Source organism: Oryza glaberrima, chromosome 2 (assembly GCF_000147395.1).
Source record: "Oryza glaberrima chromosome 2, OglaRS2, whole genome shotgun sequence".
Classification (NCBI taxonomy): Eukaryota; Viridiplantae; Streptophyta; class Magnoliopsida; order Poales; family Poaceae; genus Oryza; species Oryza glaberrima.
Window position 1 is genome coordinate 24,453,751 of NC_068327.1, and position 71,295 is coordinate 24,525,045.

At 40.5% G+C, this 71,295-nt stretch overlaps 5 protein-coding genes across 8 annotated transcripts in view; 2 read left to right on the plus strand and 3 right to left on the minus strand.

Annotated features, from left to right (window-relative positions):
* The first annotated feature begins 25,208 nt into the window (after positions 1-25,208).
* LOC127763295 (uncharacterized protein At2g24330-like) lies at positions 25,209-30,007 on the plus strand. The gene is made up of 5 exons (XM_052287951.1): positions 25,209-25,618; positions 27,005-27,149; positions 28,529-28,638; positions 28,745-29,159; positions 29,246-30,007. The coding sequence occupies exons 1-5, from the start codon at positions 25,367-25,369 to the stop codon at positions 29,491-29,493; spliced, it is 1,170 nt and encodes a 389-aa protein (XP_052143911.1). The 5' UTR covers positions 25,209-25,366; the 3' UTR covers positions 29,494-30,007.
* Positions 30,008-30,751: 744 nt separating this feature from the next.
* LOC127763617 (uncharacterized) lies at positions 30,752-35,042 on the plus strand. Of its 3 annotated transcripts, XM_052288382.1 has the most exons (4): positions 30,752-31,159; positions 33,442-33,716; positions 34,496-34,613; positions 34,680-35,042. In XM_052288382.1, exons 2-3 carry the CDS (start codon positions 33,465-33,467, stop codon positions 34,601-34,603), a joined length of 360 nt encoding a protein of 119 aa, XP_052144342.1. In that variant the 5' UTR covers positions 30,752-31,159; positions 33,442-33,464; the 3' UTR covers positions 34,604-34,613; positions 34,680-35,042. The 3 variants fall into 3 exon arrangements, with proteins under 3 accessions (XP_052144342.1, XP_052144340.1, XP_052144341.1); XM_052288380.1 differs by having other exon boundaries at positions 30,755-31,159; positions 34,496-35,040; XM_052288381.1 differs by lacking the exon at positions 30,752-31,159 and adding an exon at positions 31,401-31,508 and having other exon boundaries at positions 34,496-35,041.
* Positions 35,043-36,177: 1,135 nt separating this feature from the next.
* LOC127763278 (uncharacterized) lies at positions 36,178-43,500 on the minus strand. Of its 2 annotated transcripts, none has more exons than XM_052287927.1 (9): positions 42,918-43,500; positions 40,630-41,214; positions 40,135-40,237; positions 38,930-38,998; positions 38,417-38,531; positions 37,619-37,707; positions 37,430-37,491; positions 37,251-37,347; positions 36,178-36,815 (listed from the first exon to the last, which is right to left on the minus strand). In XM_052287927.1, the coding sequence occupies exons 2-9, from the start codon at positions 40,929-40,931 to the stop codon at positions 36,780-36,782; spliced, it is 873 nt and encodes a 290-aa protein (XP_052143887.1). In that variant the 5' UTR covers positions 40,932-41,214; positions 42,918-43,500; the 3' UTR covers positions 36,178-36,779. The 2 variants fall into 2 exon arrangements, with proteins under 2 accessions (XP_052143887.1, XP_052143888.1); XM_052287928.1 differs by lacking the exon at positions 42,918-43,500 and adding an exon at positions 42,338-42,556.
* A 14,508-nt stretch (positions 43,501-58,008) lies between these two features.
* On the minus strand, positions 58,009-69,048 carry LOC127762455 (regulator of nonsense transcripts UPF2). Its single transcript, XM_052286977.1, has 17 exons — positions 68,905-69,048; positions 68,187-68,315; positions 67,484-67,565; positions 66,881-67,083; positions 66,206-66,550; positions 65,579-65,683; positions 65,345-65,472; positions 64,320-64,493; positions 64,163-64,232; positions 63,285-63,569; positions 63,010-63,207; positions 62,325-62,426; positions 61,984-62,235; positions 61,658-61,876; positions 61,227-61,397; positions 60,542-60,727; positions 58,009-59,507 (listed from the first exon to the last, which is right to left on the minus strand). Exons 2-17 carry the CDS (start codon positions 68,262-68,264, stop codon positions 58,533-58,535), a joined length of 3,573 nt encoding a protein of 1,190 aa, XP_052142937.1. The 5' UTR covers positions 68,265-68,315; positions 68,905-69,048; the 3' UTR covers positions 58,009-58,532.
* Positions 69,049-70,392: 1,344 nt separating this feature from the next.
* Positions 70,393-71,295, minus strand: part of LOC127763599 (two-component response regulator ORR11) — a 1,344-nt gene continuing 441 nt past the window's right edge. The window contains exons 3-5 of the mRNA XM_052288353.1: positions 71,131-71,208; positions 70,956-71,026; positions 70,393-70,831 (exon numbers count right to left, since the gene is read on the minus strand). Coding sequence (XP_052144313.1) covers positions 70,744-70,831; positions 70,956-71,026; positions 71,131-71,208 — 237 coding nt within the window. The 3' untranslated portion in view covers positions 70,393-70,743. The remainder of the gene's footprint in view (positions 70,832-70,955; positions 71,027-71,130; positions 71,209-71,295) is intronic.

Below are 71,295 nucleotides of genomic sequence, written 5' to 3' on the forward strand. Positions count from 1 at the left end.
GTTTCACACGCATATATGATCACGCCTGTGCCTGTGCGACGCATATTCTACTCGTTCGATTAGCTTTCCTCTGCTTACTACTGCCACACTGTTCCATTTTTTTAAGTTCCTTAAACAAACACGCGCAGAAGATGGAGCTAGAAGGAGCTGGAGGAGTACGCCATCAGTCCATCTAGTTTGCCAGTTACAAACATGCCATGTTACGTTCCTGTGCACTGATCGTCTCAGAGAAATTAAAGTGTGTCTGGATTTTCAGTGCAATTGGACAACTTGATGCTACCACATACAGTTTTGTTTCGAAAACAGATTTGTATATATATACTAATACTACTATAATATAGTTTTCTCAATACAACCTTTTTCTAGCTCTTGACATCTAAGCAAGGGTGGATGCTTCCTCTTCTTTTCCTTTTTCTTCCTATGCAAATTTCTTTCAGAAATTATATCTTTTCTTTCTCTAGCAAAGGTGATCATATCCTATTATTATTTTTTTAAATGACCCACACACGATAGTGCGAAGTTTCGTATTTGATATAACAGGAAAAAAAACAAGATTACAATCCTGCGATATCGTAATTAAAAAACCCTGGGAGATCATAAGCTATTAAGACTCTTTCGGACATTATATCTCTCTGTATAGACTGTATATGGATGTATTTGCGTACTTGAAAAATATCCCACATTTAGTTTAGTTTGCTGACACAGCTCTCCCTCCCTCCCTCTCATAGAGAAGTTTATTTTTTATCCGGCCTCAATATCTGGTTGGATGTATGCAACCTTTTTAATTTAAAAACTTAGCCCCTCAAATAACCTAATTTAAAATTCGCTCCTAGAATGCTACTCAGGTCACTGCAACCACTAGACTACATGCCTTTTCACACTTACACAACTCTCTACTAATTAAAGAAAGAGAGCCTTCAAAAGTACTATCTCTCTCATCGTTTGCTTGTTAACTTATCAATTCCAATCAAAATTTAAACTTTGAAACTTATTTGGAGTGTTTTTTTTTATTTTCTAGGTATATACCTCGATCTCTAGCTAGAAATTAATGAACGAAAACCAATATATTGACTCTATCAATACATCCAACCCTATCAATACATTGTTTTGCACCATCTTATCAGCAAAAACAAGTAGGCACGGTGTAAATCTAGACAAAATTTATTCTAGGACATAAATGATGAAAGAAATATAATCATAAAAATAACAATATGAAACTACAAATAATATTGGACGGAAGATAATTCAATATCATGAAAATTATATAACTAAATTCCTATTTTTCATTTAGCTATAATACAGAAAAAAAATATAAGTTACAAGAATTTTTAATGGATCAAATAGTGCTAAATTAATACTATAAATGGAAAAAACAACTGAAATTAGCTAGAAATGGAAAAAAAAACTATTTTAGCTCATAGATGAAGATCCGATTCAGTAATTCTGAACGGGTGCCCGTTTTATAGACATAAATTAGAATTTTTATGTTCTATTTGTATTCCTATTGGTCTCAATATTATGTGAATGGTTTAGCAGCATGGATGGACTGGATCAAGAAGGAATAGTGCCCAGCAGGCATTGATCATCTTCTTTCCTAGCTAAAGGCAATAAACAAAAGAAGAGGAAAGATGGGCGCCAGTGCTCCGGTGACCAAACTACGATGAGGAATGTGGTAGGACATGTCCCAAGATGTGACTCATCTATAAATGGTGGAGGTTGGCAACGAAGAAAATCAAAACAGTAGAAACGTGGCCGGCAACACATGGTCACGACAGAGAGAGAAATGATAATGGTGAGCTTTGGTGGTGAACATGATCAAATGAGTGTGCCAAAACGCATTCCCGGACGAAGGGATTATGTTTTACTTGAACGCGCAGGAAGAACGAAAGATGGAGAAAAAAAAGACTAACATTGTTCGTCATCTTCCCTAGCCGAAATAAAACGACTAACACTGCTCATCGTCCTCCTTAGCCGAAACAAGAAACAGAAGAGAATGGAAGATGGGCGATGGTACTCCGGCGACCAAACGACGATGAGCAAGGTGGCTGGACGTGTCCCATGATGTGCCTCGTCTATAGATGACCGCAGTTAGAAATGAAGAAAACCAGAACAGCTTGAACGTGGCTGACAACGACGTGGTCCCAAACAGAGAGAGAAATGGCTACATTGGGCTCTTGTGGTGAACACGGTCGGGTGAGTACGTCAAAACGTGTTATCAGACAAGGAGTTCTGTTTTCGACGGGAGAAGGTAGCGCGTGCAGAGAGGGAGAGATGGGAGCACCGGGAGAGAGGACGACGGGAAGAAGGGAGGTGAAAGCGGAGGCGCGTAGGAGGGAGGGACGGATAGACGGATGAAAGAGATGGGGGACGCCGGGAGGGAGGGAGGAAGGAACGAATGAAAATTGGTGCGGAAGCTTTGTATTTTTTAGTTAGCTGTATAGATATTTTGTGACGGAGCCAAATTAAAAGTTGGCACTACTCAAGCTATTTAAATACAGTAGCTACAACATATTAATCAGCAATGACGCTGTTGTGATTGCACACGCTGCCGCCATGTTCACGCCGCCGCCATCTGCTATTTCCTCCTGTCACTCGGAGAGTCAGGGACCAAAAGGACACAATGATATCGATCGGCAGCTAACGGGGAAGGTGAGCGACCTGGATTCCTTCCCGATCGAGGTCGGCAAGCTCCTGTTGCTCGACATTGCACAATATATCACTAGCACCACCGATCCTCTTGCGGCAGAGCTAGATACATCCAGGGATCGACCGATGGATGGATGGATGCTTCTTTGCTCTCGTCCCCTTTCGCGATCCGGCGGAACAGTGCGCCGTAAGCCGGCCGCGGATGCATGTGGTATCGGCAAACAGCGGCGTGTAACATCTCTCTGCCTTTTTTATTTTGCGATCCACAGCTCGCAATCGACCGCGTCCCGACCTGTTGGGCTCCATTAATAGGGGTGGCAAAGGCTGCCGCGGCCCTGATACATGCAGTCTTGGGCGATAAGCGAAGACGACGTCGACGGGCGTCCATTAATCTCTTTGCATGGTTGCGCGCGGGAGGACCACCGAGATCGATCGATCTTCTCCGAATAAGGGGGCCTAGCTAGAGCTCGACATGTCATCGCGCGCGGTATTAGCGTCAACTACGCGTGCATGTGCTTTGTAATGTGGGGGAGATAAGATGTCCCAGGTGTGTGGCTTATCTAATTCAGCCGACGTCGTACGCACTGGTCATGACTATGAGTCCGTGCGATTTAAAGGGATCCGTTTTCAACACGGCTGCTGGCCGGGAGCCTTCTTTCTGCGCCTGTATACACCCTCCGTCTCAAAAAAAAAAAAATTCAATCATCTTTAGAATTGAACCTTTTTTAAGGATAGAGAAGTACTATTCACTAGTATAAACAGTGGCGGAGCCGGCTCCCGAGTAGATTAGGCGGTCGTGCGTAAAAAGTGATTTACTTACAAAATGATATTAGTTGTTTAGATTTAACGGTGTCATAGGCTTCGACACGGATTACAAACATCACTACTACAGAAAAGAAAAATGATGGCACTTTAGGTGTCGGTTTATCTAAAACCGGCACTTATGATCCCTTCCCACCCCTCAAGAAATCTAAAAGTAAAAAACCGACATATTTGATCATTTGTAAGTGCTGGTTTATTAAAAAACCGTCACCAATAATATTGGTACCTTATTGGTGCCCCTTTTTAATAAACTAGCACGTATAACAGTGGTTATAGATGCCCATTTTTTTAAAAAACCAATCTGACCTTTCACGGGCGCTGATTTTTCACGGGCACCGAGGGATGTCCCCCCTTATACTTCTCTTCATTTGTGTCGAACCCTCTCCACCTCGCCCTTATCCTTTTACCTCTCCATGTCTTGCTTATCCTCTTATATCTCCACATCGCTCCAGTTCCTCTTTCTCTCTGCAGTGATGAGCGGCCTCCCTTTCTTTCCTGTGCGGCAATGCAATAACTCGATGGTGCCGACAAGCGAAGCGGCGCAGCTCGAATGGATGGTGCCAGAGCAAGCGGGAAAAGACGCCTCCGTCACCTCCCCTCAGCGGCGCCTCCCCGACGGCTCGATGGGATATCGACGGAACGAGTCACGGCGGCCTTCCATCCTCTCCTGTGTGGTGGAGGTGACCTTCCTTTCCTCTCTTGTGCATTTTTTGATTTGGTTTTTGAATAAACTTTTTGATAAATGTTTGGCTCTATGATGTGAACTTAATGATGGATATTTAATTTTGTGATCTATAAACTTGTTGACTATCTGTTCTCTGATGTGAACTTGTCTATTTTTTGTTAGATTTTTTGATTTATTTTTGGTGGGTTTGAGGCATCGGCTCGAATTGAGCCAAGGCGCCTTCCTTTTTTTTTTTGGCAAATCATATACCTCAAAGTGTCGGTTTCTAAACTATCACCTTCGATTCCTCCTCGTTAGTGTCGTCTGAGAGGTTCCAGTTAAGAAATCCGACACCTAAGCTAGAATGTTCCCGAACGATACTAATAACACTTTATGGAGTAGTATTATGGAGTAGTGTGTGTATTCCCGGTTTATTTGGAATACATATGTGATAGATGCATAGGGTATATAACCTATACCAGATCGATATTGAAACATGCCCAATATATATGCATGATAACAATGTAAAAGCGGATCATCACAAAAAACTGCATAAATAGGTTATCTAACTGGGCACGTTGACATGTAATTTAGCCTAGTTAAATAGTATTAAAAAGGAGAGAGAGAGCCTAGTTAAACACTACAATTTACAAATATATACGGATATGTACGAATTCCGTATATTAATAGTCAAAGCTACAATTCCCCCTAAACTATTTTAATAGTCGAAGCTACCTCGCACCCTCTAACTTTTGATACCACAAGGATGTGACATCCTGACCCAATTAAAATAAGGTATGTGTGGCCCAGGTGAGTTGTGTGCGTATGTTTAGTATCATCTTGCTAGTCCAACAAGGATGGAATCAACTTATAAGACCTCATCCCTCCAACTATGTCACTTCTGGGTTAACCCTTTTACACGAACCGAGGGCGAAAGTATAAGTGGGGTGGTATGTCCAAGTAGGCCCGTCCATCGAATGGGCTAGGTACGCAGCACTGTTTTGGTGATTTTGGTCCAACAAGATGACAGATGTTGGCACCAAAGTAGCAATTTCGCCCCTCCCCTCGTCACCCAGCAGCTGCTCTTCCATGGTTGGTGCTGTGAAGAAGCATGGCAGAGAGACAACGGCCTAGAGAAATAGATGGGCCTTCTTTGTTTTGCCACACGGTTGTATTATTTTGTTTGCTTTCCTAACTTATCGGTCTCTCTTTTTTCATGTGCAGATTTTTCAAACGGTTAAATAATACTTTTTTAAAAAATATTCTATATAAAATTACTTTAAAATCATATTAATCTATTTTTTAAAAAACTAATATTTAATTAATCATACACTAATGAGCATTGCGTTTTACACGTCAGAAAAATTACTGCAAGAAACGAACATTAGCCAGTCTAGCAGAACAATTTTTTTAGGGCGACTGATTCCTCCGGTTTAAAGATTGCCGTAATGGTCAAGGGATAATTTGGATTTTTTTTTTATGGGTTTACGATCTGGTCACTTGCATGCGTTCATAAGAGGCGGTTGGGAACTCTTTCCCTCCGCACGAAAACAGAGCGGTCTATTATCACATGATTAATTAAGTATTAGCTATTTTTTTTAAAAAAATAAATTAATATGATTTTTTTTAAAATGTACCGTTTAACCATTTGAAAAGTGTGCGCGTGAAAAACGTAGAAGGGAGTTGAAAGCTGGGAGATCTGAACACACCCTATGTGGGATAGTAACTAAACACTTAAAACATTTAGAGCAGGTACAACAGTAGGCTATAAGCCAGCTATAAATATATTTTAAAGAGATAAAAGAAGAGAGAAGAGCAGCGGGCTACAGATCTGGCGCCAGCTGCATCACGGACTTCAAGACATAATGTATGTATGATATGTGTGACCATGTATTAATAGTACAGTAAGCAATTATTGTATGAATTGGCTATTACATTGGCTATAGATTATTTGGAGCTAGTAGTTGGCTATATTATTAAACTTGCTCTTAGTGGAAGAAAGAAAGAAAGTTTGTTTCGTTTTCCGCGCGTACATTTTCCCGAACTACTAAACGGTGTGTTTTTTTTACAAAAAATTTCTATGGAAAAGTTACTTTAAAAATCATATGAATCCATTTTTAAAATTTACGCTAATGATCCACAAATCTTCTCTTCTCTCAAACAGAGCCACTCCTGAGTGTCGGCATGAGTCACCATGGATTCCCACAACGAAACCCACGACAGCTGCAGCCCTGTCATTTAGTTGGGGCAAGATACCCAGATGATAATCACACCTCCGACCGTGACTTATGCTAGATCTGCTTAGCTTTTTTGATGCGTATATTTATCTGTATGCTCTAGCCTTTCACGATATCAAATCTGGGCTCAAAAATTGATGCGTCGATCATGACGTCTCATTGAAGCTGGCATATTTTGGAAGGTTTCGTGTGCTACACCGTTATATTACCCTGTTCCATAAATATTTGTCGATTTAAACATATATACACAATCCACAAAAGATATGAGCTTCTCGTAGGTGTCTTGTTTGGACTGGACGTATAATTAAATTACTATATTTGATATATATAGATTCATCTAATAAAGTAATATATCTTCATAATAATATTACTCAATTGATGTTTACATATTAACTAGAAAAATTGTACGGTACTTAAGAAAGTACTTGGGTACCAATATTTTACACTAAAAAATTAGTATCTCGAGATATCAAGTATTTTAAAGTAATTAATTTTACCCTAAAATTATGTTATCTCTCATTAACTTTTTAAGGATGGTAAAACTACCTTATTAATTAATATATGTATTTTTTAATGTACTAAGTGAAATACATATTTTTTTGAAACTAGAAAAATATCCGTGCGTTGCAATCGGTGAAGTCTATTTTAATCTTATTATTGTTATATGCTTTAGTTCAGATGAAATTCACTATGTGAGTTCGGTTGGATATATATATTTTTAGAAAATCATGTGCTATAGTTAGTAGTACGATCGTCTCATGTTAGCATGCGAATTTTTTTAAACAGATTTCTTACATGATTCCTTATGTATTACCAAAAGTGAATGATCTTAAAAATCAACTCAAATACGGTATGTATTTCCAAAAGCAAACGAACTTAAAAACCGACTCATACATAGATGACGTACCAAAATACCAGCAAAAACATCTTCATTTTTTATAATAGTAGAGAAGAGATATAGATTAGAACAAAAATATAAAATTAAAACTGAGTCAAACACGGATGACGAACCGCGGAAACATCTTCAATTTTTATAACCGACTCAAACACAGATGACGGACCGCGGAAACATCTCCAATTTTTATAATAGTAGAGATATATTTCTAAAAGCAAACGACCTTAAAAACCGACTCACACACAGATGACGTATCAAAGTACCAGCAAAAACATCTTTATTTTTTATAATAGTAGAGAAGAGATATAGATTAAAACTGAAACATAAAATTAAAACCGACTTAAACACGGATGATGAACCACAGAAACATCTTCAATTTTTGTAACCGACTTAAACACAAACAACGGACCGCGGAAACATCTTCAATTTTTATAACAGTAGAGATACAATATAAAGATAGGTGCTCATAACGTGCACACTCACCTCTATAAACGCACATATGCACTCACCTCTATGAGTATCTTTTGAAGATTGGACCGATAATCTTTACATTATTGTTGAAGTCACCACCGGTACATTGCTATCGACGGGCAGTACAACGCCTATAATTGAAGAAAAAACTATAAATATGAGTGCATCAAGTCTAATATTTGAATCCTGATGGGTTGGTTCTACTGTAAGAAACTTAACCAGATATTTGTGAGGAAGGGATCAGAGTGTATATACGTTACATGTGTCAGATCAAACGTGACGGAGGAATAAGCGATGCTGCTTATGCCGACTTGGTTGCAGCGCTCAATGTCGGCTGGGCTTTCTCATCGATGTCTTGCCTGAGAACCATATCCATAAGTTTACAAAGATATTACGATGCGCATCAACGTACTATTCAATCCATGACCGACGGTAATAGTGCTTTGTGGCAATATGGCTGAGTAGGAACAATATGGGTTTTAATAAATCACCATCATTTTTTTATATATAGGTCATTTTCAGAGCAATTCATTGGCTCCGGTTTTGATCATAACTATAAAGATGTGATGAAGATGAAGAGTTGCTGAAAGTTGCGTGCCGAAAATTGGAGACCACGGTTATGTAACTTTTTACCAATTATGGTTGGAGATTTACAAATAGACTTTAATAATTATGATCTCCTTACGTTAGGATGGTTTTTTTGTTTTTCTCTTCAGTGTGTTCTATTAATTTAGATTTACACTATGTTCATAAAAACTACTATGTAATAATTGGCTGTAACTCTTTTGAGTAAATGTCGGGATATTATATTTCATTATTAAAAAAAATAGTGCTTTGTAGCGGAAAAAAATCGAGAACATGCCTTGCCCTGGCTCCCGCCCGCTCAACTCATGCTCATGCGGCTTCGCGAGTTGGTGAAGGGTCATCCGCTCTTGGTTTTATTAATTCTGTCACCTGTGCCTGTGCTTGATGTTATGGGCCCTGAGGTTGGGCCAGCGATATCTATTGTTAAGGGCAACAATCTCCCTCTCTCCCCTCCCCTAATCACACATCGAATACTTATTGATGCGAAAAATACATACTGGCCTGAGAGATCTGTTTAGCTCCAATGCAGGTCCAAAGATTGATGAGATGCGAGCGTGCCAGTCAATTTGACTCTGCATCTGACAAAATATACAAATAATAGATCGATGAGCGGATCGGCTGTCAAGCCGATGGAGTAATTCCAGCCGATGCCGATACCAGCTGATAGCAATAGGGTTTTGAGCTATCGGCTATAATTCTGATGCTTGATGTAAATAACAATATAAAAGCAATCGGCTGATGATAATGCAAGAAAGCAATAATATAATCAAGTAGAAACGAATCGGATAACAATGATATGATAGATAAGCATCGTTGCGAAGGTTAATGTATACATCGGCTGGAGGTCCGATGTCATTAAATCCACAAGATTATATAAACAATAAAATCATTGTTGCGATCGGCTAAATCTAATATGTATGCAATTCTTATAAGCCGATGCAACGTCCGGATAACTCATCGGCTGAAACCCCGGTGAAACCCTTATTGGCAGGCAAAAAGCAGGCTAGGGATTATGGTTCTAAACATGACTTAGTAGATCAAACTTAACTGATGCAACACTAAGTACGAAAAGAAACACAATATCTAGACAATCAAGCCGTTTACTGATTTTCAGGGTGGTGGATGTCTAAGCTAATCTAATCTAGCAACACGATTTAGCTGATACTGGCAGAAACCCTAAAGCGAGAAGTGGCCGATAAAGCTAAATCGATATGCTGAGATTAGATTAACATAGACATATGATAAATAGGTAGGCAAATATATCAACCAAACCAGAGCAATCCAAGAGGTCGAATGTACTGATGTAGCTTTGAACAACGCTGATGAAGCCAATATAATTGCTAGGGCTGACGGAACGTAGGACTTACCCCTTCGCCGGAGATTGAACTGAACCGATGCATCCCCGCGTCAAGTGCCAAATTCCGTCGGTTGATAAGTAAAAGGCAAAATTTGCTACAAGACACCCAAAAAACGCGTAATTAGCTAAGGGGCACCGAGAAAATGTGGAACTGCTCCAGGACACTACAAAATTTGTGAAATTTGCCGTAGGACACCGAGCTCATTATTATCATTTCCCGGCTAAAAGTGGCGAGTATTTTTTTCAAAATGCCCAGATTTAGCCGGGAAATGATAATAATGAGCTCGATGTCCTACAGCAAATTTCCGAATTTTTGTAGTGTCCTATAGCAGTTCCACGTTTTCTCAGTGTCCCTCAGCTAATTACACTCTTTTGGTTGCAGACGGATCATAACTGGTCGCGTATGCAAAAATCGATCTCCATTTTCGCATACGGCTCCTTAAGAGGACTGCATGCAAAAAAATAGATTTACACAGGTGAGGCTCTCAAGAGTTTGCACGTAAAAAATAAGCCTATTTTTGAAAGCGGACCTCTTAAGGGACCACACGAGAAAATATATTTTTGCAGGCGGGCCTCCTAAGGATCCACCTAAATTCTAAGTTACCTCCTTATTTTTCTCTAACATTTCAAAATTTTTCATCTTTATCCACTCATCTCTCTCTCACCTTCTATCCTCATTATTTTCTCTCCACTCTCTCACCTCCTCTCCTTCTCACTTTCCTTTCTCTCTCACCTTCTACGGATGAACGGCCAGATCCGCCGTTGTCAGGCCCCCGATGATAGGATTCGTGGGCTGCAGGTGGCGAGAGGCAGGCAGCAGGAAGCGGGCAGCAGCAACCACGGAGCACAATGGCAGCGGGCGGACGAGTCTCACCCGAATCCGGCGGCTCATCCATACCATGTGATTTTCATAAGGAATCGCATAAAAAATAGATTTCTCACGGGAGTCCATTACCATGAGCTTGGTCTCAACCATCTTCAGTTCTTCACGAGCAGCTCAAAATTTGAGCTCCATGTGAAAATGAAAGCCCAACCAGTGAAAGTTATTTTCTTAAGTAGTGAGAGGCAACCTCTAAACAAACTATATGAGAGAGGATAGAAAAATGTATGAGCAATATATTGGGAGCAAACAGATCAAACAAAAGTTTTACAATGTATTGAAGCTAGTGTACTAGAGGTAATATACACTACAAGAAAATGCTTTGTAGAGACATTTTCTGATACTATAGAGACATTTTTCAAATGCCTTCACGATACTTAGAGGCATTTTAAAAGATTGTCTCTATAAACGGAGATGCATTTTATAAAGTGTTTATAAGATGGTAGAGGCATTTTCTACAGAACATTAAATTGTACCACAACCATATAAAACCAATGCAAAGGAAGAGAATAAAATATTTTCGCTTGCTATTGCTAATCCTTGAACTCAAGATCTCTTAGTCCAATCATTTTTATCTTTGACTAACTAACTCAACCCCTCATATCATTAATGGGATGTTTGTGCCTTGAGTTAGTTATGTTTACTTCTTTAGTATACATTATCATTATAAGAAGTGTCTCTACAGAGTTTAAAATGTCTTAAGGAAATACCTTTACACATCATGCACATTTTAAAATGCAGAAAAAGAATACCTCTACAACATAAAATTTAACAAAATGCGCTAAAAATGTCTCTAAAGTATCTCTAGAGTAAAAGTTTTTCAAGCAACAAAACTCTTGATCTTAGAGGCAATTTGCAAAACGCCTCTACAAAAGTGTCACTATATAGATAGGTTTTTGTTGTAGAAATATTGTGTATATTAACTTCTAATTAATGAGTGGATGGCATGTACAATATTAAAGCAGCAAGTAATACAGTGTTATATGATTTGAAGTGCTACCTCTAAAAATACCACTTATGAATAAATGATGAAGTCGAGGAGAGAAGTGATAAGAGAGAAGAGAAGCAACCCCTTATGAATCTTCTACATGAGCTCTAAGAGAAATAGAACAAAAGATGATACTCCCTCTATCCCAAAATATAAGGAATTTTGGTTGAATGAGACACATTCTGGTGCTATGAATCTGAACAAAAGATTCATACTACTAGGATATGTCCTATCCAACCAAAATCCCATATATTTTGGAATGGAGGGAGAACTTGATTGGGAGAAAATCAATACATTAAAATTGATATGTGTAACATGCATTTCTATAATGTAGAGATAATGATTTGACATTGCTTGCATATTGAGTTCTAAAAATATAAAAATAATTACAAATGTTATATTTTGTGATGTGACCATGCCTACCAGTGATACAACCATTGATCACATCATGGATCAACAAGAAGTCATGAAGGTCAAGTCCTCCAAGTGCTGGAATCCGATTCGGCCACCTGCTATACTGCTGACTTCGAAGGGCCGCCAAATTTGCTTTTTGTGCGTGTGAGGAAGAAGAAAGGAATATAGCAGATCTGTTTGGATTCGGTGGGGTGGAAGGAAAGGAAAAAAAGGAAAGAAAACAAAAGGAAAAAAGTTGTAGATTGGATTCGGTTTCCATAAGTGAGGAAGGAGGAAGGAGGAAGGGGAAAGTCTTTTTTTTATTGGATTCGGTTTCCACTTGTGGGGAGCCAGGCCGAACCCATCCACTCTCTCGACTCCATCCCAATCTGCCGACTCCCTCCCATTGTACCTCCAAGTCTTCAACTCCCCACCGGTTGTGCCGAGTTGCTAGACACCTTTGGTGAATTTTTGTTTGGTGTCGGTTTCGAGATCCGTTTGGAAAAACGGAACCCGTATAAATTCAGCATTCCGTTTTTGTATAATTTGTAATTTTGGTTTGGACTTTTATAGTTGAGTCCTGTAATTCTCATATTTACATTTGAGTCCCTATGACCTTACATTGAGATCCTTGAGTCAGTTTTTGTTAAAAAAAAGAAGAAAAAAAAGGCACAAATGTGCTAAAAAAAAGAGAGAAGAAAAGCCGCACCGAAAAAAAGAGAAATAAAAAAAAGAAAGAAAGAAAGAAGGAAAAGAGAAAAATCAATTGTATTTTTGAGTTTGCTTTCATATATCATAGTGTGCTTGAGTTGTTTCTAGTGCTATCTTGTGGTATCGTTTATATTTAGACTTGCGTCTCTAGTACGTTCTAGCCTAGGACCAGCACGGTCATTTAACTTTGAACGATTATTCAACTTTGTATTCTCTGATTTGAGCATTTGCTATTCCTTTGCTACATATTTAAGCCTACCCAGAGCTCCACAGATTTGATTGCAGCCATACAACAAGTATTTGCCAAGGCATCGATACATCAAACCTCCATTGGGGTGCTTGGTTGAGTCGGTGTATGTCACCATTCCGCTTGCATTGGTAAAATCTTGTAAGAGCCTGGTTAAAGGCTTGAGTGTGAGTGATATTTGAGCCTCCACTACCTAGTAGTTGATAGGAGCGTACATATATTTTGTGTATGTTTCTTGTTTTCTACTAACAATGGCAGGGATACGCAAGACCGTTGAAGATGACCTTGCTCGATATTGACATGTACTACTTTGTCGAGACATGAGGTGTGATCAACATGATGCTAATGAGGTACGTGATGATGTTCTAACTGAAATCAAATCTGCACTACCTTATTTTGAAGGAAATTATGATCCTCATGCGTACATTAATTGGGAGCTAGCGGTTGATAGAATTTAAAAAACATGGTTTATCTGAGAAACAAAAGATTATGTGTGCCTCTAGTGTTTTAATTAATCAAGCTTCTAATAATTGCAAACATCTTTGTAGACATAATAAAATACCACAATCTTGGAAAGACCTGAAACGATATTTGAGAGATGTTTATGTCCCAATGTATTATGCTGATATTCTATTCAACAAACTGCAATGTTTAAAACAAGATAACATAATTGTCACTTCATACTATCATGATATGCATGCTTGTTTATTACATTGTGGTTTAGATGAGTGCGAAGAAGCTATAGAATAAAGAAATTCAGAAATTCAGGACATGCTTGCTTGTCAAAGTTATAACTGTTTTGCTGATTTGTTACAACTTGCTTGCAATGCGAAAAAACAAATTGAGGATGTGAATAAGCAACAAGTTGTGCATGTGCCTCCTGTAACTAATATTTTGCAGAAAGTGAACAACTGCAGCAAGGAGGGGAGAAACATGACGGAGCCATCTTTCTCATCGCTTCAAATGAAGTTTAATGCACCTCCATCATCTGAAGAGAGCATCAAAGGTAAATTAAATGATGTTGAGATTAATAAAGGTGAGTGTGCCGTTAATGAATAAAATTGTCCATTTTTCATGCTATCATAGAGCAACCATTAGTGAAGATTCCTTTGTCACAAGTTGATTTAATTGTTGTTCCTTGTGATAAAGAAGAGTGATGTGATAATGCTTCACTTATATCCATGCCACAACTAGTGAATGAACATGCTATTCCTACTGTTAATTCTTACTGCACTGATTTAAGCATGTTGTTCACATTGCTAATGAAGTAGAGGAGTGTGAATTGCTATCTTCTTTAAATACTTTGGCTATTTTCAATTTGATGATTTTTGTGAGCTCGATAATTTGAAGGAGAAATTATTTTCTAAGTCTGATTTGCCATGTCCAACTAATGCTATTTTTCATATCTTTGGCGGCTATAATGATATAGGAATATATTTGGTGCATAGAGTTTATATCTGTTCGGATTTAGAACATCATATAGATGTGGATAAAGCTTTCAAGCTAGAGATACATGTTATTGCTAATCATATTACTTCGAGTTTCTCTAGTTTTGATTGGATGAAATAGGTTGTTCTAAATGGACTACGCAAAAAAGCACCATATGGAAAAACCGAGGACGGTTTTTCGTGAAGAAGGGGAGGATGATATGACTATGACTACCAGTGATACAACCATTGCTCACATCATGGATCAACAAGAAGTCATCAAGGTCAAGTCCTCCAAGTGCTGGAATCTGATTCGGCCACCTACTGCACTGCTGACTTTGATGGGCTGCCAAAGCTGCATACGACCTCTGTTTTTGGCCCGTGAGTACTTGACGGAAAGCTCTCAGAGTCATCTTTCCATTGGAACCAGCCACATCTCCGAATTCCAGTTCATTTGGCTGCAATCGTAGAAACAAGGTGTTGCGTCACCTATATTGGGCCAATGAACTTGTAACTTCGTTTGGGACCCCGGCCCATGTGGGGCCCATGTGGGGTGTGCCCCAACTAGGTGGAGCACGACCCTAGGGACCCCTAGGTCGTCCTCCCACCTCCATAAATAGTTAGGTACCCCTTTAGGGTTTCTTGGGGTTTTGTTAGATTAAAGTTTAGCCATTGATACTTGTTTGCAGCGCGCGTGTTGGCTAGACCGTCCGTCTGCTTGTTCTTCGGAACCCCAACTTATCATTTGTATTCATTCCTATTTGCAATATTAGATTGCTTTTATCTTATTCTTGCTTGTTTCTTCGATTTGCTTGCATGAATAGGGTTGATCTGCACCGGCAAGATTAACAACCCACGGAGAGGTGTATCGATCGCTAATGCGCAACACAACGTCTCGTACGGTTGTAGTCGGATTGTCAATGTTTCTCCCAAATCGTAGTTATCTGAACTCATCGAAAGAGGCCAACAACTGCCTTGAGTATTGAGAGGAACTCAGGGTTCATCATTTTGTTTGCATGATATATAAAATACTCTAGATAATAATATTGCTAGTGGGTGATAATGTGGCATACTTACATGTGATTTAAAATAATCTAGATAATAATTGTTAGTAGTTGCTTGCATGTTAAACTTTAAAAGTTAGTGAGTGTCAACTTTATAGTATGATAGGATTAAATTTGCTCCCATATGTAACAATCACCTCTACTAAACTTGCTCTTGCATGCCTTTTTAACTTAGAGATAACATCTTTTGCTTGTTGACTTATGGCTCGTTAAAGATTACTGGTGTTGTTATCCAGTTATGAGCGAGGCGGTGACAAGTTGAGCTTTACATTTTCACAGGTGGACCGGACTAGCCAATATCCGCCTGCGAAAATTATCTTCGCAGGCGGACGGCCGCCCCGCCTGCGAAGACTCTTTTTGACCGCTTGCGATAATGCTTTTTCTATAGTGGGATAACGAGTGTGACGTGCTCCCACATTCAGGAACCAGGGATTGCAAAAGTAAACTTTGGGGTGGTTCGATCCATTTCAAACCCAGTTGCTAGCTACCAAAGCTGCAACTTGAAATGCATCGCTAGTGATAATTGGGTTTGGTGGATAAAAAGCAAGTGATCGATGTGCTCTCAGCCTCCTATGATTCACCATATCCTCTCCATGACCATCTTATCGATTAGCATCTGAATTCGGAATAGTCGAGTAACTTAATTAACGCTCTGTAAATACATTACAGTACGGAGTAGTACATAGCTGTTCTCCGTGTACCGGCCGTGCGCAAAAAAGAAAAGTATCCAATGCAAGTACAGTTCTTCTTTACTACGGAAAAGTAATTTTATCCCTCGAGAGAATATCCTCTCGTTTCGTACATATCATCTAAATCGTTATAATTTTTTTTAAAAAAATAATTAACAAGATAGATTAATATGAAATATATCTCTTCACAGATATGTAAAGGCAAATTCAATTTCTACAAGTTGTAACGAAAATAACCGATATAATTGTAAATGTACGATAACTATTTTCAGTTTTATTTGTTCTTTTTGTTGCAACTTGTATAAATCGAATTTGGCCTTACATGTTTATATAGTAATATGTTTCATATTAATCTATCTTGTCAAAAAAAATCATCACTATTTAGATGATATGCAAGTAAGCAAGGGAACATACCTTCTAGGGATTAAAATCCACATCCCTTTACTGCACAGATGCGTTTCTGCACGATGGAGCAGTTCGCCTTGCAGAGTCGTTGCACGCAGACATGCACTGCAGCATATCCAGCACGCGGACATATCGATGCATCAACCCATTGTTCTTCATGTGGCCGGCCAGTGAGCTTTGTCTAGGATCGTGCAGAAATGTCTGCCTTTTTTTGTTGGACGTGCAGTTGCGCTGTGTGCCTCTTCACTCTGATCGGCAGGGCTGCACAATTGCACATGATATATTGACATATATGCATGCTGTGGACAACTTAATTGATCGATTAATCAATAGGCCTGAACGAACTAAGATTATTTTCTAGGTATGACATGACACGTAGGGCATCTGCTCTTTCAGTACTTCCAAAATCAGTTTAAAACATGTGGTTCCACGACCGTGCCTGTAAAAATCACCTTTTACAGGAGGAGGCTCTCTAAGAGATACGATAGTTGTTTGAAGGTCCCCTCTTTGATCTAACCTCCTATTAGTGGATCCAGTCTCCCCATGGTAGATCCGGCCTCCGCATTTTGGCATTTTGTTGATCGATCTCGAGGAATCCAACTTGGATTCAACAACCTCATGTTGATGGATCTAGTCTCCTTGTTAATAGATCCGATCATCCTGTTTATGTTGTTTTTCTGAGACGGTCCTTTGCAACATTAATCCGTTTGTAAAAATCAGTTTTCACATAAGGATTTAAGTTATCTATCCTCCTCATATTTATTAGAAGCGGGTTTTCTCAAAGCCCCTCGTTTTAATTGTGTCTCTAGGACAGATATGATATGTACTAAGTTGAGCTTAGACTTCGAATATATTTTGAATTACCACGTATAGGTTTCTCGCAACTTTTCCAACACTACGGAACTCATAAGGGGCCAACCAATTAACCACGCATCAGTTGCACGCAGCTGGGTCCATATACTGCTAACTCCTTTTCGTTTAGCCCACGTGCCCCGGAACATCTTTCGTGACAGGAAACATCTTTCGTCATTTGTCCGCTCTGCGAACAAAACATGGGCCTTAGCTTCGATCTTTTGCCTTTTGGCCACTGGTATAGTGTAGTGCAAGGTAGAGTGTACACGCTATAGTAGCGCTAGAGCATCGATCGATCTCATCTCTAGCTAGCTATAGCCATTATTAACACGATCGATGCATGATTTATATCTGGAATATAATCAACGCATATATGTAATATGTGTGCACGTGACACATATATCCTCTGTTGGCACTTGGCAGCAACCATGATCGCTGATAGGCCACCCGGGGATGCGAGATCGTTCTCGGTCATGCGTGTGTGTTCCCTTGGCATTTCTTTGGGAGTTCATATAATTGAAAGCTACCTCCTCAGTTTCATATTATAAGACTTTTTAACATTGCTCATATTCATATAGATGTTCATAAATTTAGACATAAATTCATTAACAACTATATAAATGTAGTTAATGCTAAAAAGTTTTATAATATAAAATGGAGGGAGTAGCTCCGCAGTGGCCGGAGCTGGCCCCAGTTCAAATCACCGGCCGGTTGGTCCGTTGGTCCATGATTCGGTTCCGATCTTTCTGTATGAACTGAAATTAATTCGTCCTGCGCCGGAAAGAATATGTAGTATATATCTTCCGATGAAACGATGATGAGATCGAACAAATATAACACATGCAATGGGGTCGGAGTACTGGTCGTGCTTCTTATCCGTGAAGCACTCTGCATATGCTAGCTAGCTAGCTAGCATGCCTAGCTTCATCATCGGTGCCAAGGCATAAAGTCGATGTCGATCACCTCCTACGAGGCGACGACGAAGAACAATTGCGTGAGACACCCCCCTCCCCTCTCATGCGGCGATCTCATTGTCGATAGTCTTATCCACAGATAAGGCGTCGGTCCCCTGCATGCAGCTTGGCACATTGGAGCCACTTGCATTGATCACACTACACTAAACGACGAGGTTACTTAACCACGTGGTGTTCCAGACGTAGTAGTAGTTCTAGGGACTGCTCGGTGAGTTTAAAATTTTAAGAAGCAACTGGTTGTTAGCCAGCTTTTGAGAATCTGGAAAAACTGGGTTTCCTATCTTCTGGCTTCAGTTTTTATTCTGCATTATATAACTACAACTTATCAGAATCTGGACCAAAAGCTGAACTATTTGGGAGAGCTTCTAATTCTAGGAGAAGTTACAGCATCTAGAAGCTTTTTCAAATAGGCTCCTAGCTAGTTTGTGTGGCGAAGCCAATAACGAGCCGTTGAACCTGAACGATCATTAGTGTTTTCAAGCAAGCTAGGACTGATGATGGAGTCTAATGACCGTCTGACTAACCCAGCAGCTACCTTTACATAGGAATAAGGTTGTGTTCATTGCTCTTGGTTCCCAGCCCCTCTCCCTCGTGTTCCGCATGCATGCTTTTCAAACTGTTAAACGGTGTGTAAAAAAATCATATTGATCTATTTTTTTGAAAAAAAAATAGCGAATACTTAATTAATCACGCGCTAATGGACTACTCCATTTTCCGTGTGGAGGGAATCAGTTCCCAAACGAGAGAAACAAATGCAGCCCAAGTCTATTTTGTCTCTCTCATCTCTTGCTTCTGATTAAATTATCTCTCTCAATTGTAAATTCAAGTATAATGTTTTCCTCATCTTTAAAAATCGGTGTAAATCAACTTCTTCGGTGGTTTGAGAAGTGGTTTATGCCGAAATGGTAGGTTGAGACTAGCTGAGTCGACAAATCTCTTAAGCAAAAAAAAAAACTAAATTTTTGTAGTGGGACCCATGTGTCATCCCCTCTATCTCCTCCCCTCTTCTCTCTCCCTCCTTTCGGCCATGGTGGCTGCGGCGGGAGCGTGCTCGGCATGAGGGCCCCTAGAATGTGGGAACTGGGAACGTAGAGGCATCCCACCTCCATTCCTATGTCGCATCCATCAGCCTTCAACCTCGCAATGTTCGTCGCGCTTCTGCTGTCATCGCCGACCGCTCCCCGTTCAACCTTATTATCATGCCCCACCACTCCGCGCTTCTCCTCCCTAACGACCACCTCCATCTTCGAGCTCTTCCATTGTCATCCCCGGCGAGCGTATCCAAACTCGTGCTGTCGGTGGCCTCTATGCCGTGGGGAGCTCCGCCTCCTCTAGCTCCTTCTCCCTAAGCGCTACCATCTCCTTGGACCACTGCCTTCACTGATCGTGCCACTGCTTCTCCACACCAAGAACAAACATCCTCCTTCGCTAGCACCAAGAACAAGAGAGAGTGAGCTTGCGTGAGAGAGATACGAGAGAGGGGGAGGTGCAACAAGGAAGGAGGGAGGGCGGCACTACCACTAATTCACTCATCACCTAGATTGGCTCGAGGCAACGCGGCACGATCGGGTAAGTTGGACGTAAAGCTCGGCATTGATGCGACCTTGTTGAGCACCCCGTCTCCAAGGACATGGATAGAGCTAGAGCACCACTGTCGCGGCCTCCCTAAGCTCCCACTGCAGCCGCCAAGGTCTATCGACGCTTCTATCCAACGAGCTCCACCTCTGCCTCTATCCTAGCGAGCTATGGTAGCCATGTTGCCATTGAGCATGGTGCGCCTGGAGAAGATAGGAAACGAGGCGGAGGAGATGGCACATTGTCGCAATAAGACTCACCAAGGACGATGGTGGATGGGCGTGCGAGCTTGGATGGGTTTGTCGGCCGGCCACCACACCCTGCCTGTCTTAGTTGGGGAAAATAAAAATAAATAAATAGCGGAGAGAAGAAGAGTAGGAGCTAACATGTGGATCCTACCGTTTTTCTATTTTTTCTATCACTTATATGTGGTTCCATGTTTTCACGTTAGTGAGTTTTGACCATAGTCAACCTGCCATGTGAGCAGAAACTGCTTTTCAAACCACTAAAGAAGTTGGTTTACATCGGTTTTTGAAGTTGAAGGATGTAATTTACCTGGATTTAAGGCTGAGGGATGTGATTCGATCGAGAGCAAAAGTAGATGGAGCTAAAATAAACTTTTTCCTTGTTGCGTATGTAATGTGCACATGATCAATGTGAAGGCCTCCATCTTCAGACTAACTGAGCGACAGCTTTGGCAAGGTTGGGGCTGGAAGCCTCGCAAAAAAAAAAAAGGTTGGGGCTGGAAGGGCTGGATATGATCCGTCGAATCGAGGGGATGCTTTAGTGTGATATCGAGTTCGTTAGCGTTCTGCTCCCTGCGGGCGTCACACGTTCCGTCTTTGGGCTCCCAACCTGTAACGTGAGAACAACATCCAGACTGCATTTAAAATTAGGAATAAGTTCACTTTAGGTCCCTTAATTTGACGTCGAATCTAAAATTCATCCATAAATCGTAATACCAGATATAACACATCCTTCAACTTTCAAAACCAGTACAAATAAGATTCCAAGATAGTTTCGATAGTGGTTTGGGATGACGTAGCGTCTACGTGGCATTGATGTGGCACTTAAAAGCGGAAAAATCATAGGGCCCACATGTAAGTGACAGTTTAGTTAAAAATAAAAAATTTACAAGTGGGACCCACATCTACTCCTCCTCCTCACCCAAACTCCTCGTCTCCTCCTCCTCCCCCTAATCTAGCGACCTGGCGGCGTCTCCTTGCTGTGGCGGCAATAGATCCCTAAACCTTTCCGCCGCCGCGCCGGCTCGCCGAAGAGTGAGGAGCCCATCCCTCCGACGATGGTGGGGGCGAAGGAATCCGGTGCATCCCGCGAGATCTAGACGGCTGATGGCTACCGGCGGCATTGACCTCAACGCTCACGGCTCTGCGGTCACCCGACATCTCGCGGTGGCTGGCAGAAGGGCGGCGCCCCGTGGAGAGAGGGGCGGCCTGCGGCCCTTGCCCCTTCGATCGGCCGGCCTTGGAGAACGGGAGGAAGACGATACATGCTGGGTAGGAGGTGGCGACGGTGGTATGTATTGCGAGAAGGAGTCGGAGGAGGGGGACAGGACGTACCTGAGCTCTTCGTGGAGGCCGACGAGCCCAACACCAAGCCCCCCGGAGATGATGGCTTCGACGAGCCCAATGACCCCCCCTCCCCCCGAGAAGATGGGCAGCGTCGTGCTCCGTGAGCTCCGCCTGAGCCCGAACGACGACAGCAACCGCCGGGAACCGCTCGCTCGTCACGCCGGTGCCGGCAATGGTGTCGATGATGTTGCTGCTGCTACGGGGCACATCGGGATGGCTCGACCCGACCTCCGACCATACAGGCTCCTTCCGTGTTGGTGGTTTCTAGCTGAGTTCGCCTATGAAGCAATCCATGGAGAAGGATCTCCGGATTTCTCCTGCTTGGCGTCGGTCTTCGAGAATCTACACGAGCTGCTTCCGTCGCACATCGTGCTAGAGGTGCTCAAGAGGAAGTATGGCCCCGAGGGCGGCATCTGGAGCATCCGCGTCATGCTCTACACCTTCCTCGCTGGCGTGCCGCCGTTCTGGGCCGAGTTGGAGAACACCATCTTCACCGCCATCCTTCACAGGCCGCCGCCGTCCGCTGGAGATGTAGAGAGGGTGGGGGGCTGAGAATGACATGTGGGGCCCACGTGGGCCCTACCATTTTTTATTAATTTGTATGAAATTGACGTGTGGGTCCCACGAGGTTTGTTATTTTTCCGGGTCAAATTGCCACGTAAATGCCACGTCATATGAAGACCAAGTCAAATTAGCCACGTAGGCACCACGTCAGCTAAAACTGCCGAGGGATCTCATCTGCATTGGTTTTGATAGTTAAGGACCCGTTGTGTCTGGTTTTTCGGTTGAAGGATGAAAATCAGATTCGTTGACAAGTTAAGGGGCCTCAGATGAATTTATTCCTTAAAATTATTGTCTGGGCTGGATCATTCATACTTACGAAGTTGGGCTGTCCTAATGGCCTAGTTTTAGGCCAGTCCGGGCATCCGGCCCATGTAATTTGGTTCGGGCCATGTTCGTTAACAGTGAAGACTTTCTTTTAGGGAGCAAACAATGTAATTGTGGGTTTGTCATGTTGAGCTGATTTTGATTCTCAAGGCGGAAAAGGAAAATCTACAGCTGATGCGTTTTGCAACAATATGCACTGTTGCTCCAATGGTACATACTCTGTGCCCTGAGAGCCACGCCATGATGCCATGACGCCCATGTGCTAAGCCAGAGTTAAAAGAGCCTGTTCACTTTGATACCATTTTTAACCTTACCAAATTTTGTAAAGCTGTAAAAAAAGTGGCTACATTTAGTTTGCTGCTAATTTTTGGTAACTATATAAGAAATCCTGCTAAAATTTTGGTAAGTTGTCAAAATTTCAGTAACTATGCTAAAATTTTTTTTGGCATTAAAATGAACAGGCCCAAAACCTGTAAAATAAGGATTTTTTTGGCATTAAAATGAACAGGCCCAAAACCTGTAAAATAAGGTTAATAGTAGGACATGACTACACAGCTAGTAGTAGCTAGTTTGTCTAAACCAGCTACCACTCCATCTATGAGACACTCTATCCACCTATACTTCAAATAAAATTTTCTCTTAAACTACTCATCCGATCTACGATCCGATTACACCGTTGTATTCGTAATAATTAAATCTTTATAACAAGATCTCACATGATTATATTTATCCGATTTACGATCCGATTACACCGTTGTGTTCGTAATAATTAAATCTTTATAACAAGATCTCACATGATTATATTTTGATGAAAAATCACAGATTACTTTTATGATATATCTAAATTACTTTTAGATTTCACTAAGTTACTTCTTAGACATATAAAAATAAATTCAGCAAAGCCTAAAGGTAATTTACATATATTATAGAAGTAACTGAGAGCAAAAGAAAGTAACTTTAATGCATACATTTTTCATTGGACATGACTATACAGCTAGTCGTAGCTGGTTTATACTCCATCTAGTGTCTCATTTCAACTTGAAAAATGCAATAGTATGTATCTTATGTGTGTTGAAGTTAACATTGAATTTACTTTTAAAATTTGTTAAACTTATGTGTGTTGATCTGTACTGATTAAATAAAGTTTTCTATATAAATTCATATTTTATCCCTACAATGAATTTATTTCTAATGTCGTGACAAAGTTACTTCCGTTTTGTTTTAAGTTACTTTTATAATATATATAAATTACTTTTAGACTTTATTAAATTTACTTTTATATGTCTAAGAAGTAATTTAGTCAAATCTAAAAGTAACTTATATATATGATAAAAGTAACTTACGTATATAATAAAAGTAATTTACAAATATAAATATTTTTTTATTGTAATATAATCATGTAAGATCTTATTGTGAAGATTTAATTGTAACGAACACAATGGTATAATTGGATTGTAGATCGGATAAGTAATTTGAGAGAAAACTTTATTTGAAGAGAAAAAAGCATACATGTCTATCTCAGTCCTTCCTGCTACGTGGGTGTGTCAGCCTGTCTGCCGACAGTAAAGGACTAGTGGAGAAAGCGATAACGTAAGCCGAAAATGAATAGATAACGAGATCGGACGATTGAAGGTGTGTCGCGCGATTAGACTAAAACGAGAGCGCGCACTGTTTAGATTTTACGTTAATAGTACTATTACTTCGGAAGTTCGGAGTGTGTGCTTCCCTCCCTCAAGGGAAAGAAAAGTATCGTTACGTTTTTTTGCGTGAAAGGAAAGCACCACAACACTTTCCACGTTGGAGCTCACCACCGCGCACACGCACACGCACACGCGAGGCGAGAGCGCGATCGAAAGCGAAACATGGCTACGTGCACACAGAATCGATCGATCGGCAACTCGGCACGGCATGTTCCGCTGCTGCTAAGCCCCTCTGCTCCACCAAAAGTCAAAGGCACGCACACCGTACACCGGTACACGTACGTGGGCCGGCGTAGCCGCGCTGGCCCTCCCCTCTTTTGTTTAATCCGCCACGGCGCGTCATCGACGGACGGAAACATGGGCACGCATGCAGGATGAGCGCGACGCGCGAGTCTCAAGTCTTCCAGCCCAGCAACGGCACCGGCTTCAGCCTTCAGGCGATCCCTCGCGTACGTGTTGACCGACTCGCATTTCCCACCGAGACATTCGCCGCCTCCCGTGATTTTTTTTAAATAATACGATTTTAATGAAAAATCGTAAAAAAGTAGGTCAATTAGATGAAATCGTAAGTTTAGCACCCTGTCGAACAACCGTGGTTCGACAGGGTACTTATCGAACAACCGCAGCTCGACAGGTGATAAAATTTTTTTTTAAAAAGAGAATAATCACTGCAGCGGCACTGTAGTGCATTGTTATTGCGAACATATGGAATATTGGCAGTTTGATATGCCCCCGCCGATCACTGTAGCAGCACTGTTTATGTACTTTTTAATTTCTTTTTTGAACCAATTACCTGTGGTTGTTTGACAGGGTGCTAAATTTACGATTTCGTGTAACCGACATATATTTTTACGATTTTCCATTAAAATCGTATTATTTCCTTAAAAAAAATCGCCTCCCGTTGCTGTAATGGAGCTTCGCTTTCAGCCGTGCAAGCCGGGCAGCAGTTGGGGAAGTTACTTCCGAGCAGTGTGGCGTCTGCAGATCTGGGCCGTGCGATGTGTTCCGAGGCAGATCGGAGCCGTCGGATCCCGGAATTAAGGAACCGGGCCCCGTCCTTTCCGGTGGTTGCACGCGTGCTCGTCCGTCCCCCGACTCTATTCATTTCGCCCACTTGGACGCCGCATCACCCATCCCGAAGGTTACATCGACCAAACCAAACCCCCCCTCCCTTCTCCTCGCGTCGACGCGTCTATCCTCCAGAAAGAGAGAGAGAGAGCTGCCCGAGGAGGAGGGGGGCAACCGTAGCGAGGCGCTGCTCGTGCGGATCCAGAGGGGGGGCGCAGATCCGGACGGGCCGGGGAATGGCGTCGTCACCGGAGGCGGCGGCGGTGGGGGAGGAGGAGAAGGGGAAGGGGAAGAGGGAGGAGGGGCGGCGGGGCGGCGGGGTGCTGGGGAGGATGTGGCGCGCGCTGTTCGGCCGGCGCGAGGACTACGAGAAGCGGCTGCAGTACCTGTCCAAGGAGGAGGCCGCCGTGCACGCGCGGATGCGCCGCCGGACGCAGTTCTCCCGCACCGCCGTCCGCAACCTCATCGTCCTCTCCGTCCTCGCCGAGGTCCGCATATCGAAATCCCCCCCTCTTCTATATTACTCTATTCGTTTCCCTAACGAAACCTTCCGCCGTTAGCATGATTCGGTTCGGATGATTGGTGGTGTGGCGCGGACTCTCTTTTGCGGGAGTATATTGTGATTGATTGTTGTGTGTGCCTTTGCCTGGATTGGTGGCGATTCGTTGCGGAGGTTTTTGCGTTACCTGTGCCTGTTTCGCTGATCAAACTTTTGGAGTTTCTTTTGTAAGCATTTTCGTGGCTTGTTGCTGTGAGGAGCGATGCTTGAGACCGAGTCCGTGGGGATGAGGACAAGTGAAAACAGTGTCAATGTTTTGTGCTGAAGGGGCAAAAGGGCGACAGCTTTATTGAAACGAAGTAAACATAGCTTGGGATGTTCTCGCAAACAACAAATGAAACAATTATTGAAGATAAGCTATTCATGTTGTTGAGCATATCTTTTTTTTGTGTGTGTGAGACAGTTAACTGCTTTGGTGGTATATGGCAATTTCACCAAAGTAGACTGCAGGGGAGTCATCCCATGGTAGTGGGAAATGGAGGGTTTGCTCTGATTTTCCAGTGCTTAGATATACGAGTTGAGAATTCTCACTTCTCCCTCTCAGTAGATGTTGAAAGGTTGTCTACTTTTATTCAGTCAGATCATCATGTTCAGGTAGCTAGTTCTATTCATGAGTTCATTTTGTAACAATTAATTACTCGTGAATGTATGCCACCTGTGATGGTCTTTTATGTTTATAGACGTGTTCCATGCACTTCTATAAAAGGTTATGTCCTGTGATACCTATTCAAAATACAAGTATGTACATGCTTACGTATTTCGATGGACAATCAGAATCAGTTGTTTACAGGAGCATTACAAAATTGTTTGTCTCTCTCCTCTTGATGTAGTTGATGTTTGTAGGGTTGCTCAACTGATTTGTTTGTTATGAAACTGACTGAAAATGGACGCAGTTGCTTTTTCTGTCAAGCTGCAGTGAGAATCTGCCTCCTCTGGTATCTTCATGGCATTGAGATTTGCCCCTTTTTCACTGTGTTCCTCTAACTATGTGAATAAGTCATGGCAAGTTTTTTAATGATTATATAAAGTATCAGCAATTACATGTTTATGCTGTGAAAAAGGAGGTCATGGAACATGAGTGATCCATTCTGGAAACGTGGACAATCCACTGCTAAAAATAAATACTATGCATGTCTCTTGTTTATTCCATCGCAGTGTTCATTTCCCCTTTTGGTTGATGTGCTATCTATGATGTGGTTTACATTTTTTTTAATCTTGCAGCAATAAAGTTTTTTTTTTTTTTTTTTTTTTTTTTTTGCATCCATATGCCCAAAGGGCAATATCTACTTGTTTAATATCTTGGTCCTGTTCTCAGGTGGTGGCTATTGTCTATGCCATTATGACAACAAGAAATGAGGATATAACATGGGAAATGAGGGCAATCCGAGTGCTGCCGATGTTTGTCTTGCCTGCTGTATCTTCTGTGATATATTCAACAGTTGTAAAATTCACAAGGATGCGTAAGTAACTCAATGCTGTTTTGGAACATACCATTTCTGTTCATATTGACTAATATGCATATTCAAACTATTTCCGTGAGATTTTACTGTTTTTACTCTTTAGTGAGTCCTGCATCTCTGCTTAAGTTATATATAGAATAGACAATATCACTTTAGTAAACTTCTATATAAGCTCTGTGTTGGTTTACATTCTGACAATCAAGTGAATTAGCTGTATGTTCTTGTTAGAGAGAATATCACCCTGGTCCCCAGATATGCTGGGGTCAATTTCATTGTCTAGTACTACCTCCGTTTCAGGTTACACGACTGTCTAGCATTGCCCACATTCATATAGATGTTAATGAATCTAGACACACATATATGTCTAGATTCATTAACATATATATGAATGTGGGCAATGCTAGAAAGTCTTATAATATGAAACGGAGGAAGTACATGACTTATTTTGAAGCATATAAGCTCCCAACCTGCATTTTTTTTTCAATTCAGATAGGTACTCGGTCTCTCATAAGCTATGCCTATTATTGATAATGTATGTAATGCACCGACATACATAGATTTCTGCTGATCTTCTTTATGCAGAGCGTCTAGTTAGGCCATTGTAATACCAGTCTCCACACTTTGCTTCTGTGCAACATTACCAGAGCTGTTAGGTTCCTTCTGTTTTCACTTGCCTATGCTAAAACTTACATGTCTGCAATATAGAACCATGATTGTGTCTGGACTACTAGATTGGTGCACTTATAATATGAAGCTTACTTTTCGGTGCTGCTTTATTTGAGCTTTTTCCCCCCTCTCTTTTGATCTACAGTCTTCAGTTTATTGTAGATTGTAGTTAAAATCTGAATTGATTTTCTTTGGGGTTTTTGCTTAGTGCAAGTAAGTTTGAGAAAGGAGGCTGTCCCCTGGTTCCCATTCTTTTTCCAAATTGGCAATAGGAGTTGTGCCATACAACCAGCTTCATGAGCATTTTATCTGAAGACAGTCTTAAGAGGAGAAGATGGAAATGATAATATTTATTGTGTTTTCTTATCAAGCTAACCGAAGTCTTGAATCTCTTCTTTATCTTTTGTTTTTGTTGTTGAATGGGCATATAATTTAGCAAGCTATTTGCAATATTCCTATCACTTGACATAGCTACTACAACTTAGTGTCAAACTAATATCAATGTTTGCATGTCTATTAGACACATGAAGGATTAGAGATTTGCACACCTCTTCCCAGTTCTCAATTATTACTCTTTACAATTTACAAGCAGATGCTACCCTTTTACTGGGAAAGATATTTACTATTTTATATGTCAACTTACATGATATAGCATTTAATCTGTATGATGTGTTAGTATACTCTATTCACTTCCTATTTGTATCTGTTCACAGTTGAGCGGAAAGACCAGAAGACACTTGAAAAGCTGAGAGCTGAGAGGAAGGCCAAGATTGATGAGCTAAAAGAGAGAACTAATTATTACCTCACCCAACAGCTTATTCAGGTGAGTGGCCATTACTCAATCTATAGAAGTTCAGAACTTGGAATAAAATTTTATCATGTTATATGCCCAATTAATAGTAAATTCACCAAGACCTGCAAATGTGCAGAAATATGACCTAGATCCAGCTGCAAAGGCTGCGGCAGCATCGGTATTGGCATCTAAGCTCGGAGAGGAAACTGGCTTAAAAGTACATGTTGGTGAAGAACCAAAACTGGATTCAGCAGTTGCTAGGAGCAATGATGTGGAGATATTACCATCAGAAGGGCTGAGAAACAGGAAGCAATCCAATGCAAGAGGTAGCCGAACTGGAGGCACCACTGCTGCTCAAAATCCAGCTCAGGGAGCTGAATCCAGTCTGACAAGTAGCTCTGGCCTGGAACAGCCTCCAATGGTGGTAGAACATTTTCAAGGCTCAGGGGCAAGTGATGGTGGATGGATAGCAAAAATCGCTGCTTTACTTGTTGGGGAGGATCCGTCGCAGTCGTACGCTTTAATATGTGGAAACTGTCATATGCATAATGGTGTGTACGACAAACAGAACTATTTGATCTCTTTTGCCTGTTGTGTTAAAAAAGACTGATGCATTACTTGATATATCAACGTGCAGGCTTGGCCAGGAAAGAAGATTACCCGCACATTACCTACTACTGCCCCCATTGTCATGCGCTGAACACATCAAAGCAATCTTTGGGGCAACATTCTGGCTCCAATTCAGGATGGTCGACACCAGTTGCTCCTGCTGATGGAATATCTGCTAGCAGTTCAGTAGTAGAGAGTGAAGTGAGTAACATGACTACAATTCAGGAGCTGAAAAATGAAGAAAATACCGAGAAGCAAGAAGTGCAAGCAAGTTGATCGGTCATAAACTTATACTGCTGGTCTGTGTGAAAATTAGCACATCTATTTGGTGTATATTGCCGTATTCAACTGGTTTGAACCACAGATGTAGCACTGCTGTAAATTGGTAATAGTGCCTGATATGATCCACCTACAGAGGCCAAGTACAAAATTTTGAGTCACCATATTTACATCCTTGGATGTATGAATTTTGTTGTCAATAGGGTGGGGGACAAACGACTACCTGATGTCTGACAATGTGAGATTTAAAAGCTAGCGGATGGAGCCAAGCAGTTCGGTTGGGCATGAAGCATGGTGTTGGTCTAAAACTTAGACACAATCAATCCCCCATATCTGTTTACCCGTGCTTTATTTGCAGTTGCACCTTCGGAGATGAGGAATTTTGAGTTCTGTTAGTTTCTGAACCTTGACGATTACCATTTCCCTGTGATGTCTGTAACTTGCAGCATTTCGTCTGCAACTATTGGTTTCTTTTGAGTAGTGACAAGTGACAACCACACCATTTTTCTTCTGAGGTTTGTAACCGTATATTCATCTCGCTCGTCTTGTTGTGGGGTTTTTTGTTCTTCTAAGTTTTCGACATTCGTTTCTCAGTAATCCAATCTAAAACACGACTACATTACTAGTGTAGTTTCCTCAGTCTCACACTATGACTGCTTGCTCGGTACTTCCAGGCACACCGCACATACGATACGATACACATCTATTCGAAGAAAACAAAAGCACATCATTTGCATTGTAGTCCATTTTTTTTTCTAAAATATAATAACCTAGACTATTAAATCTAGATAGCTAATTCGGTCCCAGATGCTATATTTTGAAACGAATATTGTATTAGATGTTATATTCTGGAACAGATGTACTCCCTCCGTCTCAAAAAGAATCAATCTAGGAGGGGATGTGACCCCCTCTTAGGTTGATGTATGTAGACATAGAGGTTATTCACATACATTGTTCTAGGAGGAATCACATCGGTTGATTCTTTTTTAGACGGAGGGAGTATGTTGAAACGAACTAACGAAGGTATAGTAGTACTAGATATTCAAAGGCATTGACGCGCCGGTCAATGCCACGGTCCAGTCGGTGCTTCGATCGCGTCGGCCTTGTACAGATGTTCCATGTCCCTGGTCCCAGCCTCCGGCGAGGCGACTATTATTCTTCCGTGCTTTTGGGTTCGCTCGTACGACCCCGGGGAAACCTCTCACGGAGGGCAGTTTGAACGGAACAAACCCAAGTGATCCAACCGAACCCAACCCAAACGCCGCGTCCCTTTGATCATCACACGCACCAACAAGTCTGACCTGCTCAAAATCTCAAACCCATCATCTGAAACTGAAGTCATCGCGGACAGATTCTACCAAAACGGGGCACACGTCCCTTTAATCCCTTCCCTGCCCACAAAACAGCGCCAGCACGACGCGCAACGGGCGGCGGCGGCAGCAGCAGCAGCAACCGCTCTCTTGAGTCTCAGATAAGAATAGGAATCATCGCGGCTTCTCGCCGTGTCCGTGTTGGAGAGGGAGTTTGATTTGCAATCCTGCAGTAAATACACGCACCCAACCGTAGTCCTACTCCTCTCTCGGCTTTCCCCCGGGTAGATTAACCCAAGGCTCGCGGTTGGGTTTTGGTGAGTGGGGGCGAAAGAATCCGAACGACGGAGAAGGTAAGCTTCCGCCAACGCGTGCCCTCTCTTCCTCTCTCGCCTAGCTCTACTAAACGCTGATGATTAATTTGATTATGAGTTAGTTTATGACCGCCCTAATCAAATCAGTAGTAGTGATCATAGCACGTGACTATAAGGTGCATGCTGCTCCGGTTGAGCATTTGGGGAAGCCGTTGCGTAAACTTCGCTGGGATAGCCGTTTTTCTTGCCCCCCCCCCCCCCCCCCCAATTTTACCTGATTATATCGCGAAAGCTTTTCAAGGAAACAAAGGGGGGAAAAGGAAAACCCCATTCGAGGAATCCTTCTTTTCCCTCGCTTGTTGGGAAGATTAGTTTCTTCTGGGTTATGGTTCGTGTGGCAACGAAGTCCTCGCCCATTTATGATTGGGGTAGGGGAATTCAGGGCAAGAATCTGATTTGATTCGTGTTAAAACTGGTAATGGGGCGAAATTGAGAAATGCTGTAGGGAATCTATGGCCGCTTTGCTTGTAATGTAGTGCTAGTTTGTTTGCTCTTGACTTGACCTGTAAGCACCTGAGTCTGAGCGATCTTCTCTGATCAGATTCTGTTTTTTAGTTTAATTCGTAAATTCATAATCAAGGCATGTTCGTCCTATGCTTTCCAATCTTCTTCAGGTTTCTTTATTCCATCCTTCATGCTTTTGTTTTCTAAGATCACTACACTCGTTTCCTGCTGGTGTCTGTGGACTGTGGGAATCGTATGTTTTCTTTAAATAGATTTGTTGTGGGTAAGGATTCAGTTGAACTAAGTGCTAATGTAGGATATTAAAGATAAATGTGATGAACTGAGTTCAACATAGGATCATTCTTATCAAAGGGAAAGCTCTCAACATACTACATTTTACTCACTCTGTCCCGAAATATAAGGGATTATGCTCATGTAACTACATAGATAAAATCTCTCATATTTTAGGATGAAGTATTTTTTTTGATTGTATCTTATCTCTTCCGCGTTAATTCCTCAAAGCTGTTATATTTCCCAGGCCCCACCCTTTTATTGACATTGCTGAACACGCCTTGTTTTCTTTATGTTATGGTAATATTTGTTGATTGCTAATGCTATTACGAAATGATTTGATAATCCCATTTCAAACATGATTCTCCCCCTGTTTCTTTTTCCACTGAAATGTTTGTTTCTAGGCGGATTTGCTCTTTTTAATCCATCCTCAGTCTTCAGTTATTGATATAAACTAGCGGTTGTTACAGTAAAGAATCGGTCCTTCTCATGAGGTCACACAGATCTGCGTTTACACTGACCATTGAACTTCTGTCAACGACTTAGTTTTTTTTTTATAGAATTTTCGAACTTTTTTGTTTCAATTTTAAAACTAAACCCTCAACAAACTTACTTTTAAAAGCACACGTTTTGACTATGCTATCAAGGATGATGTGGCAAGCAAATGTTGCCATACAGTTTACATATATGCCACGGTTTATGTTGTGGCAGTAACCCGCCATGTATCATGCCAATTTTTTTAATCCACATGACAACATTGTCTTGCTATGCCAATAAAAATGGCATGATCAAAATGTTTAGATAATTCTTTTAGAAGCAATTTTCAGATAAAAAATAAATTTGGGAGGATATATTTTTAAAATCATGTTTGGAAAAAAGTACAAATAATATTGTTTATGTAGATGAAAACATTCCTTTGGAAGGTACCCAAAGAGTAAAAAAAACTGTCATAGAAATTATATCGTTGGAATATATTGGTCACCGAACAAAGACAAAAATCTACTAGTCTTGTCTATCTCGGTGTCTAATTGAGTACATGTTGCTATTTTTTGGATGGAGTGAGTATATTTTTGTCACTCGGCATAGTAATTTTTAGTTTTAATTAGCATTAATTGCTGTAGCATTTTTTTTTACGAATAATAGAGACCAGCATTTGTACATTCTATATTATATTTTGGGGCCACCAAGATGTTCCCCTTCCTCGCCTGATTTTTTTCCTTGTGATTAATTCTTGGTAGCTTCTGCTCCTGCCAACATTTTTTTTGGATATCTAAAACAAAGACACAAGGTGGCCAAATTCAGCTTCCCTTTTCTTCCTTTTTCTGTGTCTTTTTTAATGAGCCCCCAACAACATTTTCAGAAAGGTCTAATCCTTAACCAACCTTGTAATCCTCTGCACTGGCCACCACTTTCCTCTGATGCACATGCTGACATCTGTTGCTTCTAGACATGCTCCAAGAATCAGTTTCTTTTTTCGCCTTTCCATAAACACATCCACATCGCTCACTCTGATCCTTTGTCATCAGGCAACGCTTTGCAGCAGCAGCAAATGGACCGAGGGGTGGAGCTGATGGGGTGCGTCTGCCGGATCAAGAACTGCGCCGTCGAGCTCCTGGAGATGGAGGAGGATCTGGTGATTGGCATGGACGACGACGACAGGGACCTGTTCTGGAGTGAGCTCCAGCTGAAGACCACCTTCCTTTACATTGATCTGAGCCGGGTGATCTCCTCCAGCGAGAGCGATGAGCGCAGGGAGGCGCTCACCCTGCTCACCAACAAGCTCTTCTACTTCTTGGAGGAGGTGATTGATCTATTGCTCTCTTGAATCTCTTCTGAACTCTATCATGGCTTAGCCTTTTCTTACAAGAACAAATTAATCTTATTGCTTAATTTGCAACCAAGATGATTAATTTTCCTTAACAGAGAAGCTGGGCACAACAATATTTATTAATGAGATATCCTGACAGGTGGGCCCTTAGAATCTGATCTTTTGGGCCCAGTTTATAGCAGTTAAACTTGCTACTGGCCACTATCAATTAGCGTGTTCATTGTTCAGAATTGTCTCCGTGTTGTTTACATGTCAAAGTAGAGTAGCAAATTCAGCAATCTATTAATGTGGATGCTGTTCCTGAATTGGTCAAACAGTATCCATGGGAGTCTAACTCAATTTCATGTCTGCTATTTTTTGTCTCATCATTTGTGAGCCACCTAGTTTCAAAAATGCCCCGTTAGATTAGAAGTCCTGTCCATTGATTGCAGATAAATGCTCCTCGTGACCTCTTAGCAAATTGTGATGTTTCTGGACTAGTGTTACCCACTAAACAACACCAAATCGCCCATTGCATTGCAGTTCACTTTGCAATGCAGTATAACTCTAGCTCCTTAACTAGCCATGGTCAAAGTGGAAAACCCAATAGGTTTGTTACTACTACTAGTTTGGTCCTTGTTATGCCCAACGAACTAATTTGACAGCGACAACACAAACAAAGGGGTCAGCTAATCCACTATAGTTTAAGAAAAAGTCTGCGTTTGCGTTTGATGTTGACTTGACTTGAACTGTTCCTGTTGGACAAATGGCAGCTGACCGACGCGGTGACGAGCGGAAGCGTCTCCTTCACGAAGCTGTGCTACGGCGACGCCGCTCAGGCTCTCCGTGAGGTGGTCGCCTTCCTCGCGCCGCCGCAGTAGCTATACCCTGGTGGGCTCATGATCCCAGCACTTCACTGCACTGCACTGCAAATCTGATATGCTCTGAATTCTGAAGGCAGTAAGGAGAGTCAGAGGCACTAGCAAGGCAAGGAACTTCTAGAAGTGTCTCTAGAAACTCTTGGAGAAGGATGAGTCTATGGCTCCTGTGTAAGAAGCATGTGAGAAGAACTGAAGCTAGATCACCCGTGTACATGCATGACGAGATCATGAGAGCATTGCCTCTCGAGTTTGAAGCAAAGCAAGAAAGATATAATATCTTAGGGCGTGCCTCTTTCCAGCAAAAAAATTCGACTAGTTCTTGCTTTCCCTTTTGCTCTTGAATTTATCTGCCTTTGCTTGATGAGTTATAAAAAAAAGCGCCGAAATCGATATTGATGTTCGAACGTGGAAAAACACCACAAGTGATCCAATCTTGATGATGACAACAAGGCATTTTGTTTGTTAACAATATTTAATTGAAACCTATGTCCCATGACACTGATTACATGCGCTCCTCCCGATCCACTATAATTACAGTATTCACGATCCTCAATTGGCTAGACGGCCAGTTGTTCCAACACCTCTATGACACTATCGCTATCAAGCTTGGATCATTTGTGGTGTTCTTCCTATGTCCCATGACACTGATTACATGCGCTCCTCCCGATCCACTATAATTACAGTATTCACGATCCTCAATTGGCTAGACGTCCAGTTGTTCCAACACCTCTATGACATTATCGCTATCAAGATTGGATCACTTATGGTGTTCTTCCGCGTTCAACTATCAATGTCAATTGGTATCGGTTTTATGACAAGTGATATTAGAGCCTATATCTGGAAACTTCAAACAATTTTCATAGTCGCACGGTTGTGGGAAACCCATAAAACAAGTCTCTAGGATCACACAGTTGATCTGATGAGAGAGATTATTCGACCTACCCTAGAACAAGTTTTCGAGGTGGTTGATGTGACGGGAGAGATTGGTAGTCACGATGTATGATAGGAGAGATTGTTGGATTTAGTTATGTATCAAAAATTGATAATGGGAAACACGACTTAAAAAGTGAGGGTGATATCCATACTCATACGACTTAAAAAGCAGGCCCCATGAGTACTAGGTGGTCTACTCATAATGGATTGGTTTGTGCACTGCAATAGTATAATTGTATGGAGTTTATGTCCATCGAGTTGTGAACTAATAATATAGTGTGAAACTATAGCACACGGTAAGGTTTTCTAAAAACGTACCCCCTTCGATATTCAATGTTTGACGTAATTAGTTATGTTTTAGTTTATTAAAAGGCACTGTTAGAATGATTTATATTTTTAAAAATTGTATAAAATTTTTAAATAAGATAAATGATCAAATGTTAGAATGATTTATATTTTTAAAAATTGTATAAAATTTTTAAATAAGATAAATGATCAAATGTGTGTGTTCAACATATAATGGCATCAAACATTGAAAATCGGATGGACTATGTGAAATTATCAGACTGTGACTGTAATATCTAAGGTTATGTATCACATGCCAGCCAAAAGCTTTTTTATGTTGGAGTAACATACCGTAATATCAGGAATTCATCAGAATTTACTCTAAAATCAAACATCTCCTAGCAATTACACTTAACGAGAGTTCTGCTGGAAACTTGCAGTTTCGTTATACTTAGCTCATACAGTGGAGAGTGATTCCAGAGAGTAAGCACTTGCATTACAGACAGAGACAGGTTACCTTGTATAACTAACAAAAAGGCTTTTCCTGCTAATTATTCATATCAAATTTCTATGCTACACCTCTGTTAAGATCGCCACTTGGTCTGGAGCAGAAGACATCAGGGGAGAAACCAAAAAGAATCGATATGTGCAACAAAGAAACTACTGCAATTGCCGAAAAACCCTCGCTATTTCGATCACTAGTATAATAACAATATTAATATATATTGCCTGCAGTCTTCAATAGAAGGCAAGCTCGACTGCTTTTATCTGAAGGCCATGTAACCACGTGACTTGCATTTCTTCCTTCAACTTCCAGGCACAGGAAAAGCAAGATCAATGTTTCGTCTCTGCTTCTCCATGCAGAAATCGAGGCAAATGGCTCTCCAAACATTAACATAATCTTCAAATTTCTGCTGAAAATTGAAGCCACCTTGTTTGGCTGTGGCTTACCATTCTCTTAGCTCCTCAGATGGCTGCTGCCGAAAACTTGTGCCTACATAAAGTAAATAACAGGTGCATCAAGAGCGAGCATTTCAGCAAGGAATCCAATCGGTAATAGAGAACAAAAATATTAAGGAGATCAGTTTTTTATTTATTTATGCACAGTGCCAACAAAAACTATGAAACCACTTAAAAATTGTTACGGAAAAGCTAGTGAGTGTGTTCTAGTTTCTCTTTAGCATCTACTAACACTGTAATAAATATAGATTGCTAAATCTTTATATAGTTTCAACTACACCAGACATTGAAATACTTGTACTTAAGTTGTTTGGAATTAAGGATTGGTCACAACCAAAATGGATACTTGACTTTGGATATAGTAATCCATTACTCAAATCTAGAAATGTTTTTTTTATCTTAAATCTAGAATTGTTAGCAGAGCAAAACGGTAGATTACGGGAATACTTCAGAGCAGAAGGAAGCTTACCAAATTGACTCCAGGGAGTATGTAACTAGCTAGCCTGTCATCAATCGAAACTGGCAGCGGAGGCATTTTGCTCATTATCCCAGGCATTTGGCTCATGCTGTTTATTGAGATAATCATCACATTAGATATAGCATGGAAGGAAATAAAAAAGAACGTATGCAAGTAATAGTAAAATGTACCTTTGTAGAAGATCACTGATGTTCCTTCTTGCATGATGGAACAGATCAATATTGTTCTGAGCCTGAAAGGGGTCAAAAAGTTGAAACGCGGTTTACTCCTGTGTTACTAATGGTTCCCCATATATAAACCAAGGAGGACCAAACAATATAACTCTAATCATATATGAATCATTAAAGCAAAATATCCACCTGTGATGTCATAATATTTTCTCCTATTTGTTTGAGAACCCGAGCATTTTCTTCCAATATATTAAGCATTGCGCGATCAATTTCAGAGGCTGCATAATGGAAAACGAGATAGATGTGTCACAAAAAATGGCACAAACAGAATGAATTAAACAGAACAAACAATATTTTACTCTCTCCATTTTTAAATAATTGATACTGGGCACTATTTGTTTCAAACTTTGACCGCTCGTTTTTTTTCCAAAATGTTTGCAAATACTAAAAAAGATACCATATTATCAAAGTATATAGTGTCATATATACATGAACATCTCGTTCATCATAGTCTATTCATTCAAAGAGTATTTCGTGGTCAAAGTGAAAACACTGATAGTCAACAGTAACAGTTATTTTAAAAATGGAGGGAGTATGAGTATTTGGTCAACAAGACCTCTACATATGCTTGCATTGACAAATAAAAATATTCTAAGTCCATTTGCACATGTAAACATTATCAGAAGTAAAAAAAAGTACTTTTCATAATTTTACTGTTTCTCTGTAAGCTGCATTAAATGTGGCTTAGAAGCCAGGAAACACCCGTGTCTCATGAAGCAACGAATTTTACATGTCGCAAAACGTTGCATGGAATTTTATGGAAATTCTTCACCATTCATGATAACATTTAGAACAAGAGGCCCTGAGCCCCTGAGCACATAAAAGCAGTGAAAATATTTTTGGGCTGTTAACCACATGGACCATAAAAATGGCAAAAGCAAAGGGAAACAGTAAATTACACAGCAACTTCATAAGTGACACACCAACCTCCAGACTGAAATTGATTATCACGAACTGTGTTACATGCCAAGGTGGAAGGACTTCTAATATCTGTTGTCTGAACTTGTCGATTGGTAGCCCATGAAGACTCCACCATTTTATCCTGAAAAACAATTTTGATGAGCACCAGTGGCATATATACACTTGGATGTATAATCTCTGCACAAAAAAGTAGTGCAAAATATGAATAGTAGCATGCATTTTTTTCGCGTCAATTTCAGAACTTTTTAGGGTGAACCAGATTTTTCCATTTTGAGGACCTATGATTAAAAGTTTATTAATATTTCTGTAATTATGGGGAAATCCGTTTGGTTTGAAAATACTACCTACAGAGAAAACATGCCATAAAAGTCTTAAAAGTTTCATCTTCGCTCCATCGTTTTTACAATTAATAATACATGGAACTCAAGAACATGGTTAGAAATTCCAAATTTAATATATGTTTTCATATGCCAAAATATAAATTACTTCTTAATAAGAAGACTAGAAGATGATTAACACCTTTCGATCTCTTGTCTTTTTTCCAAGATAATGTTCATCGGTCTTCCTTCGTCTTGTATTTTCCTTTTTCTGTACAAAAATATGGCTGTTAGTACCATTAAAAATGAAAAGGGAGAACCACATTTGCTATCACACAAACATTTATTAGACATTGGTATATACTCCCTCCGTTTCAAAATGTTTGACACCGTTGACTTTTTAGTACGTGTTTGACCATTCGTCTTATTCAAAAAAATTAAGTAATTATTTATTCTTTTCATATCATTTGATTCATTGTTAAATATACTTTCATGTACACATATAGTTTTACATATTTCACAAATTTTTTTTGAATAAGACGAACGGTTAAACATGTGCTAAAAAGTCAATGGTGTCAAACATTTTGAAACGGAGGGAGTACTTTTTTTAGGGGACATTAGTATTAGATACAAGAATTACTCAAGGTAAAACCCTATGTTCTGCTAGATCACCACAAGAGAAAATGTTAAATGATATCCCGACTGTTCCATGATAAAAAAGAAGATATGACAAGTTTAGCATGGTTGCATAATCTACCAGCCTACTCAGTGATACCAGCTCAGTTGTCTCAATTGAACAAATATATTTAAATCAAAAAGTTATAACACTTCCAAAAGATGAACAAATTTTTGTGAAACAAGACAATGCCAGCTTTTGACTGCAATGTTTTTAAGAAATATTAGTAAAGGCATAAGTATTGCTAGCACTGTCAAAAGCAGAGACTTTGTTGTTCCTGGCCCAACTTATATTATTCTAGTACACACTAGACAAATACAAAGGCACACCTGTGAGACAAACAGCTCAAAAGAAACTTGGGAGGACCAACTCAGACCACACTAACTTTATGTTCTATAATAGACCATTATAGTATTTATATAGATGCGGACAAATAAGTGCATCTAGCACATGATCTACTTTTGCATACGCGGCAGTGGTTTAGTGGAATTATAGTGATATCATCTTGACAAGACACAAGATATAAACAACTGTTAGTCCCAATCCATAAGCTGAGGCAGACCACATATTCCTTTATATAAGAAAAGGTTTCTCTTATTGGATTAACATCTTGAACAAATTTTAAATTTTCAGATTTCACGTTTAAACAAGAATCTATATTTATTTTGTGGATCTGAAGGAAAAACATTATTTATATACTGCAACATAGATAAAATGAATCAGATACTGACCGCCGCCATCCATTGGCATCTCATGGCTACATCCCTTACTGTCTTCTCTGGTAACATAGCTGCTATCTTGATATACTTCATGATTCCCGGTTCATTTGCATATCTAACAAATTTTATCACCAGTGCACAAAGATGATTGAAGATTAGGATAAAGTGATGAAGACGGACGATAAAAACTTTGTGATAAGATCATTAGATCCTTGCTTACTAGACAAATATAAGTAGTGGATATAACTGAAAATGACATATTCATAAAAGAAATAGTACTGGACTCAAACAAATCAGTTCATTCTAAAATGTAGAAGTTCTGGGAATAACTGCTAATATTCCTTTTAATCCGTAGAATTATGGGATAAAAGAAGTTAGCTTATGACTATTGAAGCATGAACAAGGCAAATACTCATTATTCTAAACAGTATATGACATAAATATTTTGTAATTTCATTTTTGAAGTGAGATAAAAGTTCTTTCAATACAAGTGGCAGTTTAGCATACTTAAGGAGGCCGTCGTTCAGTAGCTGTAACTCAGGATATGACCAATCCACAGCCATTGGTGCAGCATACTTGAGGCTCTGGTTAGAATCAGCAAGCATGTTGGGTGAAGATGTTGAAACAATCGTTGAAGGCGTGGTGTTCAGCAATGTCATATCGCTGTTCATCCCTCCCGAACTGGCTGGGCAAACTGGGATGGCTCCTGAGCCATTGGCAATTGTGCTTGTCTGGAATGAGACCACATGTTGGTTGCAGAATGAATGTGGAAATACCGGATAGTGGTTAGGATTTGTTGACATCTGCATGCCAGATGAAATTCTATGCTCCCCCTTCAGCCTCAAAAAAACATAATCAAGCTTTGGAAGAATGCTTGACTTTGTTAACTTTCTTTTTCAATGAGGGAACTTTTGTAGCACCAGTTACACTTCCGTTTTGATGAAGCATAGGCGAGTTCGGCATCCAGAGCTCGATAAACCCACCAAAATAACCAAGGGTGCCATCCAAACTACGACGATGATATCAAAACTTTAGCAAAAATATCTTTCCAACAACCACAACCAGATTATAGAAAATAGCACGGTACACTTCCTGCAAAAGACATGAAAGGAGTGATATTAGTGCCATTGCTCCTACACGAAACTAAAGTATTTAGAGGAGTCCACAACATTGGTAGTATTAGTAATCATTGAAACTGATACGATCTCAAAAAACATTGAAACTGACTCCAATAAAAAAGATCTTTCATATATTAAATTTTCAAAAAGAACCATATCACATTGCTGGTTTACTAGCCTGAAGAGTACCATCCAAGTATCAAATGAATGGACAATCTATTTTTGTGATAGTTATTTGAGGGTATAAATGAATGGATTGACTACTACAAAGTTGAAAAGTTGCTTGAGAAAAATATTCTACTTCCTCCGTTTCACAATGTAAGTCATTCTAGCATTTCCCACATTCATATTGTTTATAATGAATCTAAATAGATATATATGTCTAGATTCATTAACATCAATATGAATGTGAGAAATGCTAGAATGACTTATATTATGAAACGGAGGGAGTAAGAAAATTTTATATAGAAAATTGAACATGGTGTGCCGTTTAGGAGCTTGGGAAGTGTACAAACGGAAATCCAAAATCCAGAATGAGAAAGGAAAAGGGCTAGTACGGTTTGAACTTTAAAATGGAAGCTTCGTGCTAGAAAACAATTTACCATAAAGGGAGAAACTCTTTCTTTGATCACTCATAAAAAATGCATATCAAGATTAACAAAAAGAAACTCAGAAATATATGTTCGTAAGATTTTATGCTTCATTACTTCAGAACTTAAATAAAACTATCATTAGCAGTTTAGCATCATTAGAAACACCAGCGCACCACATGGAATCATTGTAGTCATGTTAGCAATAGAAGACATGACTACAAAACAGCAAGAGTACAGTTATTCAGCTCAAGACAAGTATCTGAATCCTAGAAAAGATCATCTAAGAAAACATGGTTAATTAGTTGATGTCTTGATGAATTGAGTTAACAAGAAAGAACATGCTCATATATGCAAAGATATATTCATCCTACAAACATCTCAAGTTCTCAACATGAAAGCGGATTAGAGACCTAGAAAAGATGCTGGCTTGATATCAAGAGAAATAAAAAGAACAGAGAGGTTATCAAGCAAAAGGAGGCAATATATCTCGAAGCTCATACTCACAGTTCAAACTTGAACCAAATCAAGGAAGCAATTTGCAAGAAACAAGACCAGTGTTCTGCAACTGCAAGGACGACTGATCCCTACGACCACAACACCGAATCAAGGCAGCAAGCCCTGCTTCGTAATCGTAACAGCCAATCCGTACATCGACTCTGCGATAACAGAGCACATGAAGAAGAAGCGATATGAACTTACTCCTACTTCGCTAGTGCTTGGAACCAAAGGCATCAAGAAGAGGAACACAAAAAGGGGCTAAGCTAGCTAGTTATAATCTGTCCTCACACACTACTCCAGTAGACAAGCACTAGACAAAGACTTGAACAGAAAGCCACACGAAAAGATCGAATCAAGCAACGATGATTGCACGAAAGACGGCGGCCCCGGCCCCGGCCCCGGGCGCGCATACGTGCGAAGCACCAACCCGACGCGACGACGCGACGCCCGGACCTAAGGTCGTCACCCCCAATTAACCAAGAAGAGGAAACTAATAACCCCGCGACCACGGTGCCGATCCGATCCTACCAAAACCAAATCAAGATCCCCCTTAGCTTGCGTACGTGCAGATCGAGAGGAGGCGCACCTTTGCTCGCGAAACGCGCCGCTAACCCGCGCGGTGTGGAAGCGAAGCAGCCGCGCCCGCAGATTCTTGGCGTGTCCCTGAAGCGGCAGCGGCGGCGGCGGCGGCGGCGAGTACACGGGCGCGCGCGTACACTGAGGTAGGCTGGGCAGTGCGTGAGGTGGGAGGTGGTGGCGCTCGGCTCGGTTCCCTCGTTTGGCTCGATCTCGGCCGCCTTTAAATTGGTGCGCGTCCACCTTTGCGCGCTCCAATGGGGAGGCCCAGAAAAGCGGCGGCCCCGCCTCCCAAAGGCGAGAGAGAAGCCGGACGACGAACGAAGAAAGAAGCAGAGCCAAGCTCTCCCCTGCTCCTCTCCTCTCCTCTCCGCCCAAAAAAGCCAAAGCCGTGTGCCGATTCCACCTCAACTTGCACCACCAAACGGAAGGGGGAGAGACAACGACGACGACGAGAGAAAGAGAGAATTCGCTGCTGCTGCTGCTGCTGCTGCTACTGCTGTGATTGCCAGGACAGAGAGAGAGAGGAGGAGATCTCTTGGAATTCAGCGCTAGGAGATGGAAACAGTGGCGCCGGGATTCCCAAAAAGCTAAACCGAACAATTATTGCCACTATTTAACTAGCACTGTTTCACCTTTTCTCGTGTCGAGAGAACCAAGTGCTCCTCCTCCTCCTCCCTTAAACTAAAGTTTTACTAAATCTTTTTCTTTTCTTCTACTGCTCTGTTTACTGCTACTGCTACTTGCTCCGATTGTACGCATGCGTTTGGTGACTCCTCCTGCTTTGTTCTGGTGGCCGGGCATCACTCACTCATCAGGAGGAGGGGGCAAAAAAAAAAAGAAATTCAGAAATGATGCGTGCGATGTGTCGCGGTGGTGTGTGTACTGCTTGGTTGGTGGTCAACTAGGCCGGTAAAAAAAAAGAGGTCTTTTTTGTTCTTGCTTATCCTCATGGGAGGCTGCAACTGACCAAAATGCGAGCTTGGTCCTACCTGGAGAAATGGGAAATGGATGTGTAATTTCTCCACGTGTCGACGATCCTGAACTGGTAGCACGCAACAGGTGGGCTGAGATGATCTCATGTATGATGCAAAACATGGGATAGTTCTGGGATTAGGATTAGGACGGCTAGACTCTGTAGATGCTAACTGCGGTTTTCTTTAGCTGAGTGCTGCTCGAAATGGGAAGGAAAAGTTGGTTCCTTTTAAGGGTAGAGTTTGCTTGGTAGTAGCTCCTCCATTCACATGAGGAAACCACTAATCGTGTAAGATCAATGAAAATACCTCTCCATTAACTATCCTGTCGCAAAATAATTACAATTCTAGATTCACATTTTCTTCTAAAATAAATAAAAAAAATATAGTCGTACTCATCACGTCAATTATCTGTTATTTAAATTTCTCTTCATTTTACCCTCAACTAACCAACCACTAGTTTATAATAGAGAATACCTAAATTATTTTCTCTCCCTCCTACTCTTAAAGTTATTTTTGGACGAAGCCGGTATATAGTTATATGAAGTAGCATATTCGATCTTGACAAGCAAAAACTCAGTCACTCTTAAAGTAAACTTGAGAAGCTACCTATTACTCCATAAAAAAAATCCAATCGTAGCAACGATGCTATGATTGGAATTTTTTTTTATGAAGGGGGTATGGCTCAGCTGTCAAACAGTATATCAACCTTTTCTGATGTTCAACACAAGAACTCTATGCAAACAGCATTTCATTGAAAAAAATGAAAAGCGTTGACTATTCATTCGGTTTTTTTTTCATATACCCGCGGGATGCATGCTCATTCTGACACGTTGGATTTGAGCAGGTATAAAATAACATGCTCATGAACCACAAGGGTCGATATTTTAGTACTAGAACGACCATTCAGGTAGAAACGTGCACGCTCTTCTATTGGCCTTTTGATTAGTTAATTTTAGCCATTAACTACTTAATTAGTTATAAACGACTTTTGGCTAATCATTTACACGTAAGAAGTATTTTTTTTTGCGAGGGAAGTACGAGTATATATTAATTTTCCTACTGTGAAAACAGTACAACAACCTCACAGCATGCATATAGATGCAGAGGCACCGTATACCTGATGCAGGTGTGTTTTTAACACTGTTCGGTAGTTCTAATTTTTTACTCAGTAGACGATCGATTCTGAAATTCCAAATTTTGCACACATTGATGAAGGCTTTACTAATGGAAGATGGAGTACTAATCGTATTTAAATATTATTACCGCAAAATAATTATGCAAACAAATATCCATGGTCGTACAATAGTATTGCAAATCCCAACATTCCTTTTGTTGCTGAAAACCTTAGCCTATGATGGCTCAGCCTCAGGTAGCAAACGTCGTGGGCACGTAGCCAGTGGAGTGGATAGATGCACGGGTGAACGAGCGCCGTGCTGTGCATGTGCTGACTGGCCCGCCAGAAGCCACGCGGCGGCCATGCACCGATGTACGGTGTCAGCTGGCAGACAAACCGTTTACTAACATTCATTTCTTCTTTTTAAACACATTACCGCTAACGACACAGCTTACATTCACCATATAAATGCACCGTACACTAAGGGCCATTTGAATCGCATGATTGCGAAAACGTAGGAATAGGAAAAACGTAGGATTTTAATAGAAATATAAGTGTAAAACAGAGGATTGTAAAACGCAAGAAAAACTAATGAATAACTATTTATTTGAACCGCAAAAAAACACAGGAATTTGATGAGAGAGATAGACTCAAAGGAAAGTTACCAATAGGTTGAAGCTCTTACTAAATTTCCTCCAAAATCTCTATAGGATTACCTATTCCATAGGAATTTCAAAGGATTTAATCCTTTGTTTTAAAGTGCTTCATAGGAAAATTTTCTATAGGATTGAAATCTTCGAAAATTTCTATGTTTTTACTCCAAATCAAAAGGGCCCCTTAACTGGAGTATATGAGCATCAGACTTAATATAAGTTGATAAAGTTGCCACGAAACATCTCTCTGTCAATGGATTTATAAAATACCACGAAAAAATAATTAGTCACAAGCACTCGTGTTAACTCTATATTTGAACCATATTCATTTAAGAGGGGTTGTACTGACCATTGAATTTTTTACCATGCGTCCCTGCCAACCAGATACACTCTCCTGTTTTACAAATTAAACTTGCTAGGTAGCCCGTACAATTATGCATTTAGCATCCATACTAAATTATTTTACACATAATTTTCTTCAAAATTTGTTAAAATAGTCTTATCATTGTCTTAGGATTTTAACAATCGAACCTTATCATCGTTGGGATTTTAATTTTATAATTTTTGAAAGCTACACCAGTCGTCACCCCTTATTTATTTGTCGCTCCTTTATTTGCTTGTCTAGTCTACCATGGTTCTTTTTCAAATTTTTTTGGGACATTTAAAGATCGGATCTTATAGTTGTAGAGTTCATTATCACGTCAGTTTTATTTTTATAGATTTTAGAAGTACTACCAAATGATGTCAATATACACCTATATAACTCGCCTACCGCACTATTTATTGTTATTTGGATTTGAAAAATCAAAACTAATCATGTTTGTTTTTTTTACTTTTTTGGAAGTCGCGTCAACCGCATGCAACCCTACTCCTTCACAGCCTACCCATCATCCCTCCTCTTAGTCATCATTGGAAATCTAAAAATCAAACCAAATCATCTTTTGGGTGTTAATTATGTTGTTTTATAATTTTTAGATGTCCCATCAGCCGTCATACCGTATTCCTTCACGACCCGCCTGATACCATTTCTCTTTATTGTCATTTGTCAGTGTTTTGTTATATAGATAGATTGTTCTTTTAATATTTCTTTTTTTTATTCTGAAATTTTATTATTATAAATTGTATTTCTACTCAAACTCTTATTTTTATTCTAATTTTAAATTTTGAATATTATTTCTTATTCTGTATTTTAATTAATCCTTGAAATAGTTATATTTGAGAGGGAGTATACATGATCGGTACTGGAGTGTTACTTAGTCCAGTAGATAACCCAGGGAATAGTTAATGGACTAAAACGGTGTTTAAGTATTTCAAAATGTTCTTAGCTGACTACTTCATGGTTCATGCTAGCTTGCGTGAGTTTTCAACCAAAAAAAAAAAAACTTGAGTGTACTGTATCATAGTGAATAGTTTGGCATTGTCACGTACGGAGTAAGGCTGGCGTCTAGCTAGCCTAGTTAGGTTTTCTTATAGAGGAGTTTATTCTTAGAGAGCCGTACTTGATAGGGTTGGGCAAGATCGAAATAATTTGGTTCGGTCTTGTGACCTTTTAAACAAGAAGGGCGAAATTTATTATGTCGAGATTGGACGATATGTAGATCAAGGATGGCGAAATTTATTATCTTATTGTAGGGATATATTACCTTCGTTCTAAAATATATGGCGCAACTATTTTTTAAAGTGGTTTCATAATATAAGGCGTGCATGCATGCATGTAATTAATTAGCACATTATCTCCCCTAAATTATTATTATTTTAAATCTTATACTCAAAAGATCTTTAATTCTATTGGTTACATGTATTGTATTAATTGGGATGATTCATGACAAGATGAGATATTAATTATTTCTTTGTCTTTGTTTTAATGGTGGTTGTGTCTTATATTTTGGAATGGAGGAAGTATAAATTAGATAAAATTGGATGTTCTTAGTAAATTTTGCCATAAAAAGAATTGACTGTGCATTCAGAGAGAGGAGAAATTACCAGACACTCACACTAACCAGATCAGCTATTGGCTATCGCCCACTTGTACGCAGTAGTTTGTATGTGCATGTAAAGCATTCTCCATTATAGAATTGATGGATAAAAATAATTGCGCCATGAAGCTTAACGCTAGGCGCCCAACTGTCGTTTTCTGTTTTTGATAAACAACACGTAAAAGTGACAGAGGTCGAAAATGACCATCCATAATACAAAAATATTTTGACCATCCAAAATACAGAATATTTATACAATTAAGGAATGGATGAAACTCCATGTAAGGAAGATACAGGAAGAATTGTTTATGTGATCATTGACATGTGGGTTTATATGTCAGTGACCACGTCCCTCTAACTTCACCTTATAAGATTATAATCCATATATGGCATATATGTATTAAAAAATGCAAGGTTGTGGTCATGAAAGGGGATTCTCATGGTTATTATTGACATATGTTACAAGTAGATAAGTATCCACACATTTAAAATATATTTGATGGAATTTGCTCTATATATACATGCCACTAGTCAAACCCTCTAATTCCAAATTATACCATTCATATTCATCTTATTGTGAAATTGCCATCAATTTGCCGTCAAGTCAAAATCCTTGACCAGCAAAAAACAATTACTACATCCGTCCCAAAATATTGCTATCTAGAATAGGATGTAACTCATCCTATGACAACGAATTTGAACGGACCTCCTTCAGCAACAATCAATTACTACCTCTGTCCAGATTTATTATCCTAGGATAGATCACATCTCATCTTAGGTAGTAACATTTTGAGACGGAGAAAGTATATAGTATTGTACACATGTTATAATTTTGTATTTCAATAAACATAATCTAAATTTATGCTTTTATGTGTGCATGTAACACATTTGGATTTTGATACATCAACATAAGTGCATCAATAATTGAAAATGCTTGAAACCAGAATATATGTTAGAACTTAGCAAAGAATGTTTTAGAAACCCCGAAAGAGGTTAGCGTATATTCCCTCTGTATTAAAAATATATTACTCCATTTTTACCTGGAGTGTTTAAAATAAGAAAACAAAATGCCCCTTTTAATAGAAGTTGTATTGATTGATAGTTAGGTAAGAATTTATAAGGAGTATTGAAAAATAAAACTCATTGATTTACTGAACAACGGTAAATAAGAAGATAAAAGTAAACTTATTTCGAGACAAATGGCATAGGCTAGAGATAAACTTATTTGGAAATGGGGAAGTATACATTGCTAGATGGATATGTGTCATAACTTAACCAAGGGCGGAGGTAAAGTATAGGAGGGGGAAGGGGGTGCTGAGGAACCCAGTTAAGAAATTTTTTTAGCTGTATCTCACCTATTTTTCACCATGTGTTCACCCCCCCCCCAAGTACAAAAGACTTAGGAACCCACATCAACTTAAATTTGATCTAAAGTAGAGTAAATTAAGCAAGTGGTATCCTTCTCATTCATTCTAGGTCTGCCCCTGAACTTAACGAGAGTGACATCTTTATCGAAACCCTCGGTGATCTATTTGCACTTAAAAATAAAAACCATATATAGAATTAAAGGTGAATTAAGGGTTCGACCATGGCGGTGAGCTGATTTTCACTAACAATATACTTCCATTCTTCATCTAAGTTGACATTGTTTAGGATATGATTATACAGTATCGAAGCACATTCATATTATTTTTTATTGAAGTTATTAATAAGATATAACTACACGCAAGCATATTAATGTTGTTTTTAGATATTGTTAACGCCAGAATTTGGTAAGCCCAAAGTAATCATCGGTCCAGAGTTAGTATCGGCTTCAGAGTCTTGGAATCGGCCGATGGGAGTCGTCAAATCTCCAGCAGTTATGTTCTTGGTGGAGTCGGATCAATTAAAGGAAATTTATCTAGAAGAGTTCGAGTTTAAGGAGGATACAGCACGGCAAGTATATCTATTAATTAGGAATAGTTTTTTAGTTTCCTTTTATCTTTAGAAAAATGTGTGTTTAGTGTCCGATAAGGACTTTATGTTTTCCTTTTATCTTTACGAAAGTTTCTTTCTTGTCCTACAAGGACTAATATCTCCCCATGGGTATAAATATGTACACCCGGGGTCATTGTAAACTATCTGTCGATCAATACAACTACTCTCGGCGCATCGCCACCCTCTTTACCAAGGTTTTTACTTATCAACCGGCGGAATTTGGCACTTGACGCGGGGCTGCATCGGCTTTCGATCTCCGGCGATGGGGTAAGTACTACGTTCCGCCGGCCCTGGTGAATCTATCGGCTACATTGGTGTTGTTCAAGGCTGCATCGCTTCGATCTCTTGGATCGCTCTGGTTTGGTTGATATATTTGCCTACCTGATATCTCAATTCTATCTCTAGTTGCATTTTGTTTAGAGACACATCGGTTTAGTTGGGACTGTCTCGGTTAGGTCCAATCTTCTGTCTTAGCCAATATATCTCTACAATCACAATGTTGTTATAAATAGATTTGTTATATCCATCACATTAGATAGATCTATCGGCTCATCGAGTATTAAATTATCATATACAATCTCGTGCTGCATCGGTTAGATTCAACCTACTAGATTGTTGTTGATAATATAAGTCTTGTTAAGCCGATAGGTTCATGCTAATGTTTTATCGGGGTGCAAGCCGATAAGTTATCTGGACGTTACATCGGCTTGTAAGGATTGCATATACATATAAGTTGGATTTAGCCGATCGCAACAAAGGTTTTACTGTTTAATCCAATCTTGTGGATTTTATGACATCAGACCTCCAGCCGATGTATACTTTAACCTTTGGATCAATACTTGTTCGACTATATCATATTGTTAGTGATTGGTTTCTACTGGATTATATTGCTATATTATTGTTATCAGCCGATTGCCTTTATATCATTATCTACATTGGACATATAGCCGATTGCTCAAAACCCTATCGCTATCGACTGGTATCGGCATCGGCTGGAATTGCTCCATCGGCTTGTCAACCAATCGGCTCATTGATCTGCTATTTGTATATCTTGTCAGTTGCAGGATCAAACTGACTGGCACGCCCGCATCTCAACAACCTTTGGACCTGCACTGGAGCTAAGCAGATCTCCCAGGCCAGTGTGTGTTTTTCACGTCAACAGATATTACTATATGTTTTTATTTTCTATACTTGGTGACACCCTATTTTGTACAACTTCAAATTCCAAATCCATGTCAGATCTAGAGTTTGTAAATTAGTTTATAATAATTTTATATTTTATCTAAAATAGAAACAAAAGTTCACATCTAAATGTTATCGATGTAACCATAGGTATAGAGACCTATATATTCTGGGTTAGAAAAACACAACTTTAATAAAAAAAATCTTAGTTCTATAAGAGCGACCCCACATAATACCTAAAAAACTTTTTAAATTGAACTAAACATTATAAAACACTAAAGTAGGTAAGTTTTTCTATTACACGGTAGACGAGCACACACCACTGTACACATAACATCATACTCTCACACACGTGAATTCGTCCTCTACCACACGTTCAAAAGAGACATCAACCATCTCTGCGCACCTCCCAAAATCAGGCTCTCAGATATTACTCGCTCACAGATGGCTTCCGCTTGCGGCCTTCCCTTTCGGGGCTTGACGACGCTGTGTCAAGTCGGCAACGCGCAGATGCAGGTGGCAAGGTCAGCGAAGCGAGGCACTGCGCACACTGGCACGACGCGCCCAATGATTGGCTCGCGAGCTGAGAGGGCCGCGAAAACGACGCGCGCTAAGCTTAGCTTCGGTGGGCTTCTGCCTGTACGGCGAGCGAAGAGCGATCGATGGAGATGGATGGATAGTGCACGGTCCACGCGGAAGCCACCAATTTTAACCGATCCAACGTACACAACACAACAAAATCACACGAAGCTCACAGCAGCAGCAGCGGCGTGCCGTACTGCCGTTCCCGTGTCGTAAGTGTGTGTGGCGTGGAAAGCGAGCGATCCGCGACCGCGCAAACGTTGGCGAAGAAAGGAACAGGTTTTACGTACGTTCGACCGGTTAGTGCCAAAACTGGATGGAGCTTTTCTACTTCTGTTTCTCGCGTCAAGATCGATCGGTCGATCGATATTGGACTACCGGCTTTTTATTCGCCGGCCCTGCCTTGCCGATCGACCGATCTTTTGCAATACTGGGGAAATGGGGATGAGGTAATCACTAGTTTAGTCCAGACAAGTCGAATTGTATTCTTTAAGATCTCCTTTTTTTTTTTTTGCTTTTGTTTCTTTTTGCAAAAGTTTTTTTCGTTATATAATTGGATACTTGTGCCAACTTATGGACAAATGAATCATCGATGCATCAATATGCATCGATGTATGTATGGCTTGATTGAACTGAAACTACACGACGGCGGTAGCGGCTAGGGTTTCAAGCTATTTTGCATTTTGGGATTTTTATTTTTTTCGCCAAAACTATTTTCGCGTAAAGTCGCTTTAGGTGACCACATACGAAAGTCCTGTTTTCGCATGTAGTTGCACTACCTGCATGGAAAAATGATAGATCTTTACAGACACCTAGGTGTAGACAGGCCGAAGGTCTGCATGTAAAAATATGTTTTGACCGTCTGGAAAAATCCTTATTTAGTAATGTTTTGCTCTAATTCCTTAATCCTATGTGCCTTTTGGCTGTTATTGGCTTTCTCATCGGCTTTTCGTATGCACGTTAACTTCTTGAGGGTGGGAATGCCTCCCATATAGGCACAAGTACACAACCGCTACACCACCACCTGGTCCTTGGATCTAGTGACCTCAATCTCATCATAGTCCGCAAGTGGCATTGCCCTCCATGCACTCACTCTCGGAAGCGATTGCCACGTACACTTTCACCTACACTTCCTAGCCGTTAGATTCACATATTGCAACGGTGATCTCATCACTATTAGATCTAATGTCCCCCGGTCTAATTGATCACCACCAGATTTGGTAACCTCGCCATTCTCGTAGAAGAGCTTAGCCCCCGGTGGTGGAGATGACATCATATCCAACCTCTGCCTTTAGTCTCTGATGGAGAGGGGGCAGGCAATGACGGGGCATGGAGAAGGGGGAGGTAGGGCTCAAAGAGGGAAAGCAAGGAAGGAGTGAGGGGGAGTAAGGGAGGGAGGGAGATGAATTATCAGCTAAGATGAGTGGAAGATTGAGCTGCCTGATTCAACCTATCGCTAGTTCATCCAGTTCACTATGGTTTTTATATAGGAAAAAGTATGAATTACCCCCTTGAACTATCACGGCAGTATGAATTACCTCCTAGACCACAAAACCAGACATTTTTAACCTTGAACTATCTATACCGGATGAATAACCCCCCTTTGATCAAATCCGTAGCGGTTTTATCCCATGTGGTATACACACTTGGCAATTCAATCAAGAAAAAAAAAATAAAAACCACAGCCCCACTTGTCATACACCTCTCCTCTCTCCTCTATCTGTCGGTCTCATCTCTTGGCGATGTGGGGCATGGCGGAGAGGTGGGAGCGGCAGGCATGGCGGAGAGCACAGGTACAGCGGGGGCACGACGGGTGGCAGGGGCGCGGCGAGTAGCGGGGGTGGCACGGGCGTGTGGCGCGGCGAGCAGCGGGCATGGCAGAAAGGCGGGTGCGGCGGGGGTGGCAGGGGCACGACGAGCGACAGGCATGGCGGAGAGGCGGGTGCGGGTGTGGCACGGCGAGCAGCGGGGTCAGCAGGGGCGTAGCGAGCGGCGGGTGCGGCGGGGCTGCGGTGAGCGGCAGGGGTGGCAGGGGCATCGTCGGGCGCGGCGGTGAGCGTTCGGCGCCTGCGGTGGCACGCGGGGGCGGGCGGTCAGCACCGACGCGGGATGCGGAGGCGGGAGCCCTCTTTGCCCCCTTCTCATCTTCCCCTCTCTCTCTCTTCCCAAGCCACACCATCCTCGACGCCGCCCCACCGCGCACGCGCACATGGGCAGCTTCGCTCCCACCCCGTCCTCCCTACGCGCCGGCATGCCCCCCGTGGGTACTGCTCCAACTCTCGAAGATGGATTAATCCAGGGAGTCGTCGCAGCCAGCCGCGTCGCTCCGCGCCGACTGCATCTCCCACCTTACCTTCGCAGCCAGCTTTGTCGACCCCCACCCCCGCCACGACATCCACACCACGAGCGGCGACGACCTCGTCCTCGTCCGCTTCTACGACTCTTGCAACCACCTCCCCACCGTCGGGAGCCATGGCGGCGAGCCGATGTGCGAGTGGTCCAAGGCAGCCGCGCGAATGGGACTGCCTCCGTCGTCGGCCGCCACTGCGCGCCTCAACCACCGACCGCCCGGGCAAGCTCTGCCTTAGCTGCCCGTCACCAGGGCAAGCTTCGCCTCCGCCGTCAACTGACTGGTCCCACTACTGCAGGACAGGGCATGATCCGCCTCCGCCTGCTTGAGCGCGTACGCGGGAGAGAGAGAGAGAGAGTGCGACCCGGGGGGGGGGGGGGGGGGGGGAGAGAGAGAGAGAGGGGTATGACAGGTGGGCCCAAGGGAGGTATTTTTTATTTTTAATTACTGACTAGATTGCCACGTAGGCGCAACGTGTGTAAACTCAAGTAAAAACCGTTCAAAACAGTGTTAAGGGGGTAATTCGTCCGGTATTAAAAGTTCAGAGTGAGTAATGTCTGGTTTTTAGGTTCAGGGAGTAATTTGATATCGATCACGATAGTTCAGGGGGTAATTCGTACTTTTTTTTTCTTTTATATATAATGAACTGGAAATAATATTTTTTTATCGATTTTAGATGAGCCTGTAGTGATTAACTGATTTAAATTGCCTTCCTATACGAGTGAATCAGTGATTCGAAGTTAGAACCGGAGGTGTTAAGTACTCCTACTCGAGGTATCTAAATTTTACACTAAAATTTTTGGGTACCTTGAGATACTTTATAAAGGATGGTAAAATTACCTTAATATAAATTATGAGATCCACATACAAAGGTTTTATTTCAGATGCAGAAATTCCGTGTGATTAAATATCTGCATTACATTTGTCAGTCGTCACTTATCATAGTAAACGTGCAGACAGCTCTCTTTTAATAATTGACATGTTTGTACGAATGTGTAGCGATTGAGTCATTGGCACGACACTTTATGTAGTGTCATGTCCGACGAGATCTGACTTGCGAGAAAGCACACACATACATGCATGTACGAATTAGCATCCAGTGCTTTAATGCTTTTGCATGGTTGAAATTGTAATCGTCTTTGCTTCTTAATTCCTCCGGTCTAAAGTATAAGTTTGGTCATCATTTTCATACTCTCACGCATATGGCGATGCTCAACTTAACACACCACAGGGGTTAAACCAAATCACTTGGTGACGTCTTCTTTGCCGTATTTTTATCTAACAAGTAGATTTTGGATAGTGAAAGAGAGCCTTTTAGATCACTTAAAAGCTGTTACACTTAGGTTATGAAATTGTTTTCTTTATTCCGACGTTTGAAAGTACTCCTTGTGCTATTAGGTAAGAGGTTTCTTTTTGTCCATGTGCTAGCAAGTATATTTCTTATTATCTTATATATAGCCTTTGCAACCTAGGTTTTAATTAAGACGATCCATGGATATATAGCACAAGTATTTCCAACCCAAAAAATATATAGGGTTTGTTCAGATTGGTGCCAAAATAAACCTTACCAAAATTTGGCAATGCCAAATTTTTGGCAAATTGGCAACATTTTCAAAAAAAAAAATTGGTATGATTGGCTTAATAATGTTGTCAAAATTCTAACACATTGCCAATATTTGGTAACAAACTAAACGTGGTCATATGCCTGTCAATTTTACCAAATAATAGTATGGTTGAAAATATCATCAATCTGAACAGCCCATAAGCTCCCTTTCATTATGCAACGGTGTGTGTGAAAGATATAGCAGTAGTACGGGCACATACGACCTGCACTAGCTGCAGCCTCAATTGCAATTCAGTGCTGGTTACCACTAAGCAAGCACAACACACACATGACACACCAGTGAAACAAAGGAGGAAAAAAAGAAGGCACTATTGTGTTTGGTTGGCCCCTTCAATGTGGGAGCTTGACCCTACCTGAATGGATCTATCAAATCAAAACCCTTGTGCAAAAGAGACACATGTAAATGTGCAATGTGTGTCTTCCCTTTTCACCTCCATTGGTTCTCAGCTGAGAGGCAGTACATCATATAGAGATCTTTGGCAGTGCACAGTCCGGACACTTTAGGGGGACATCATATATACCAAGAATGTTTGGCCACCACAAACTTCAGCTTTATCTTACAAAAGTCATGCATGGTTCATTTATACAATTTTTCTCATTAAAATTAATTTCACTCGTTGCAAATTCTTTGATTTTTTGAGCAGTACCTAGTTTTGCAACAAAAGAAGTTATTGGAGAGGTATTACAGTCAAGTTTGTTATTCTTTTTCTAGTTGCATATATAGGTTGAATTTGAATTTTTCATGTTTGTAGGACATATCTCATATTGATCATCATGCTATTTTTTTTTTTTGAAAAAACTATGATGATCATTTGAATGACACACAAAAAATCCCTTGGAGAATGAAAAGAGTTTCCCATGCCATTGCTCTGAAAATATTTCAGGCCGTAGCTAATAAAAAAAAAAGAGTGAGAACAATAAAAAAAGAGTGAGAACAATCTGTGATGGTATACATGTATAGCACTAAAATAATATCAGCGGCAAGCATCAATCCAAGCAGAGGACATAACAAGTAAAAGAGATTTGATAGCTTGCAAACGAAGAAAGGCACTAAAAACCTTTGCTTTTCCACATCAAGGTGAAAGCGAGATGCATCTTTATCCAACTGGATACTGGAGAACTAGTAGAGACTAATAACTAGTGGCAGCTGCAGTGGCAGCAGCAGAAAGCACCAAACAAGCACCCCAACCAAACAAGGCAGAATCCACCCACCCCAAAAACGAATTTAAAGGAGAAAAAAAAAATAAAGGAAGCTAACGCAACGTAGAATCTAATTGGCATTGTTCCTCTCACTCTCAGGCACAAATCAGATTCTTCCAGGAGTCAAAGGCTCTCTCTCAAAGCTTTGGCTTTCGGTTCACATGGTGACATGGTTCAGATTCCTCGTGTGAGCCAGGGAGGAGTCGACACGGCGGCTGAGAGCACTGAGCAGAATCGCAACTCGCTCTGCCGGAGATTCCAAGTGCCACACCAAAGATACTATTTCTCTCCTAGTAGTAGTGCATTCTCCTGCATGGCTGCAACTATGGACGGCTACCCGGCTCTATCTTTGCCTTTGGTTTTTCCCTCGCTTTCTCACTGCTTGCACTAGCATATTAGTTTGGTGATTGATCTGAATCAGGTGCATGCGTTGGCCGTGACGAATTCAGAAAATTGAGGGTCATACACATACCAATGGTCTAAATTGAGCAATATTGTATTTAGTGTAGCCTAAAACAACAACGAGAAATGGACATTCTACCCGGTGTCTTGTGCGCTAGGTAGTGTACCACCATGTATAACCATGTGTGATGCCATTGTATATGAAGCTATAAACGATGAAATATAGAAGTGGATTAATTGGAGCACGAACAGTGGAGTATATTAGAGGGATAGGAAATTGCACTTATTTATCCGATTTTTTTTTCAAACTTTGTTTAGCATAAATCCATTATGGCGTTTGTCGAAGCTGTGGGCGTAGAAAGTTGTCCAAAATACCATTGTTGTGTTGATGATACGTTGAACTAGGCTCTTATTACGCATATTGCCATCGATTGTCTTGTCACAAGAGTCACAACACGATGATATTTTCACAACTGTTGGTCTAAGCGCTAGATAGAAAGGGATCGAATTCTGCAGCCGTGGAGGCAATTACCACAAGTTGGTTGCATCCACTGCGCGAAGGTCCATTCAGGGCACAAAACCTCGCTTTCTCCGGCGTAATTATTCCGTGTAAAGCAGCAGCGCATCTCGTGGCAGACACGCGTAGTCGCCAAGCAATCATCGCGCGAGGAGAGGAGAGGAGAGGAAGGATTGCTCACAGCTCAGAGATCATATGATTGGTGATGAAACGAAACCAAGCTGAGGTAAGGCCTAAGTGCTGAAGTGCCCGAGTGAAAAGCTGGCTGGAGGAACGAACTGGATATCAGAAGGTTTGTGTTTGTTCGTTGGCTGGCTCGATCACTCGGAGCTCCTGCTGCAGATTGGGTCAGTAGTGAAAGTGTGTACTATGCATGAGATGAGTGCGTCTTTACAGGACCCTGTTCTGGGAACTTGTGACGACTAACGGCAAGAATACCTTTGTGGCCATGATGAGGATATGAATGCAAGGGCTTCAAGGATTTGTCCATATTCCATAGGAGCTGGTACAAAATAATTGCAGTAGGTGACATGCTATTTGCAAGATACTCCCTATTAACAAAGCTCCGCGTTAAGACAGAATCAGCACATGTGTATTTTGCATCAAGTAGACGCACAAGCATATTACAGGCTGTTAAGGTGATAAGGTCCCAACTAAAACATGTTATTCAGCACTCGAGATGCAAGAACACCTTATGTACAAAAGCACAACGGGATCAACGTGCCCCACTTAAGCTCCGAGCCTCCGACCAATGCAACCATCAAGTCATTAGCTGATCAGAAGACATCTTTCCTTCCTCCATTGTCGGTGATGCACTAGGTTATATTGAGTGCTAGTCATTAATCTTTTCGTAAACTTGTTTTTACTTCATGTCAACCACCTTTCCATAAGCCTGTTTTACCTCTTCAAGATTTTCAGTTAATCCTCATAAGAAAGGGATTGAAGAGAATTGAGGGGAATTAATTCCACACTAGATGTATAATAAATCCCCTTCAAAAACAAGGCTTTAGGCAGTTAGAAGAAAACCCTTCAAAACCATCGTCCTATCAAAAACCTTAGGACAAGTAGCATTCATCGTCTCCTTCCATAACTATGGTAGAAACCACCAGCAATGTGGTGCCGCTGCCGACCTCCTCTGATCGAACCATCCCAAATGCCCCGTCCACCTGATCTGATACTGCTGCCGGTGTTGCTTCCTCCTTGACCCCAATTTCCCATCTGTGACGATCCACCATTCATTTCTTCTTCCTCCCTTTCATTGTATTCCAGGATTCTGCGCTTAATACTCTGCTTCTCCTCAAGCTCAGCAGCCTCTTGCTGCTTTGTGCTTTGCACAAGTGAGCAGTCACCAGGAACGAACATCTGTTTTGTTTGCTGCTTGTGCCCTTTCTTCATTAGCACCTTAACACGCACCTTGCTGCCACCCCCAGCACTACCACCCTCTTCATCCACAGTTTCTTCTCCACTCTCGGACTCGACAGCCCTTGGGTCCTTAGAACCCTCAAGGACATTCATTGGTACCATCATGTTCAAAGTGGCCCTGGGCCGTACCTCTGATTTACGTGACTCCAAGCTCTCCTGAAGAAGGGCTTTCAGCTCCCGATCAAAGTCTTCTAGCTCCTTAGGATCAACTTGCACGACTTTATGTCTAACCTCAACACCTTCATCTTCATCAGAACCAGCAGGAATGCCATCATCCTCATCATCACCTTCATTCTCAGATGCGTCATTTGATTTATCCTCGAACATAAGATCTTCCTCGTCTTCATGACCATCAATGCTGCCACTATCTGAATAACTTTCACTGTCAGCTCCTTCATGATCCTTGCCATTTTCCTCGGCTCCATTTGCTGAGCTCCTGCCGTTAGCAGAAAAGGCAGTATCATGTGGCTGCACCTTCTGAGATTCGCTGTCTGAGAGCTTTTCATTTTCAGGCTTCTCAACTGAGGCTGCACGCTCACTTTCTTCGAGCTCAAGTAATGCAGCATCCAGTTCTTCTACTGATGAATACCTAGCCATGTTGGGTCTTAGCTCAGCAAACAAATCCTGCAAGAACACATGGCAAAATATATTTTCGGCATCATCAATGTAATGAACGCCAACAAAAAAAATCAAGTAATCATAAGCCATATATCTACAGCTCCAGTAGAGAGTAATATATTCCAAAATTCAAATGCATGAAACTGATCCTGTCGATTTCCTTTTGACTCGTTGTACAAACATAATAACAATGGTAGGATTAAGCACAAAACATAACAATATTGACTGGTTACGAAGTTACAATGTTCTAAGATATTTCATTGTTTCACTTGTAAAGTACGTAGTTTTTGCACAGTGGCCCTACAGAAGTCAAGGCTCAAGACAAGATACTCCTTGTTCTATTTTACTGTTTAATGTTTCTTGTTAGCAAGAAAAGTATTGTTGACTTAGCTTCTCCTATTTAGCAAAACAAACAGGTCGATAGGAGTGAAACCCAATTTTCTTTTCTATTCTGGTCCCCCTAGTTTCTCAAGAAAAGAAAGGATTACAGGTCCATTCGCTTACCAAATTTCATAATGCAATTTTTTTGTAAAGTTCATTTGGTTACAAACCAAATACCCATATTTGGCAATACCCGAATATCAACATGCCTCAGAAATATGATGAAGTAATCAATAGAAAGCTTATGCAGTCATTTGACCCATCTTGTTGGGTCAAATGACCCATCTTGTTTGCAGTCATTTGACCCATCTTGTCGGATTCTGGTTATGAACTTATGAGGGGAAAAAACCCAACAAGATGGGTCAAATGACTGCATAAGTTATGAACACGAGTTGTTTGTAGCCAAGAATAGTCATTTTAGCCAAGAATAGTTATGAACTTATGGGTCAAATGACTATTCTTGGCTACAAACAACAGCAGTTTGACTGCACACATATGACACAACTCGTGTTTTTTTTACTTAGTAACCCAGCATCTCTAATGGAGAAGTTTCACAAAAGTATATATGCATGTTGGGTTGTCATCAGGCTGTTCACATGATAAAGAATACTAAAATGTACTTATGAACATTGGCAAGGTGTATAATGAGAAAAACTAACCTGAACGTCAAATTCTATGTCAAGTGGTAAGGGCCCTTTACTAATAATATATCTTTGAAAATGCAGCAAGAACTTGTCAAGCTTTCTTTTTGAAGAGCCTCTGTTGAAATAGTGGCCACAAGTCTGCAGAAGTGTAATGATTAACCTGATCCTGAAGCAATCTTCTGGTGGATCCAACACATCTTGCTGGGGTAAAAAAAAAGAAGAAGATTACTCAACTGAATACAATGACAGAAAGATTAGTTAGATCTTTCTTAAAATCAGCTTGCAATAAGTATTAAAAAGGACATGAGTAAGAAGATCAATGTTAATGCCACAAAATCCAGGCTTTTCACTCTAAGAAATATGCTGATGTTCTGTATAATTTGGAGTGTGTAATATGCACACAAATACAGCAAACAAGTTACATAACACTAAAGCCAGGCACAGCATGATTAACTTTTGATGAAGTTGCTCTTGTGTTGTACTGAGCAAAGAGAAAGGATCAGAGCACGAAACAATGTTCTAGTATAGCAATTTAATTGTTTCAAAACAGCAATCTTAGAGCCATGTGGTTTTCTTTTTTGAAAATTACAGAGTCTGAGCCTGCATCTGAACATATCAACAGAAATAAGGAATAGTGCCGTAAAGTTAAATGAAGATATAAAAAAGTTTCCAATCTTTGCTAAAGGATATACTCGTTTACCTCAGGAGTTCCATGACCAAATACAATGATAAGGTACAGAGTCTCGAATACAACTGATGAATCAATATGCTTGTAGCTGTATAGCTCTCCAAGGAATCTCATGTGGGCGAGACGCCTTTGTTGCATTCCATAGTCATTCAGCTCCAGCCCTACCCTTATCTCCTCTAAAACCTGAATTGAAATAGAGAATAAAGTAAACCACTTGGACATGATCCACAAGATAAAAACTGAAAACTGCCACTTTGTTACAATTTATTTCTACTAGCTGACTTGCAAAAAAGAGAGCTTGTGGATAGAATTTTGGTGGCGTAGCTATTTCTCAAACATTCCAAACACAAAGATTTTGTTCAGAAACAAAGGTAAATTATTACAATCAGACATGACCCTTTGGATCAAAAACATGAGCTAATACCTTGAACAAAGGAACTAACCTCATCTACCACTGAAACAGCAAAGTCATCATGATGGCGACTAAGACCAGCAGTTAGAAGGGCAATCAGATGAACATGGCTGTATTTTCCCTTGTGAACCTTTAGAAAACACTTTATAAGGTATTGTTGGCACTCCACCCAAGGTAGCTTGCGTAATTGGCGAAGAACATGTTCAACACTTGATTTATCAAGATCGGAGAAAAGCAATTTCCGTATGTACTGCAGAGGAAGAAAAAGACGATGAAATAATCACTACTACACTATACTCTGTAGATAAATTCAGTGAAAATAATCAAAGAAACGATCAAAGAAGACAGAAATTTTACTTGATGCAGAGGTGGCCGAACTTTTGAAACTCGAGCAGATCTTTCAGGTGGTTTACAAAGGTAATAGGCATTTTCTACAAGTGTACTGTGGCGGGGATCCAAATTCTTCACATTTTTCAATCGCATCAGTATCTCCAACATGTTAGCCATACGAATAGTAGTTTCAGGTGAACGATACAAAAAACGTCCACAAGTCTCGAGTAGATTGCAGGCCACATCAATGTTATGATGACTGAAATCATCTAGGCAGGACTGCAAAATATATAAGATATGAGTACACAAAGCAAGTGGAAATGCAGCAGAGCTATAAAGTTCCAAATCAATGCACAAGATATGAATACCTTCAAGCAGCTAAAAACAAGAGCTGCAGGTGCAATTTTGAATTTGCACAACTCCCCAATAAACCTAATGTTTTTTATTTTTGTTTCAATGTTGATCTGATCCTGAAAAAATAACAAAACAGCGAGGAATAGTTAGTCACGGTAACTATCAAAGGGGAGAAAAGAAAATCTTGCGTCCCTTAAACTTAACATTTCCTAGTCTGTTTGGATTATATGTGGGGAAGATGCAGAACATCTGGTCCATGATTGTCTTTGCTTACATTGATGTTAATAGCCTAATATAGATCGGAGAGCTAATGATATATAGTCCCTCCATTATTAAATATATATTGTTTTAGAATTCATGCAGACAAACCTTGAAATCTTAAGTCACTCGCATATGCTATAATAATATAAAGATTTCATATGTGAACTATGTCATTAGTAAATGTCATGATTTTTTAAACATAGTTATTGTTTTACAATGAGTATACGATTAGAGAAGGCGATGATCAAACATGTACATTGGAGACTGTAACAATGTCCTAAACAATAAGTAAAAGAAAACAGAGGGCATACCAGATATCACAAAGGAAAAAAACAAGAATTTTCTTTCGAAAAATAATAAAAGAAGAATCTTTTTGAGAAGGAACATGAAATGAGCACAAATAATGCAAAGGGAAGAAAAGAGTTAATGTCAGCATACCTTCTTATTTATTAAGAAGTTGAACTCCTCTTCAAGCATAGAAAGAAGCATACTTGGAACATCTTTCATACATGTTGAAAGTGTAGCCACCAACCGAGAATAGTAAGGCAAAAGTTCCAGTGAAGTCCTTGGAACATTGAATAACGTCCGCACGAGTTTCTTTCGACTTGCTTTAGAATTTAGGTAGCAAAACTCAACCTGGAACCAAAAGTAAGTTATGAATGATAATTGGTGTTAAACATGAAGTGGATCGATAATACAATTTGAGTTAATACCGTCAATTGGTCAATAAGATCACGGCTAACACATCCTGGCAGCCTCTGAAGGAGGTTGTCTAAACTTGCACCATCCACAGCTCTTATTTTCTCCTTCTCTCTTTCAGTTTTTCTGTCAAAATCCTTCTCTTTAGATTTTTCCTTGTCTACACCTTTTCCCTTATCTTTATCTTTTTCTTCACTATCCTTCACTCCATCATCTGCCTTTCCTTCCAGATGATATTCAGTGATGGAAGAAGTTTGAGGATTGTCATGTACGTCAGTATCTTGTTCTGCGACGGGTTCCTTCAAAAGAACATGCAACAATGGTTTAGGGCAGGACATGACACAATGACATACAAAAGGGAAATGATACAAAAAAAAGTAAGAAAATGCACATTTAAAAAAGCAATGAACACATTCCATCTTCTCTCTTTTCCTCTCCCAATCCACAAACATACAACAAGGACACAGAAACAATCTTGTGTATAAGATATGAAAATGTATTGGAACACTTTATCAATCAAAATTGTAAACAAGGAAATGGAAAGCATTCATTGGATCATGCTCTGTCAAACATCTCCATATAACATCACATATTTGATTAACATCAATTGGGAATTAAAACACTGCACAAATATTTAGCTTGAATCAATCTACATACACTATTTGAATTTAAACAGAATCGTCAGCCATATCTAAGAGACTGAAAAGGTCTGAACTTTGATACACAGAAGAAATGAGCAAAATGGAGATACTCTGGATGCCTCGTGCCACTAAAAAAGAGTACCCAAGGAAACATAAGTGACAACCAAATTGTCATGCAGTGATATATTGATATCTAAAAAACCAGTTTACACAGAAAAAAAGTACTAAGTTTGGAGACATTGTGTTCTTACAGATTGTTCACGACCCTTCTCATTCAACTTTGGTTCAACCTCTCCCAATAACACAGCGGGCACAAATGCTCTGCTCGAAATTAAGGCATATAGGTTAATGTAGTTCCACAACAACTAACTAGTGAGAGAAGATAACAGTGAAGATATGAAGGGAAACCTGAGATCAGGTAAAGATTCATAAAAAGCTTTTGTATCCTCATCATCCCAAATAGGTTCCAGTGCAGACGGTTCTTTTGCAGTAGACGGGGCTACATCACTTCCTGTAGTAACTCTAGTTGTGTTTCCATCATCTGGCATCACGGGGGGCTGCATGTCAAGAGCTTCAGCTAACCTGCAAAAGAAAGGTTAAAGATTGGCAAAAACCACACACAAAATACATGCAACTAGATGATAATGTTAACATCATCAAAAGATAAGTGCCAACAGTTAGTCAACACATGGCAAAATAGTTATATTTATCTACCAAAATTTAATGGCATTGAACAGTAACACTACAAAGATCACGTGTTGGAAATTAACATTGATGTATCACTGAATGTGGACACTGGTCCCAACTTGCCATCCTCACATTGGATGCAAAATTTACAATTTAACCATTTGCAATGTCATTGAGCAGATCTTTTTCCCCAGAATGTGCGGCTGTGAATTAATTAAATATCTGTGGTCTTTTGCAATCACAAACATGAAAACATATTATAGGATAAAATAGGTAGAAAGATGTCTTCTATATCACTTTGTAAATCTTTTGCTTAGTAGGAAGGAAACAATGTTTTGAAGTTCGATCAAAACAGTAAAATTCGATTTACATGATCAAAAGGAAATCCTCTAAGTTACATATTGTTTTTATACTGAAATTTGAGAGGGGCCAGGAATGTCTGGTACATGTTGTATCCCAGCTGCACTTAGGCATGGTATACTCCTCATTCATGTGTATGTATATTCATATGATAAACTATGTTACAGTGTGTGTGGTACAGAACACCATGATTGCATTGTAATAAAGATAACAAATTAGAGGAAATTAAAATGGTAAATTCCAGGGCAGCACATGTCCTGCAATACTATGCAACTATAAGCTCCCTAACAGAAGACCAGATGTGAGAACTGGATAAATGGTAGCTTATGCTGTTACGGAACCATATACAAATAAATTAAAGATAACACTCTCAAATGTATACTCACGAGGATACACCACGTTGTAAATGATCAAAAGACTTCCGGAGTTTTTCATACGAAGCAGTGTTCTCGTCGCTTAGTTCACCTTTGGCAGTTAAAACTTTTGCATTCTCTGCCTCCATCAGACGAAGAGACTGGGGATAGTGCATAGTTGGGACATATTCATAAAAGATATCAGAGGAAAGTAAAAAAAATGATGACAAAAGAAGGCAAAACTAGTATATATAAGAGAGCAGTTACCGCATGTTCTGATTGGAGTAGTTCAGCTACAGCATCATAATAAGTGTTCAAGGCTTTCTTGAAGAACTTTTTCTGATCAGCCGTAACATTTAGATCCTTAAATAACTGTACCAATTCAGAATTTGTGCGGTCAGATACTCAGCGCAATAGTATGGATACTATAATGCATGGACAAGAGTTTGTTCGAATCATTCAAACATATGAGTCTTCTGAACAATGTGCTAGCTGGTATATGTATTCCAGAATGCTGTATTGGTAGAATCCTTAGGATAACACAGCTTAGCATAAGGTGGGGAAGTAGCCAGGTAGGATCATTTTATACATACAGATCCTTCCCATGCTTAAGCCCTTGGGCACAACGAGTCAATTATAGCCTAGGCACTTCCTGAATTGAAGTTCCCCACCATTTTCTTTTTATAATAACAAAATTAAACCTTATGGGTCTATCTATCCTTAGTGGTGAACTAGTCAAATTCGATATTTTATACATTTCTAAAAGCTGAAAAATGTATGTGCACATATTCAGAAACAAAACCAGTTGAATGATTTCCGTTCAACAAGTAAAGAGTAGATCTCTCTTCCTAATGAAGTCTCATGATTTAATAAGTATGCTTAAATTTCTCTTACCTCATCATAAGCTTCTTGACCATGAGACTGTAACCCTATGAAAAATCTCCCTTGACGAGCAAAGGCAGAAAGAAGAGACAAATTTGCCTGAGTTGTTTCCCGGTCCTTCAAGTGTTCTAATGACGTAAGATCTTTTATAATGTTTACAAATATACTAGCATCTTCAACAATCCCAACAAAATACAGTTCAATTAGAAGTTTCAGTGTGCTTCTCTTCTTCATAGCTCTTGAGTTTTTGTCTGCGTCCAAATCTTCTCCAGATTTCCCAGGAAAGAATACCTTTAGTAGCCCTTGTGTAAGACAAGGAGAGAAATCCTTGTATCTTTGATGAAGTAAGGAGCAAACCTAAATTACATTGACACAATGGTTATTATATTACACAATTCCAGATAGAAGTGACACTTTTGGAAGTTCAAGTCTTTATCAAAGAAAACTCAAAACAAGCAAATTGCAGTAAAGCATGATGCAATAAGTCCAAATAATAACTGAAATACATGTAACAGCACATGTAAAGAGCATCACTAGGCAATGGAAAATGCTTCATTATGCAACCTAGAAACTAAATAGTCAATTGCATTGAACAAAAGACCTTGCTCAAGTACAGGTCGGATGGTTCCTTATATAGGCACTTTTGCAAACACACTAAGACCACACAAGTTATTCGAACTCAATTACCTGAACAGCAGCTTGTATATCAGCAGAACGAAGTTTGGCCTCACAAATATAAGAAACTGCCTCGCTGACAAATTTGCTCAAGTTCACACTTTTCAACTCATCCATCAATCCATCCTTCTGTTCATCATTTATTGTTTTGAGTTTCTTTATAACTGTTGTATTTCGCTTAATACTGGAGTCAAGAGTCCTCAAGTAATTTGCATCTGAAATTAGAGAATCACCATATCATAATAGTGCTAGAAAAATGTGGTTATGACTTATCACCATTAGAAATTATCTAATCAAGAACTCAAACATTTTTCTGACTGAATATAACTCAAAATTTCATTAACCTCAACGGCATAAATATTAACCATCCATTCCAACGCAAGAGAACCAAGGATTACGAGAGTGGTAAATTTGAGAAAAAAAGACAAACAATGAATTAAAATGAAGTCATTGAGTAGCTTTTGAGGTTATTTTCGTAGCTAAGACTCCAAAATCACTACAAAAATTCCTCATCCACAACAATCTCACTTTAGCAAAAAAATATAAATATTCAAATTAGTCACTAATATTCACCATGACCACTATGAAGTCATTATACTGAATGCAACTTAGTACCAGGCCTTTCAGAGTTTAGGTTGCTCCGGCGGAGGGCAGTCTTTTGATCAACAAGTTTTTTGTATTCTTCAAGACGAGCCTCCTGCATACAGCCAAAATTTAGGATCAGTGAGCAGAATTTCTGAAGTCACGTCACTAGAAAGTGCAGACGACCAATTGTACAGGGTAGTTTACAAATTATCAATCTTCAACTAGATCTGCCACAGTTCTAGAAACAGCAAACGAGTCCATTTCACAGGCAATCAAGAGTACACTTTTTACGCAAATACCTCAAGTTAAAGAAACTAGAACTGAATTGGTTGTAAGGGAGTTTTCTTGTGTGTTGAGTACTAATATAACCAGAACAGTTTTGTTTGTAAAGCTAAGTCAAATATGTGTTGCAGATTCATAATTTCTGCTGGTAACTTCAGTTGTTAAGTTGCGAGATTCAGATCCACAGTAAACAAGTATAATGTGGTTCAATGCGTCAGAACCATGCTGTGTTATGCCCCCATGTAATCAAAGCATCTCTGGCTATCATGGTGAAAAATGGGAAGCAAAAAACCCAACCATTATAATAATGACAAATTATGGACATCAACCTGCTCCCTTATTGAATTGCAGCCAACATCCATTGATTTTGTCAATGAAAAAGTATCGTGCTAAAATGAGATTAAGCAAAATTGCCTGTTTCAGATTGTTACTAAAGGCACACCAGAATTACCTCATCATCTTGCTTGTTTTGGCGGGTCTCGTCATCTTGCTTGGCTTCCTTGCTGTTCTCATTCTGAGTGTTCTCCATTTTATTTTACAAAAAGTAGAAACCAGATATACACAGTGGAAAGCTGCAAAACTAGAAAAGAGAAGAGGAATGTTTCACGTTTTAGAAACTAGTAGTTCACTGCAAGTCTGCAACTGCAAATTATTTGCAAAATACAGCTAAATGCAACATCCCTGACAAACAGCACAATAAGATATGCACGACATATGTGCATCTCACGTTAATGACAAAGCCATAAAGGCCATTATTTAGAGATTCACGCTGATCACTAGAGATCTGTAGTGCTCAAAGTACCCAAACATACAGAACTTACTGCAGGGCAACTAATCCCTACCACCACACACACCTACCCCCCGCGGGCCGCAGAGACTGAATTAAAGTGGATAGTTTCTCCCAATTGCAAATAAAACCGACAGGAATCGAATCGCTAGGTTTGAACGCATCAAAACCAAAAACCCCTAGGGATCGAACTAAGCGTGTGAAACTACTCCCTAGTTGGCAGCGGCACCGCAGGGGTGTCCCGAAGCGGGCGGAGACCGAGAGGACGGTAGGGCGGGCGCGCCACAATTCGCGCCGCCGCCGCCGTCTCGGCCCGGAAGCCCGAGAGAGCCCCGGCGCACGGCGCACGGGAGGGGAACGTGGGGGAAGCAGGGGCACGTACCTGCAGGAGAGGGCGCGGCGGTCGCCGGAGACGAGCGCGTGGCTGGGGAGACGCCGCGCTTTCTCGGTCGAAGGCCGGCACGAAGGGGGAGGTTGCGGGCGAGGAGGAGAGGGGTGTGGACTCCCGGTGGGAGGGCGCAGGGGAAGAAAGGGGAGCACGGGAGGGGAGAAGCAGGAGGATCTCTCTCCTTAAATGGGCCTAACCCGTGAAAATTGGCCCGGCAATGACTTCGCACGTGCGCGGCCCAATATTAGGGACGGACGCGGGGGAGTGGGAGATAAATGGGCCGAAAGACGGCCTGACTAAGGGGGACAATTACAATGCGGAATACCCATCGGCCTAGCCCAATTAGATGGTGTTTGAAACTGATGAAGAACGAAAAAGCTATTATTGGCACATAATTAATTAAATTTTGATTATTACAAACTTAATATATTGATATAATTGATATTTTAAAGAAATTTCTATATATAAAATTTTCGTATAGAACACACTGTTTAGTAATTTCGCCTTGCAGTAAAATGTGAGAATGGGCCGGATTCACCGGATCCACTGCATATAAAGTCCTACGAACTGAAGAAAATGGTACTTCTTCGAATATCTACCAATCTGCTTTGAGAGAAAATCAGGTACAGTACTTCCTTCCAAAACAATGTGATAAAAAGATCCAGCGGAGCATACTTTTGCAATGCATTGCTATGCAGGAGTACAAATTTCAAGATAATAAGTAATAAATTCGGATGCATTCTTGAAAAGGAAGTGTGGTGCTGCGGTGGAGTATAAATGAACCTGCCAGTACGAAGTGTAGCGGCAAATAAACAGTAGCGGATTCGCCAATCGACATCATCAAACTTACTCCTTCTGTCCTAGAAAGACTAGAAAGACTCAATTTCTAGGTTTTGATGTACAACGTTTGTCCGTCCGTTTTATATGAATTTTTTTATGATTAGTATTTTTATTATTGTTAGATAATAAAACATTAATAATACTTTATGCATGATTTATATTTTTAAATTTTTTCATAATTTTTTTAAATAAGACAAACGGTCAAACGTTAGTCATGGAAACTCAGGAATTGAGTTTTTTTGGGACGGAGGGAGTATTAAATGTCCTGAAGAACAAAATCCAGGTTGCATTTGGCAAGTACGCTGCCGAATCCCAATCCCCAGCGGGCCGATGGTTTTATGAACTTGAAATGGCAGGAATTAATGGACCGTATCACCACAGCGGATGAGCCAGCCAGAATTACCAGAACTTGTTGCTACTATCTACTGTACATTACTGCGACGACATGGGCACATCGCACATGGCTCTGCACCTGAGTCTGTACTGGAACGAGAACGATATCGCCGGATACGCTTTGCACAAGAACACCAACGGCCTGTGACGGGGACAAGATCCCCCCAGGGCTCCCACCGTACGCGCGACGTATTGCATACGCTCATCGATACACGTACACACACATCACAAACGGGACTCGACTGACAGGAAAATATTTAGGCTCAAGTTAGGAACTCCATTGTCACCGCCTTTAAATTAACTTCAAGAAACTGAAAGCAACAAAAAAGAGAAAAAAAAAGAGAGAAACAGAGACCATATGCTCTGTTCAATAGTTCAGTAGTTCCCTCTGTCTTAATACTAGCTTGCAACAAGTTACACAAAGACAAGAAGACGACCCCAACGAGAAAAAAAATGGAGAATTCATTCGTCAAGTGATCAAGGCAGGGTTGCACCGTTTCTCCTGCTCTTTCAAAAGTCTCCGAAACAAACAATGCGTCCGCCGCCGTGCGTGACTGCGCCGCCGGCTGGCCGGTGAGTCGGCGGCGGCGGCGGCGAGGCTCATGGTAGCACGCGGCTGAAGAGCCGCGACACGTCGGATGGCCGGACGGGCTTCACCAAGAAATCCTCCGCGCCTTCCTCCAGGCATCTGGTTAATAAACCAATCGAACAGAGCAAAGATGGAAGAACAATGGTTAAGTGCTCGGTAATCTGTATGGATAAGACATAAGAATGCTCTAATCAATAGAGATATTATAAACGGATAAAAATACCTGCTGATTCTTGTTGGCACATTCTCCGAGGACATGATCACCACGGGGATCTTCTTCAGCTTGGATGACTCCTGCATGCATATACGATTCATGATTTTGCGTCGTCAGATTGATTCTCCTGTTAATCAAAGTAATTAAGCTTTCTGCAGGACAATCTAAGATCATGCATGTATACCTTGACTTTCTTCAGGAGCTCGTATCCCGTCATCTCCGGCATCCAGTAGTCCGTGATTATCATGCTCACATTTGGTTCCTGCAAGATGATGAGCGAGCCAAAGGAACATGAGAAAATTGCGGCTGCATATCACCGCAACCTGACATGCAAAACAAGGCCAAAAGT

Bases quoted from the DNA above. Each gene is read 5' to 3' on its own strand.
- LOC127763617 (XM_052288382.1), top strand. From the start codon at position 33,465: ATGGACCGAGGGGTGGAGCTGATGGGGTGCGTCTGCCGGATCAAGAAC. The intron at 33,717-34,495 runs GTGATTGATCTA...GACAAATGGCAG, and splicing joins TCTTCTACTTCTTGGAGGAG to CTGACCGACGCGGTGACGAG.
- LOC127763295 (XM_052287951.1), top strand. From the start codon at position 25,367: ATGGCGTCGTCACCGGAGGCGGCGGCGGTGGGGGAGGAGGAGAAGGGG. The intron at 28,639-28,744 runs GTGAGTGGCCAT...GCAAATGTGCAG, and splicing joins TCACCCAACAGCTTATTCAG to AAATATGACCTAGATCCAGC. The intron at 29,160-29,245 runs GTGTGTACGACA...ATCAACGTGCAG, and splicing joins AAACTGTCATATGCATAATG to GCTTGGCCAGGAAAGAAGAT.
- LOC127763278 (XM_052287927.1), bottom strand. From the start codon at position 40,931: ATGCAGATGTCAACAAATCCTAACCACTATCCGGTATTTCCACATTCA. The intron at 40,238-40,629 runs GTATGCTAAACT...AAAATTTGTTAG, and splicing joins CTGAACGACGGCCTCCTTAA to ATATGCAAATGAACCGGGAA. The intron at 37,348-37,429 runs GTACATTTTACT...CTCAATAAACAG, and splicing joins ATCAGTGATCTTCTACAAAG to CATGAGCCAAATGCCTGGGA.
- LOC127762455 (XM_052286977.1), bottom strand. From the start codon at position 68,264: ATGGAGAACACTCAGAATGAGAACAGCAAGGAAGCCAAGCAAGATGAC. The intron at 65,473-65,578 runs GTAACTGCTCTC...CACTATCCCCAG, and splicing joins TACTCCAATCAGAACATGCG to TCTCTTCGTCTGATGGAGGC. The intron at 59,508-60,541 runs GTTAGTTTTTCT...GTGTTCTTGCAG, and splicing joins ACATAGAATTTGACGTTCAG to GATTTGTTTGCTGAGCTAAG.